The sequence below is a fragment of the Rhineura floridana genome, chromosome 1 (genome assembly GCF_030035675.1).
Source record: "Rhineura floridana isolate rRhiFlo1 chromosome 1, rRhiFlo1.hap2, whole genome shotgun sequence".
NCBI lineage: Eukaryota > Metazoa > Chordata > Lepidosauria > Squamata > Rhineuridae > Rhineura > Rhineura floridana.
Genome location: NC_084480.1, coordinates 272,103,057 through 272,175,145, shown reverse-complemented (window position 1 = coordinate 272,175,145; position 72,089 = coordinate 272,103,057). Strand labels below are relative to the sequence as shown.

Genomic DNA, 72,089 nt, shown 5'->3' with positions numbered 1-72,089 from the left:
GATGATTCCCTGCTCTATTCCCCAGAAACATCTGAACTGAGAGAGGCCATGCAGGCCCTGAGCCAGTGCCTGGACTCTGTGGTACTCTGAATGAGAGCCAACAAACTGACTCTGAATCCTGGCAAGATAGATGCGCTTTTGGTGAGTGGTTCTTGAGTCTAGATAATTGGCCAATTGCCTGCTTTGGATGGAGTCATACTCCCCCTGAAAAAACAAGTTTGTAGTCTGGGGGTGTTCCTGGATCCATCCTTGTCACAAGAGGCCTAGGTGATCTCAGTGGCTAGGAGTACCTTTTAGCAGCTTGAGCTGGTATGAGCTTTATGTTTCTAGACTGGGATAGCCTGACCGCTGTCATGCATGGGCTGGTAGCCTCCAGGCTGGATTACTGCAGTGCCCTCTATGTGCAGCTGCCTTTGAGATTGGTCTGGAAGCTGTAGCAGATGCAAAGTGCTGCAGCTCTACTGCTCACTGGGACAGGATATTGCTAACATGTTTCTCTGCCTCTGAAAGAATTGCACTGGCTGCCAATTAGCTACTAGGCTAAGTTCAAGGTGCTGGCTTAAGTGTATAAAGCCCTATACAGCTTGGGAACAGGGTACCTGAAATATTATCTCATCCCATATATACCCAGTCGATCACTGCATTCTGCAGGTGAAGGCTTCCTGCAGACACCATCTTATCATGAGGTGCATTCCACACGACACATGAATTAGGCCTTGAGTGTTGTACCACCTACTCACTGGAATTCTCTCTCCTTAACTATTAGGGAAGCACTGTCTCTGTTGTCTTTTTGGCATTACTGAAGACCTTCCTTTTCTAACAAGCTTTTTAAGTAGAGATCTTTCCTAGCCTGCATCTGTATTGGAATTGTTTTTAAGATGCTTTTATTGTTTTATCACTTGCTGTTTGCTACCCTGGGTTCCTTTTTGGAGGAAGGACAGGTTGCAAATTTAATTTATTATTATTAATAATAATAAATAGCAATACTCCCAATCATGAAGCTGGGAGCACAATAGGATCCAAATTCAAAATTGGACTTATTAAAAAAATTAAAAGGTTATTTTCTGAGTTTTGGGGGGGGAGGGAAAGAACTCAGTTTTCTAAGTCCAATACAGAATAGAGCAGAGAGAGATTGGCCATCACTAGCAAAAGAGTCAAGCCAAACCAGGCATTGATTCCAAATATTGCACACAAGGCACAGTAATGTAAATAATGAGAAAGTTCCCCATCTGTGTATGAATTCAGAGAAGCAAGGTCTCTGACTCTCATTCACATAGGAGACTCGCTATTTGCAGAACTGCATCTAAAGTTATGATTGAACAAGCTCAGACAAGTCAGATGAAGTCCTGGAAATGACATCAAGAAAGAGTTGAAAATAGCCTTAATAATACTGTGAGGTGAGAGAAAGAAAAGTTTTTTTTAAAAAAAATGATCCAAAAATCCCCCTACAGGATAAAAAGGAAAATGGGATAGAGATGGGAATTCAATTGCCATAATAAAGAGACAGAAATGAAAAAGTGCAGCATCCATGCAGGGACAGTAATTGCCTTTGCATCCAGTGTCTAATGCTTGAAATAATAAAAAAGAGTATAAAAGCAAAAAAACAGGAATCATCATCATCATCATAAACAGTTCGGTCCCATTGTGATTGATGGTCCTCCTGTGTCCAGTTTGCTTCTGCAAATTCAATTTGTAACCAAATAAATATTTGGCACTGCTTGCTTTATTTCCTGCGACAGCAGCAAGAAATCATTTGCACATAAATAGATTTGTCCTCAAAAATGCAAAGCGTTCCATGGCCATTATCCCAGAGGTGAGACGACTCTTTAGAGATGGTAACTACTTTTCCATAATGCCCAATGCCAGGTTGGGGTTTCAAGTTTTTCTTCCTTTGACAGATGCTATTCATCTTTAATAGGGTGACCATGTGCCCATTTCTTTTGTGCGGGCAGTAAAGGAATTGTACTAGGTCAAGATACTCAAAATCCAAGAATGGCTGGAGAAGAGAGTAGTTTATGGGGAGGGGGGAGAGCGCCCATTTTGCATGCAACAGGTCCCAAGTTCCACCCTGCCATCCCCAGTTGAAAGGAACGGTTGGGAGCAGATGATGTAAAAGAATGCTGAATGAGACCTTGCAGATGGGCCCTGCCTGCCAGTGGTAGTGGGGAAGAGCCATTGCTCAGCAGTAAAGCATCTGCTTTGCATTTAGAAGGTTCAGTCTCTGGCAGCTCCAGGTAGTGCTGGGAGAGAACCCAGCCTGAAATCTTGGCGAGCCACTACCAGCCACTGTTAACAGCAAGATGGCCCAATGGTCCCACTAGATGGTCAGATAATCTGACCTCACATAAGGCAGCTTCCTATGATGGGTTCAGACAGCATTATACAGCCACGAGAGTCAGCGTGGATTTTTCACATTCCGCAATGTGAAATTGAAAATACCCCCATGCCATTCTGATGCTTCCCATAAGCTCATTTCAAAACAAAGCCTTACAAAACTCCTAGTCCTGAACTCAGAAACACTTGCTTAACAACCCTCTCAATTTTCATGGTGATACACAAAACAGTCAGAGAGAATAGAGAGTTCAAAGTCTAAAAAGGGGGGGGGACCCAGAGCCCTTTTGGACTTCTTTCTCATTGAAATTCATTAAAAATCAGCCATGCTCAAAGAGTACCTGTAATCCTATTACTGACCTTGCCCTACACTATGACCTTCATCTTCTGCAGTTTCAAAGTTAAAAAAATGCCTGGCTGATTTTTAATTAATTTAAGAAGTTTTGGCTGGAACCCAATGATAATGTCGGGCATGCTCAGTAAGAACCAACTGTCAGTGATCTAAAACCCAAACTCACAGCTGCTGGGCTTGGCTAATTGGGGCCACACCCAAAGCAGACTTTGATTTCACTTGACACAGTCATGGCTTCCCCCAAAGATAAGTGAGAAGTGTAGTTTGTGCAGGGTGCTGAGAGGAGACTCCTATTCCCCTGAGAAAGCACCAGTGGCCAGACTGGTTTAACAGTCAGCCACTCTGATTGAAGGTCTGTGAGGGGAACAGGGCGTCTCCTAGCAACTCTCAGCACCCTTCACTAACTAAACTTCCCAGGATTCTTTGAAAGAAGCCATGACTGTCCAAGTGAAATAAAGGCCTGGTGTGGTTGTGGCCAGGGACAGCTTTGGTTTAAATTTGGGTGGGAGGCTACATGTGCCTGCTGTAGAATAAAAAGTTGGGGGAAATGCTGAAAATCAATGATACTGTTTACAATGTTTTCCTTTTGGAAAGGAAAGGGGCTTCCCCTCTGCCCAGTGCCCACCCACCCAATCTCCTCCCCTCCCCCCCTCCCCCGGGTCAGTGTTGGACTACAACCCACACAGCCATGAAGCTCACTGGGTGACCTTGGGCCAGTCACTGCCTCTCAGCCTCAGAGGAAGGCAATGGTAAAACCACCTCTGAATACCGTTTACCATGAAAACCCTATTCAAAGGGTCCCATAAGTTCGGTCGACTTGAAGGCAGTCCATTTCCATTTTCAAACATGATTGCACAGAAATAAGTCCCATTGAACTCAAAAAGTATGCAAATGATCAAACCCACCCTCCCTTCTCCTCCCTCCTATCCCCTCCCTCTTGTCCCTTCCATCCCCTTCCTTTGCCCCCCCTCCTGATCCCCATCCCCTTCCAAACCCCTCATTTCCCTTCCCCCTCCCCCCTCCCCTTTCTCCTCCCCATTGTCAGTTTTAGCTATCTTAAGCATGATTGCACGGGAGTAAATACCACTGAACTCTATAAGCATGCAAATGATCAAATCTGCCCTCCCCTGCCACTTCCTTTGCCTTCCTCCAATCCACTCCTTCGCTTTCTCCCTCCTCCTCCCCCATGGTCAGTTTTTCCTATCCTAAGCATAATTGCAGAGGAGTAAATCCCATAGAACACAATAAGCATGCAAATGATCAGACCTGCCTCTCCCCTCCTTCCCCTCTCCTCTCCCTTCCTCCTCCCCTCCCCTCTTCCTTCTTCCTCCTCTCCTGCCCACTCCAGCCCTCCCTCCCCCCAGTCAGTTTTACCTATCCTAAGCATGATTCCACAGGAGTAAATCCCACTGAACTCAATAAACATGCAGATGATCAAACCTATCCTTCTCCTCCCCTCCCCCTCCTGCCTGCTCTCACCCCCTCCTCCCCTCTGCCCTCCCTCCCCTCCTTCCTCCTCCTCCTCCCCTCCCCATCCTCTGTGGTCAGTTTCACCTATCCTAAGCATGATTGCAGGGGAGTAAATCCCACTGAACTCAATACGTATGCAAATGATCGATCAATTCTCAGCAAACTTGCACAGGATCCCATTTCTTAACTCCCGGATTAAAAAGCAGAGAAATTCACTAATAGGCCAAAAACCTTGCAGTTTAAGAACATACCTATAGCCCACAGATATTTCTATCCAACTTTAAAAAGCAGGGAAATTGGGCAGCTATAGTGAATGCACCAGGAGAGCAGGAGACCTGACCTCCTCTCTGAGATATTGGACTGCCCTACAAAGTTGTCAAAATGCAAACACCATTTGGGTTCTTCTTTCACAGTCCTATCCACTTCCTGTGTAGCTTGGAAAAAAATCATAACATGTGCGTTCTTAAACTGCAAGGTTTTTTGCCTATTAGTGAATATTCTTATCTATGCCCAGCCCTGCTCTGATGTCACAATCATCCTGCAGGAGGGCTCATGGCCAGTCTCCTCCTCACTTCCTATCAGGAGCCTGCGGAATATTTTTCTTTTTCTCTACTGCATTGCACAAATATTATTCCATGTGCATGTGTGTGTGCATGCAAAATGGTGACTAGACTGCTAACAGAGGCTGCTGCTTTGGCTACTGCTCCTTGTAATAGAAGTAACAACAAAAAGTTATAGAGTAAACCCATTGAAATCAATGTGACTTACGTTTCAATGGGTCTTCTCTAAGCATGGCTGAGACTGGACTAGGGATGGGTGAATCTGTTAAATTCGGTTTCCCATTTTTCAAATCTGAAATTCAGTTCTCCACATTGCTGCATCAGTTTGCATTTTAAGAAAAAGTCTCAGGAAAACTCATCAAGAGAAAAAGAAAATTCATCAGCATTTTAGTATAAATGTCTCCTGTTATAAACATGATTTATGCAATTTTGCCTAAAATACACATTTTTGCAAAGCAATTTCCCCTGCTAGAGGGTTTCTCAAACTGTGATCCATGGACCACCAGTGGTCCACGAGCTTCATTCAGGAGATCTATGACATGTCTGTGTGTTTATGGTTGCAGATGGGAATTAGCACATCCATCCTATTAAATATGTATTCATATTGATTTTTAATTGTATTTTATTCCTTCTTTTATTTCTTTTATTGTATCACTATTTGAATTCTATGCAATTCAGTGCAATATATGAGAAACAAAAGAGGCAATAAAATACAATTAAAAACAATACAGCATTTAGCACTGCCCATTACAAATGCTACAACTATGATACAGTTAATGCAGTCGTCTTCTTCACCCTTGTTCAAAGAAAGAGAACCTTTCCTGCTTTTACAGTTCCCAATTTATTTCTCAGTTTAGAATGAATTAGCCCAAAGGAGGGGGGAAATTCTCTCTACATCAGCAGAAGAGGCTACTGCTGTTAAGAGCTGGATTACCACTTCAGTGTCTCCTCGTTCAGATCTACTCCATCTCCTTACATTCTCTATTCATTGACCTCCTCTATCTTTGCAGAGAGAGAGAGAGAGAGAGAGAGAGAGAGAGAGAACGTACACTTCATGTACACCACCTGCAGAATAGGACTGATCAAGTTATCTCCCATCTCCATAAACTGCTGTTAACATATTATACAGCCACAAGAGTGGCTGTATACTATAGCCAGTGTGGATTTTTCACATTCCACAATGTTTAATTGAAAATACCCCCATGCCATTCTGATGCTTCCCATAAGCTCATTTCAAAACAAAACCTTACAAAACTTAGAGTCCTGAACTCAGAAACGCTTGCTTAACAACCCTCTCAATTTTCATGGCAATACACTAAACAGTCAGAGAGAACAGAGAGTTCAAAGTCTAAAAAGAGAGAGAGAAACCCCAGAGCCCTTTTGGACTTTTTTCTGTCAGAGTTCTCATAATCTGTTGAAATTCATTAAAAAAACAGCCATGTTCAAAGAGTACCTGTAATCCTATTACTGACCTTGCCCCATACTATGACCTTCATCTTCTGCTGTTTAAAAGTTTAAAAAATGCCTGGCTGATTTTTAATTAATGTAAGAAATCTTTCATTGAACTGAATGATAATGTTGGGCATGTTCAGTAAGAACCAATTGTCAGTGTTCTAAAAGCCAGACTCACAGCTGCTTCGCTTGGCTAATCAGGGGGCAACACCCACAGCAGAATTTGATTTCACATGAGGCAGCAAAAAGTATGCAACTGATCAAACCCACCCTCCTTTCTCCTCCCTGCTATCCCCTCCCTCTTCCCCCTTCCCTACCCTCCCCCTCCAATCCCCTCCCCCTCCCCCTCCTCCCCCCATGGTCAGTTTTACCTATCTTAAGCATGATTGCATGGGAGTAAATACCATTGAACTCAATAAGCATGCAAATGATCAAACCTGCCCTCCCCTGTCCCTTCCTTTGTCCCTCCCTCTCCAATCTCCTCCTCCCCCTTCCCCTCCTTCTGCTCCCCTCTCCCCTCCCTTTCTCCTTCATTCTCCTCTCCCATTCCCTTCCTCCTCCTCCATGGTCAGTTTTACCTATCCTAACCATGGTTACATAGGAGTAAATCTCATTGAACTCAATAAGCATGCAAATGATCAGACCTGGCTTTCCCCTCTCCTCTCCCTTCCTCCTCCCCTCCCCTCTACCTCTTGCAGTTTAAGAACGCACATGTTACTAAATTCTTCCAAGCTACACAGGAAGTGGATTGGACTGTGAAAGACCAACCCAAATGGTGTTTGCATTTTGACCAATTTGTAGGGCAGTCCAATATCTCAGAGAGGAGGTCAGGTCTCGTGTTCCCATGGTGCATTAACTATAGCTGTCCAATTTCCCTGCTTTTTAAAGTTTGATAGAAATATCTGTGGGCTATAGGTATGTTCTTAAACCACAAAGTTTTTGGCCTATTAGTGAATTCATAGAATATAATTAGAAGTTGTATAATTAGTATTAATGATTATATCTTCAACCTTGGCTCTTTTTTTACTAATAGTTTTAAAATTTAAATCTGATTTAAATTTTAAAAATCCAATTTCAATTTTTAAAAATCTGATTTAAATTTTAAAAATCCAATTATTTTAAAAATAATAATTGATTTTTATCAACCCTGGTATTATTTTGGAAAGTGCAAATTAGATACGTTCATCTTTAAATCTGAAACCAAATCAAATTACTGAATCAAATTACTGAATCAAATTACTGAATCAAATCACTTCCCTAGCCTGGACCCCACCCTATGAGTTATATCCAATTGTGACATTCTTTGTGCAATTGACTTCTGCTGTGATGTGACTTCCCTATCCTCTCCTCCCTGTGTGCCCCTAAAATCAGCTCCAGAGGGCGCGAGAACCCTCCTGAGCAGATCATGAGAGGTGCAAAGAGCTGCAGGAGAAAAGAGAAGAAAGGGAAGCCCTGCTACATCCTCTGGGGTGACTTTGGCTCTTGCCTAAAGGTTTTCTTTTCTTAAGCTGGAACAGACGCAACAGAGAAGTGAATGTGATCCCTCTTCACAGAGACAGCAGTAAATCAGGATAATTCAGAATTAAAAGAAATGTGATGGGTAAATTTGTTGTGGAAGCAACATGAAGAAGGCTGTGGCAAGGATATCAGTTATCAAGTTATCAAGCTTCAGAAAGACTTCCAGAAGAGCTGATCTTGCTTTACAAACATACCAGGCTTTTTGAAGGTATTTCTGATATGACAGCTAAAAAAATATATGTAAATGTACTGCCTTCAAGTCGATTCCGACTTATGGAGACCCTATGAATAGGGTTTTCATGAGGCTGAGAGGCAGTGACTGCCCCAAGGTCACCCAGTGAGCTTCATGGCTATGTGGGGATTCGAACCCTGGTCTCCCAGGTCATAGTCCAACACCTTAACCCAGCATTTCCCAACCAGTGTGCCTCCAGATGTTGTTGGACCACAATTCCCATCTTTCCTGACCATTGGCAATGCTGGCTGAAGCTGATGGGAGTTGTGGTCCAACAACATCTGGAGGCACACTGGTTGGGAAAGGCTGCCTTAACCACTACACCACACTGGCTCTCTGACAGCTAAAGGGACCATTTATTATATATTTATTTATTTATTACATTTATATACCGCCCCATAGCCAAAGCTCTCTGGGTGGTTTACAGCAATTAAACCATGAGGTGCATTATGTATATAAATTTTCCAAAGGTATTTGAAAAGATAACATGCAAGTGGCTTGTTTTCAAAATAACAACCCGCATGATACAATGGAAGGAACAAAGTGAATAAAGGAAAGGGAAGGTGATAGTAAGGAAGAAGGAATAATGATTATAATGCATTTTTTTAATGATGGGTCTATCCTCCTGAGAAGTCCGGCAAGCATCAAAGATAACCCCAGTGCATGGAACCAGTGCAACTGTACCTTTGAAATATAATCTCACAAATATGCTCTCATTTGGCTGTAAGAGCAAAATGTTTATCTACAAGGCAAAAACTCTTGGACATTTGAATTAAGTTCCTTTCCTGGAACCAGACAAGGACAAGAATTATTAGTAACATTTCCAAATAACTGTACATTGGTATTGTACCTAAAAGCAATGGCTGCTTTTTACTGGCACGGCATCTTTAAACATCTTACTGGGAAGAAGCAGACTGAATTCCTTTGGATGATGGGGAGTACAATGTAGAAAAAAAATAGCCCTATTCAGGTAATCATTTCTGAAAATATGATGGAGGATGAAGGAATCACAACCCTTCGATGACATGCACGCTGATGTCCCTCAGCTGATGCACAATCACTTCCTTTTGAAGGGAGACATCTAACTTCCTTTTGAAGGGAGACATCTAATATGCATACAACTTCCACCAAAGGGATGGGAACTCTGGTCAATCAGGGTTCTTGTCCTCATGCAGGAAACCATCCATCACCTGATGCTCTCCAGATCTTATGGATTGCAACTCCAAGTCAGAATGGCCAATGGTCAGGGATGACAAGACTTGCAGGCCAACAATATCTGAAAGGCGCCAGGCTGGATAAGGCTGTCCTACATACATTGAATACATAAATTCAGACTGAACTGATCACATGCCAGCTCTGGGACATTGCTATTGCATAAATCATTGTTGAAGGGACGGAGCTAGCTCTTTACATTCTTACTGGCTCCTTTATGAGTTTGGTACCCATAAGTACCATATGTGTGTTAATTATACAGCCATGAGAGTGGCTGTATACTATAGCCAGCATGGCTAGAATTTTGCTAGAATATATTTCACCGCCCACTGTTTTACTTTGTGCAAACTGAGACACTCCTTATGTCCACTGGAGACTATTCTGCAGAATAGTCAGTGCCATTATTCCACAATTATTTTTAGAGGGTTTTTTAGTGTTGCAAAATGTTGCTGTACTTCACATATTCACAGAAACAGAAGCAAAAGAAAATGATTTACTATAGGAAACTTTACTAAAATTGCAAAGTAAATCAAACATATTTAAAGTGACTACCTGAATTATATGACTACCTGTTTTAATATTGTTGGTTCCTCCCTGCTAAAACAAGATCAGCACAGCACATGTCTTGTTTCTGTTATTTGAGCTGATTGCAGGTGTTGCCACCTCTCACCATATGCTCAGAGGTACATGTTACCAAATTCTTCCAAGCTACACAGGAAGTGGATTGGACTGTGAAAGACCAACCCAAATGGTGTTTGCATTTTGACAAATTTGTAGGGCAGTCCAATATCTCAGAGAGGAGGTCAGGTCTCCTGCTCACTATAGCTGCCCTATTTCCCTACGTTTTAAAGTTTGACAGAAATATCTGTTAGCTATGAAATGGAAATGGACTGCTTTCAAGTCAATTCTGACTTATGGCGACCCTATGAATAGGGTTTTCATGGCAAGCAGTATTCAGAAGTGGTTTACCATTGCCTTCCTCTGTTGGCTATAGGTATGTTCTTAAACCGCAAGGGGTTTTTTGCCTGTTAGTGAATCTTCCTTAAGCCATCATTCCTTCCACAGTCTTTACATCAGAAGTGGGCAACTTGCTAACTGAAAGAGGCTTTTATCACCTGAGCTGATTGCTTTGTCAGCTGTCATTTCCGAAAAGCTTGGCCCAGGTTCTGTGTCAGGCTTATCCCATGTTGCAGTTGCCTCTTTGAATTGAACCAAGCTCGGTTTCCATTATGGTGGCCACCTGCCATTTTAAATTATCCAAAGTGTAATGCCCTGGCCCATAGCTCTATGAAATTCATTGATGTCATAGATCTATGGGCCAGGGTGCTGCATTTTGGGTACCTTAACCCATGGAAGCCCAACAAGGATGGGAGCTGAGGTAAGCTCCCATCCAAAAGCATCACCATCCAAAAGTGCCACCACCCATGAGCAACTGAAGCATGTCTGTGGGCCCAGTGGAGGGTAGTGAGTGGCACTGCTGCCACAGCAGCTGCGGTGGCAGAAAAAGCATGGACAGCTTCTGTGGCCAACACAAACCCTTCCCTGGTTTGGGGGGGTGTTGGTGGTAGCCCCATGCCAAGTCCTCTGCAAAGTCTGATGCCAGCCCTGTTTCATTTGCCAGTAGTAGACATAACATTTACTGCTGCAGAGAGAGTTATTCTTAAGAAATCCTGAATGACAGCAACAAGAGAGTCCACAAGCTCTTCTCTACAATACATAATGTTCTTCAGATATGTGTACAGGATTGAGAACAGAATCCAACAGTGTAATAAAAAATGAGTTAAATCACTATTTTTCATTTAAAGTTATGTTGCACCACTGAAGTCTAGAATCTATTCCCACATGAGCCATGCTCAAATGAATGAATTGGTGGTTGTATTTTCTTGCATTTGATAATTCTGGCATATTGACTTCTTTGTTAAGGACTCCTTGGAGCTATTTTTCATTATCAGTGAGGATGAAAAAAGCGTTTGCTATGTTTATTTCTATGAGGAAGAGGAGCTGCCCTGTTGATTTCAGTTGTTAGTCTAAATGATCCAGACTCATGAATTTCATGGTGGATGTGATTAAATGGCATAAAATGTTGTTTCAGTAGTAATGCTGCTTTCTTTTGTCCTCCAAGCCTGATTTCTGATTACTTCACTTCCTTATTAATTTTCCTTCAATTCGCCTTTGTGCTCAAAATTGGTGAAGCTGTTCTGTCATATTTGCAGAAAGTGCTTGTTGACCATCTGCTCCCGCAAGGACAACAATGCTTGAACAATGTTATGTCACTTCATTCAATTTTCATCCCTTATCATTGCTGTCTTTCTTTTTGGATAAGACCTTCTTTTTCTCGGTTTTGATCAAAGTCAAAGAAAGTTTGTCATTTTGCTCTGAATAAAGACCAAAGAGCCATTTCCTCTTTTGTATTATTCTGAAAATAAAGGATTTGATTAAAACCAAAATGTGCATTCTAGAAAATCTTTGCAGATAACTTTTAGTGACCATTTGATAATGTTGAAGAAGAGTGTAAAAGTGTGATGGCAACCAGATTGTAGGCACTGAGAAGCAGGTCCTACTTTGTTCAATGGGACTTGCTTCCAAATAATTATGAATATGGTTGCAGCATCAGTGTTATCCAAAATGCAAATATTAGTGTTATGCATATTTGTTTTGGAAACTTCTACCAGCCAGGGACTTACTCATGGTATGCTTTTAAATTGTTATGTACGCCACTTGGGAACTTGAGTAATTAAGCAGGATAGAAATAGTTAAATAAATAAAAGTGCCATTTATTTAAAACATTTATATACCACCCATATAGGCTAGCTCTCTTTGTACTTTCCCAGACTGCAGCTTAGAGTCTGTGATGCAGGTAGGATTAGGATATAGATGTTAATGATTTTAAATTCCTCCAAGATTTGTGAACCCTAACTCTTAAATATTTTGCCCTTATATTACAAACATACTCAGGTCACAATCCACCCATACCTACGTTTATTCAAGACCCTTGGACTCCAATGCTAGAATTAATCTATACAAATCTGTTCCATTGAAATGAATCTAGAACATGTGTGCTGCGCTTAGTTCCCATTGAAACCAATGGAGCTAATTTTCACATAGGTTTCAATGGGACCAAAGTGCAACTAAATTTAAAGCATTCAGTGGGTTAAATCCAGCTTTTATGGAATGCTTTAAATTTAAAGCTGGATTTAAACCACTGAAATCATCAGGACTTAACACTGACTTGATTGTGGCATTAATAATCATTGATGCTCATCAGGCATTGATGCCTAAAACAGTTGCTTCCTTTTAGTCCTACTTGCCAATCGGTATCACTGTTTTTAAATGAAACATAATTTCTGAATAAAGTCCCTATACGTTAATGATGTAACTGTCCCCCCCCCCAAAAAAGGATATATATACACCTTTTAGAGATGGAAGGCTCTATCAATTTCAGTTCTCTGAGTTTCTCATTTTTTCAGTCTTAAATTCAATTCTCCATATTTCTGCAAACATTTGCAGTTTTTTACTTTAAAAAATCCTTCTGAAAATTCTTCAGCATTTAAGAGCGAATTTCTCCTAATAAACACATTTTTGTATACATTTTTGATTAATGTACACATTTTTGCAAGCAGCTTCTCCTAACATAATGTATTTATGTATATTATTTTCACTAATATATTCATTTTTATGCACACTTCCCCCTAATATATGCATTTTGTAAACATTGGTTGGTTGGAGAACTACATATCAAAATTAATGCAAATTTCAAAGGATAGCTGTGTTTAATTTCTCATATTGTTTTGGAAAGTGTAATTTTGATAGATTCAACTTTAAATGTGAACTGAATCAATTTCTACTTTATTCCTCACACTTTTACACAGAACGTTTCTGAAAACATTAGAAACTTATAACATTTAGCTTGGCGATCACTCGTGACCGAGTAAGATTGTCTTCCAAAATAAAGTCTTTCCATGGGACTTTTGTTATGGAAGACGCCTGTGTGTGGTTTTGTTTTATGTGGGGAGATCGATGCACCACGATCAACACACAATCTTGACAGAAAAAGGCTTTGATCCAATGACGACGATTGGAAGTCCTTTAGCTGCTGCAGCCTTCATCCACCTTCACAGCCATTGTAACACACATTGTTATCCTCTGCCTGTTCTGCCATTGAGGACATATAACATTTACGCTGCAGTCCTATACATACCACGGAGTAAGCCTCATTGAACTCAACTGGGTTTACTCCTGAGTAGATATGTATAAGATTGCATTGTTAGAGCTAAGGAAGTAGATGACTGAATGTGTCCTAATAGCCTATAACTTTAATATTAATACCTTTCACTATTGTATATTTTTCATTCAGTAAAAGTGAAGTGGTAAAGGTGGGTTCCAGAAAGATAACAAAACAAGGTAGTGTGCACGTTGGAGAATATTATCAGAATATTGCACAATGACTTCACTGATGGTAAGCACAGAACTATTTCTGGGAACAAAGCTAATTTATATGTGACATGAGGAATGGACCAAAGGTAGGGGGTGTGCTATGCAGTCCCTTGTCATGGTCAGACCATTACCTGGTGAAGTTTGGGCTGGTAGTGGCAACTCTCCTCTTTAAGGGTGGTGGCTCTGGTTGGATGTCCCACCCTTGGAGACTGATGAAACCTGATGTGTTCCTGAATGCTCTGGGAGATTTTCCAGTGGAAAAAGCAGATGAGCCTGTTGAATCCCTGGTCTCGCTATGGAATGGCAAGATAAGACTGGCACAATTGCTCCCAAGCATCCTTTCAAGTGTTGGGGAGCCTGAGTGGCTCCTTGGTATTCTGGGGAGCTTCAGGCTATGAAGCAAATCAAAGACTAGAGTGCAAGGGGCACAAGTCTTGCTGTGAAACTGACCGGACACTGGTTATTGCACACAATTGTGCCTACCATGTGGCAGTGCAGGGGATGAAGAAGGCTCATTTCGCAGCTTGCATTGCATCCTCCAGCAGCTGTGACCAACTGGCTGCACACTTTGAGGATAAAGTCACTCGACTCTGCAGTGACTTTGACTTCACTGTTGTTGCTGTTTCAGATGGACCCAATGCTGGAGTCAGTAATGTGTTGTGGTATCAGTTTCAGCTTATGCAGTCAGCTGATGTGGACAAGGTGCTGGTGACTACACATCCAACCTCATGCCCTCTTGACTCGTTTCCCCTGGCTTATTTAATCTAGCAGATGGGGGTTGACTGTGTGGGTCCAGAGTGTGGTTAATACTGCATTGAAGAATGGGGTGGTCCCTGCACCCTTAAAAGAGGAGGTGGTGAGGCCACTCCTAAAGAAACCAGCCCTGGATGCCTTGGATTAGAATAACCTTTTAACCAGTCACAAATACCCCCTTTTGGAGGTAAGTGGTGGAGACAGTAGTGGTGGGGCAGCTGCATTCATTCTTGGATGACAGAGATTATTTAGATCCATTCTAATCTGGGTTCAGGCCTGGCCATGGGACTGAGTCAGCCTTGGTTGCCCTGAAGGATGACCCCTACAGAGAATGGGACAGGAGAGTGCAACCTTGCTCCTGCTTCTTGATCTCTCAGTGACTTTTGATACCATATCCTCCTGGACCAGCTCTGTGGAATGGGAATTGAGGGCACTATATATGGTGGTTCCAGTTCTACCTACAGGACTAAGTCCAGAAAGGAGTGTTGGGTGATTGTCTTTTGGCCCTCCTGACAGTTGTGCTGTGAGGTGCCACTTGGTACCATCTTACCCTAATGCTATTTAATAGATATATGAAGCCTCTGGGAGCAGTCATTAGGAGTTTTGTATGCTAATACCCAGCTCTATTTCTCCATAACATCTGAATCAGGAGAGGGTATGTGGGCCCTTGACCAGTGCCTGGATGTAGTGGTGGGATGGATGAAGAAAAATAAGCTGAGCTTGACTCCTGGTAAGATGGAGGTGTTGTAAGTAGTTAACATGTCCGAGAAACTGGTCAGTTGCCTGCCCTGAAGGAGCAGGCACGCAGTCCAAGGGTGCTTCTTGAGCCAGCTGTCACTGGAGGCCCAGGGAGTCTCAGTGGCTAGAAATGCATTTTATCAGCTGCACCTGTTAAGACAACTACAACCATTCCTGGGCTGGGAGAGACTGGACACCATAGTTCAAGCATTGGTGACTTCAAGACTAGATTACTACAATTCACTCTATATGTAGCTTCCCTTGCACTTGACCTGGAAACTGCAGTCAGTGCAGAATGCTTCAGCCAGATTGCTAACACCTCTGCTCAGGGATTGGCACTGGTTGCCAATTTGTTACTGGGTCAAGTTCAAGGTGTTACTATCTGTATATAAAGCCTTTAACAGCTTGGGACCAGTTTACTTGCAGGACTGCCTTACCCCATATGTGCCCACTCGAGCACTTCAGTCTGTGGAACTGGCACTGTTACAGATGCCACATAATATTTGTCCTGCACTTAGAAGAAATCATTCTTTTAGTGTGGCAGCACCTACTCTTTGGAACCCCCTGCTGGTTGACATCAGGCACATCCCTTCACTGTATTATTTTCAGCATCTGCTTAAAACATTTTTGTTTAGGCAAGCTTATCCCGACACACAGATGTTGATGTCTTTTAATCTTCTTCGTCTGTTGCTGTTTTAATTGTTTAGAAATATTTTGAATTACTAGTTTTTAACTTGTTTTATCAATAATATTTTTTGTAAACTGCTTAGAGGGGTTTTTTTTACAGTCAAGCAGTATATAAACTTCATTAAATAAAAATAAATAAATATGCTGTTGCACATTTGCACCAATTTTTGAGTACCTTCTTTCTGGTTTAATGTTGAAGGCTACTTGTGGATGAGTGCTGTTAAGATACAGCAGTTCTACAGCCCAGAAGAGAGACTGTGTACAGAATTACATCAACTTGCTTTGACTAGATCCCAGGGAACAAGCAGACTAAGAATTGTGTAAATTTGAAGCTACCATCTTCATGAGACAGACACAGATTCACAAGTGGGTCATCAAAAGCACAAACTACATGACTGCTGCTCTTGATCACCATAGGACTCTCCCTTTTCCTTACTTTTGACAGTAGTGAAAATGAAATATGAAGCTATAAGAAGATATGAAAACATTAAATGCAGAAAGAAAAACTTGACTTCAGCTCTGATAGAAATCTATGTGTATTGAATTTGTTTTGGCTGGCCTATAGAAACGTTTATATTTATGTCAGTTTCTTTTGCAAAAGTAATTTTTCAGCTGCTGTATTTATGTACTTGTTCTACATCAAAATTATTTTTGAATTCCTGGTGATCTTGAATCTGCTTCTCTCTTTCTGCCTGCACTTTGAATATGTAGATTTCTTCCCAAAACAGAAGTTTAAACTGTGGCCATCGGCTATGCAGCTGAGTGGTTAAAAAAAAAAGCAATTATCCAGAATGCTGTATGGCTACCATTTTTAATATTCCTTTTGTTGTCTCTATTCAGGTGAATGGGCAGAGAGTAATATGGGTTGTTTGATACCCACAGATAATGTGACTATTCTAATTAAACTATACAAGGTTAAATAAACGATAATCTTTTCCCATTTTAATATACACTTTTTATAATAAAAGATTGCCCTTTCAAATCAGTGTCGGATGTGATGTTCATGATAAAGGCTAATTCCTCCTCCCACTTCCATAGCTTTTAAGAATTCAAAGTAATTTGTAGTACTAAAAATAAATAAGCACATGGGGTTATGGCTTTTTGTTCTGGTGGTGCCTGTCCTTCCCCTGCCCCCTCACTACTGCCACTTCTGTAAAGTTTTCCAAGAGGTTCTAAAACATTTCATTGTCCCATGCAGCCCTGGTGGTAATCCCTATTCTTGTTCATAGACTGTCCACAGTGGCCATGCAGCAAGATTAGCAGATCGCCCAACAGAGCCTTAGGCTCTGAAGACTCCAAATCCTAAAACAAACCCCATTGTCAGCTATGACAAATAACATATAACATCTACTTACTATCAAGGATGCTTATCCCTGTCAAGCTCACTTATATTATTAGCCACTTATATTGGCTAGCCAATGTGGTGCCGTCCAGGTGTTGAGGATCACATCTTCCATCATCCCTGACTACTGGCCATGCTGGCTGGAGGTGAAGGGGGTTGTAGTCCAAAACATTTGGAGGGCACCCTCGTAGGCTATCCCTGACATTTACAGATAGAATGGTCCGTATATAAGATACTAAATGCACATAAAGCATCTCTTTAAGATGGAAGCATATAAACAGTGATGAAGCACTTCAGATGCACTAAACACACTCACCTTTATCTTACCACTCCTATACTTAAACAGAACCATTATAGAGGACTGTTGCAGCAAAAGGCCACAGAACTCGAATTCTTTAACCAATTTTATTGCATTTCTCAGGATATGAACATGAATTGCGAGCCTACCTTTATTGTAAAAGTAAGACAAGGTGGAGGGTGATATTCCTGATGGGCTCAAAGATTGGGCAAGGAAAGGAGGTCTTGGCAAGAAAGTTCAGTTGGTGATACATTGATCTTGAGAGGTTAACACTACATATCTTCTCAGAAGTAAGTCCCATTGATTTCCCTTATCAGTGGTTAGAGGATTCCAGTCTAAGAGATCTAAGTAGATAAGCAGTTGCAAATGCAGGACTGGATATATGAGACCGCACAGTTCATTGCCTCTGGCCAATTCTCAGAAGTTAGGCTATATCTGCAGTATTATCCTCTGTCCATATGCCATAAACAATGTAAATACTGCTTGATCTTTGGGAGAGCAAAACTCCTATGTTCTCTTTTATATCCAACCCCAGTGCCAACAACTTCACTGAGTGTTCCTGCTACACATCCATATACCTTCACATATTGTCATTTTGGTTTTCAAGATGTGCAATACAGGGAGGTTATCAAAATACCTTCTTGCCACAAGCATATAGGGGGAGGGGATCACCTCTTTTCCAGCTTAAAAATGGTCATGTGAAGTAGCTGTTACTCTAAGCTAAGTCACACACATCAAAGAGTCCAATTAGTCATTTTAGACAGACTTTCAGGAGTCATTTCATGGATTTCAGATTTTATATATTGTTTAATTTAATCATCATTCTGCTGGAAATGTCAATAAAAACATTTTTTTAAAGATAACAAACCACCATCATCACAAACCTGTAACCTGAAATCCTGCCTTTTAGTTTCTGAGCCCAAGTAAGAAAAAAAAATATTCTTGCCAATTCCCTTCTACCATCTTCTGCTACTAAAATGAAGCCAAAGAACTGTGAGCTGAAGGAGAAAATATATTAGTGCTGTTCTATGAACTCTTGTGTCAGTGCTAATGGAGTGCAACGTGGTACTTTGGGGGATTGTGTTACTTACAAGAGCCTTTGCCAATCCTAGTTCCCTTCAGATATTTTGGACTACACCTCCCATCATCCCCAAACAACACTGGCTGTGGATGATGAGAGTTGTAGTCCAAAACACCTGGACAGCATTAGGCTGGGGAAGGCTGTTTTACAGTATAAGAAACAAGATGAATAAGAACTCTAGTGAGCCTCACTTCTCTAGATGTTGGGTCCCTTTTCTCCTACCTTTTCTGAGGTAACTCAGAAATATCTTCCATGAGTGGAAGCGGCTTGCCAGTAGTTCTGGAGTGGAAAATCTTTTCCAACCTAAGGGCCATATTCCTTCATGGGAAACCTTCTGGGAGCCACATGCCAGTGGGGGGTGGGGCCAGAGGCAAAGGTGGGTGGAGCAATGGGTGTGTCCCTTATCTTTGTAGAGTAGGCTACATTCTAGCCATGCAAAAGCTAGAGGTTTCCACACACATCTATTTCCCTTCAGGCTAGCAAGAGGCATTATCACAGTTCAAGGATATATTCCAACCAGGCAAAAGCACTCAAGAGGACACTAAGCAGGGCCAGATACGGTGGTTTGGAGTGCCGCATCTATTCCCCGGGCCTGATGTTCCCTATTAGTGGAAGGGCATCGTTAGATCCAAGCCATAATTTGTATCAAATAATTCTTGTTGCCAAGAGGCACATTTTAAATGATGCTATATGGGCAATTTATTGAAAGTTTGCAACAACTGAGAATTTGTAAAAATGTATTTGCCCACCCACAGATACAATCAGTGTGGAAAATATTGACTCCAGCCTTCATCATGAGCACTGTAAAAGAAGGGCCAAGAAGAAAGCAATTTTTCTTGCCTTAGAATAGTCTTGGCGATATCTTTTTAAATCACTTCCCTGTGGCCTTATTTCCTCATCTGTAAGGCATCCTTTGCTTTAGCAGGGAGGGGTCCACTGTTCCTTAATCCTTTTCCATTACTAACACTAACTAGGTCATTTGAACAAATCATTCAATGGGGAAACATTGTTGATGGTGCCCAGGCCTGGCATTCACCAATTTCAGGGGTCACTAACCTTTTTAGGCACATGGGCAAATTTGGATTGTTGAGTGCGTGTCGTGGGCACCAGCCAATCCCTCTGGTCACTATCTTCCCCCTTCCCCAGATCAGCCTCCCCCCCAAACAAACACACAGAGAGAACATACAGCTTAAACAGGACAACATAGTTCCACAGCTTCTCTCTCTTTCCCAGACAAAATTTACCTGCTCGGTTGAGCAAAACAAATTCAATCAAGGCTGCATTCAGATATGGGGTTTATTGTGTTGGTTTTATTCATTATAATGGCAGTGCTTCTGTCCCAATTTCTAACGTTATTTTCACACTGCACTTCCTGTTTCATCATGGAACTGTGGCTTTTTGACAGATACACAGCCATGTCATGCTAAATTTCATTCACACCGGGCGTGGTATGACAACAACGAATGTTATTGGACATGTCGCTACTCCCCCACCCTTTCCACACATGCACCATTCTGTTCCGCCATGATTCCCCAATGAAAACAGCAGGAAAGAACTGTATGCCATCCCAAATTTTGTCACTTTACTTCCAGTTTTCTGGGTCAATGGGGTTGAAAACAGATTTTTTTTCTGGAAGCAATGAACAAAAAATGAGTGCTAAGTTTCCACTATATTCCCAGGGGTGTAGTGATCCAGAGTCTTGGGGGGTCTTAGACCCCTTACATTTTTGGGACCAGGGTCCCAGCAGGTCCCTATGTCTCCAGCATCCTACAATCCAATCAGCATGAAAGGGGATTGTGTTAGCCACTGAAAAGTGTCTTCTAACCTGCTTCCTTGTCCTTTCCTGCTGATTGGAGCCAATGAGAGTGAAAGAAGGTGAGTCAGCCACTGAGAAGACTCTTTTCAGTAGCTAACACTCTTCCCTTTCATGCTTATTGGCTCTTAGGGACATCTCTTGTTGTGGGAGAAGGCATTAACAAGGATCTCATCCTCAAGCCACCAGCAAATAAAGGGAGAGGGGCGTGGCTGTGACAATCATGAAGGGACCCTGCACTTCTAAATTTGCCACTACACTACTGTATATTCCACTAGATTTCCAGAAGTGGCTTTTACATTGCGTGAAAAATAAAATAAAATATGGAAATTATCAGGCAAGGCAACATCAGGAAAACGGAATAAACTGCTGTCTGAATGCAGCCCAAGTGAGCCCATTGTGGGATCCTTACCTCCTTGGTAGTACAAAGATCAGTGCCTCATAACTGTGTAAGTGAGCACTGAGGTAGCCAAATTTGCTGATGATACCAAATTGTTCAGGGTCATTAAAACAAAAAGGGATTTCAAGGAGCTCCAAAAGGATCTCTCCAAACTGGGTGAATGGGCAGCAAAATGCCAAATGCAATTCAGTGTAAGCAAGAGTGGACATTTCAGCTAAAATTCCTAATTTTAGCTATACACTAATGCAGTCATAATTGGGAATGAGACCTTGAGGTCATAGTGAATAGTTCAATGAAGACGTTGACCCAGTGTGCAGCAGTTGTGAAAAAAGGCAAATTCCATGTTAGGGATCATTATGAAAGGGACTGGAAAAAAATCACAATGCCATTATATAAATCTATGGTGTGACCACACTTGCAACACTATGTATGGTTCTGGTCGCCTCACCTCAAAAGATATTGTAGAGCTAGACAAGGTTCAGAAGAGTGCAACCAAAATGATCAAAATGATCCACGAGCTAGAGGAAGCCCCAGCTGACGAAGCGTCAAGGCCCCAGCTGACAAAGCGTCAAGGCGAGTTAAGCAGCAGAGCGAGGAGGCCAGGGCCCCCCTGCTCTGCCCGTTTGTTCCCTGACCTCAACTAAACCGCAGTTTCCAACCCATTGACGTAATAAACCTTAAACAAAACTATGCAGGTAAGAAACCAGCAGGGGTGTGGGGGCTTTCCAGTGTTTTGCACTGTGGCCAAGGTGGCTGACCTGGAAAAGCTGAGAGAGGCAGAGAGGTGTGTGGAGGAGGCCTTCAGGGACGTTATAGCTGTGTCCCACTCCAAGGATGATAGCTCTTCTGCTATCATGGAGAACGATGGTCTCAGGGAAGGAGAGCATCCAGATGAGGAAGAGGGAAATTATCCCTTAGAAGGGACCCATTCCTTGGGGGATGAGCAGCTATCCTCTCGTGCTGAGGATATATCTCCAGGGGGTGGAGGGATCCTTGTAGTGGGTGATTCGATCATTAGGAACATAGACAGTGGGGTGTGTGATGGGCGTGCAGACCGCAAGGTGTTTTGCCTGCCTGGTGCGAAGGTTGCGGATATCGCCCGTCATTTAGATAGTTTGGTTGACAGTGCTGAGGAGGAGTCAGTGGTCACGGTGCACGTTGGCACCAACGACATGGGAAAATGCAGCCGTGAGGTCCTGGAAGCAAAATTTAGGGTGCTAGGTAGGATGCTGAAAGCCAGGACCTCCGTGGCTTTCTCTGAAATGCTACCGGTTCCACGCGCAGGACCAGCCAGACAGGCCCAGCTTTGCAGTCTCAATGCGTGGATGAGACGATGGCGTCAGGTGGAAGGGTTTGGATTTGTTAGGCACTGGGGAACATTTTGGGACAAGCCGGGCCTGTACAAAAGGGACGGGCTTCACTTGAACCAGAATGGAACCAGATTGCTGGCACTTAAAATTAAAAAGGTGGCAGAGCAGCTTTTAAACTGACTGAGGGGGGAAACCCGACAGGAGCTGAGGAAGGTCCGGTTCGGAATAAACCTCCCCCCTGGGATAAAGACCAAAGAAATGATGAAATTTTAAAAGGGGTAGGCCTAGAAGTAGGCATTGTGAGAGCAGGGGCACAGGATATAAATTCAGAAGGGCAAAATTACCACAGGCCAAGCCACAAGTGCCAAAGACACTTGAAGAGAGACACTGCTTACAAGTGCCTGTACGCTAATGCTAGGAGCCTCCGAACCAAGATGGGAGAACTGGAGTGCTCGGTGTTAGAGAAGAGCATTGATATAGTGAGCATAATGGAGACCTGGTGGAATGGAGAAAACCAGTGGGATACGGTTATCCCTGGATATAAACTATATCGGAAGGACAGGGAAGGGCGTATTGGTGGCGGAGTCGCTGTATACGTGAAAGAAGGCATTGAATCCAGCAAGCTCGAAACCCCAAAAGAGGTGGACTCCCCCACAGAATCATTGTGGGTGGTGATACCATGCCCCAGGAGGGATTTAATTCTGGGAACGATCTATCATCCCCCTGATCAAAATGCTCAGGGAGACCTTTAGATGAGATATGAAATTGAGGAAGCATCCAAACTAGGAAATGTGGTAGTAATGGGTGACTTCAACTACCCAGACATAGACTGGCCGCATATGTGTTCCAGTCATGACAAAGAAGCAAAATTTCTAGATGTTCTAAATGACTATTCCCTAGACCAGTTGGTCATGGAACCGACCCGAGGGACGGCAACCCTAGACTTAATCCTCAGTGGGGACCGGGACCTGATGCGAGATGTAAGTGTTGTCGAACCGATTGGGAGCAGTGACCATAGTGCTATTAAATTAAACATACATGTAAATGGCCAATTGCCAAGAAAATCCAACACGGTTGCATTTGACTTCAAAAGAGGAAACTTCACAAAAATGAGGGGATTGGTAAAAAGAAAGCTGAAAAACAAAGTCCAGAGGGTCACATCACTCGAAAATGCTTGGAAGTTGTTTAAAAACACTATATTAGAAGCGCAACTGGAGTGCATACCGCAGATCAGGAAAGGTACCGCCAGGGCCAAGAAGATGCCAGCATGGTTAACGAGCAAAGTCAAGGAAGCTCTTAGAGGCAAAAAGTCTTCCTTCAGAAAATGGAAGTCTTGTCCGAATGAAGAAAATAAAAAAGAACACAAACTCTGGCAAAAGAAATGCAAGAAGACAATAAGGGATGCTAAAAAAGAATTTGAGGAGCACATTGCTAAGAACATAAAAACCAACAACAAAAAATTCTATAAATACATTCAAAGCAGGAGACCATCTAGGGAGACGATTGGACCCTTGGATGATAAGGAAGTCAAAGGTGTACTAAAGAACGATAAGGAGATTGCAGAGAAGCTAAATGAATTCTTTGCATCTGTCTTCACAGTTGAAGATGTAGGGCAGATCCCTGAACCTGAACTAACATTTGCAGGAAGGGATTCTGAGGAACTGAGACAAATAGTGGTAACGAGAGAGGAAGTTCTAGGCTTAATCGACAATATAAAAACTGACAAATCACCAGGCCCGGATGGCATCCACCCGAGAGTTCTCAAAGAACTCAAAGGTGAAATTGCTGATCTGCTAACTAAAATATGTAACTTGTCCCTCGGGTCCTCCTCCGTGCCTGAGGACTGGAAAGTGGCAAATGTAACGTCAATATTCAAAAAGGGATCCAGAGGGGATCCCGGAAATTACAGGCCAGTTAGCTTAACTTCTGTCCCTGGAAAACTGGTAGAAAGTATTATTAAAGCTAGATTAACTAAGCACATAGAAGAACAAGCTTTGCTGAAGCAGAGCCAGCATGGCTTCTGCAAGGGAAAGTCCTGTCTCAGTAACCTATTAGAATTCTTTGAGAGTGTCAACAAGCATATAGATAGAGGTGATCCAGCGGACATAGCGTACTTAGACTTTCAAAAAGCGTTTGACAATGTACCTCACCAAAGATTTCTGGGGAAGCTTAGCAGTCATGGAATAAGAGGAGAGGTCCTCTTGTGGATAAGGAATTGGTTAAGAAGCTGAAAGCAGAGAGTAGGAATAAACAGACAGTTCTCCCAATGGAGGGCTGTAGAAAGTGGAGTCCCTCAAGGATCAGTATTGGGACCTCTACTTTTCAACTTGTTCATTAATGACCTAGAATTAGGAGTGAGCAGTGAAGTGGCCAGGTTTGCTGACGACACTAAATTGTTCAGGGTTGTCAAAATAAAAAGGGATTGCGAAGAGCTCCAAAAAGACCTCTCCAAACTGAGTGAATGGGCGGAAAAATGGCAAATGCAATTCAATATAAACAAGTGTAAAATTATGCATATTGGAGCAAAAAATCTGAATTTCACATATACGCTCATGGGGTCTGAACTGGCGGTGACCGACCAGGAGAGAGACCTCGGGGTTGTAGTGGACAGCACGATGAAAATGTCGACCCAGTGTGCGGCAGCTGTGAAAAAGGCAAATTCCATGCTAGTGATAATTAGGAAAGGTATTGAAAATAAAACAGCCGATATCATAAATCTATGGTGCGGCCGCATTTGGAATACTGTGTACAGTTCTGGTCGCTTCATCTCAAAAAGGATATTATAGAGTTGGAAAAGGTTCAGAAGAGGGCAACCAGAATGATCAAGGGGATGGAGCGACTCCCTTACGAGGAAAGGTTGCAGCATTTGGGGCTTTTTAGTTTAGGGAAAAGGCGGGTCAGAGGAGACATGATAGAAGTGTATAAAATTATGCATGGCATTGAGAAAGTGGATAGCGAAAAGTTCTTCTCCCTCTCTCATAATACTAGAACTCGTGGACATTCAAAGAAGCTGAATGTTGGAAGATTCAGGACAGACAAAAGGAAGTACTTCTTTACTCAGCGCATAGCTCCCACAAGATGCAGTAATGGCCACCAGCTTGGATGGCTTTAAAAGAAGATTAGACAAATTCATGGAGGACAGGGCTATCAATGGCTACTAGCCGTGATGGCTGTGCTCTGTCACCCTAGTCAGAGGCAGCATGCTTCTGAAAACCAGTTGCCAGAAGCCTCAGGAGGGGAGAGTGTTCTTGCACTCGGGTCCTGCTTGCGGGCTTCCCCCAGGCACCTGGTTGGCCACTGTGAGAACAGGATGCTGGACTAGATGGGCCACTGGCCTGATCTAGCAGGCTCTTCTTATGTTCTTAAGGGGATGGAGCAACTCCTGTGAGGAAAGGTTACAATATCTGAGGCCTTTTAGTTTATAAAAATGGTAAGAGGGGACATATGCATAGTGTGAAGAAAGTGGATAGAGAAAGCTTTTCTCCCTCTCTCATAATACTAGAACTTGTTGAACATTCAAAGAAGCTGAATGACGGAAGATTTAGGAGAAACAAAATAAAGTACTTCATCCATCCCACGAGGTGTAGTGATGGCCATCAACTTGGATGGTCTTTAAAAGACAAATTCATAGATGTTAAGGCTATCAATGGCTACTCACCACAGTGGCTATGATCTGACTCCACTGTTGGAAGCAGTACCAGTTGCTAGGAATCGCAAACTGGGAGAGTGCTCTTGCACTCCAGTTCTGCTTGTGGGTTTCCCAAGGGCCTCTGGTTGGCCACTGTGAGAAACAGGATGCTGGACTGGATGTGCCTTTGGCCTGATCCAGCAGGGTTCATCCTGGTAGGATCCTGGTTCATCCAGGGTTCATCCTGTTACTTCTGAATATACATGCCCAGACTGAAAAATATTCTCCTTTTAAAAAATAAGAAAATGCATATAGATTGAAATCACAACATTTTTCAAGTGGGGGGGAAATTAACCTCACACATTATTTTCTGAATTAAATCACATATTCTTTTCTGATCTGAAACCTCAAAATAAAAGGAAAAAGGAAAGGAAACCAACTTGCAGTACAATAGCCATATCCCTAAAGAGCAATCTCGCCTCTTAGAAATTCTAAGGATTTCAATGAACTGAGTAAGGAATAGATGGAATTTAGCCTAATTAAACTCTTACTGATGTTGTTTGGACTGTTATGTGGTTCTCATCTGATTTCAATATGGTTTAACTTTTTCTGCTTATGGCTATGACAGCCAATTTAAAAAACAACATTGCTGTTTACATTATGCAAAGGGAAAAAATTACTTCAAGGCCCATTTAACATTCATGTGTTTTCAATATCTGTTTATTGGGCATTGATGAAAAACAGTCTATCTGAAAACATTTGTGGCAGCCATTTCATGGCTACTCAAGCCGACATTCATACGTTACATCATGGTTTAAACAGCTCAGCACAATATAACATTTTAACAAAGCTAGTCATTTTGATTTTGTACAATTAGGCATACAAAAATAGTCTTACACTTAGAAAATAAATCAGATTCTCAATAAATTACAATATATTATTAAACAAGGAAGAGTATTGTATAAAATAGATAACAATATTCAGAGCTTCAAAAAGGCAAATATTTTCATTTCTGAATTGAGAACATTTTGGCAGTCTGGGAAATCATTCAGTCATTCATCTTAGAATTATGTACAGTGCTAAGCACCAAAAACTTTGCTCCTCTAGTTTCTTGCTGCACTGCTCAGGTAACATCAGAATGCCTAGACTAGACAGAAAATGTCCAGAACATGGCTCCATGACTAACTTATCCTGTCGCTAACCTATCTTGTCATGAAGTGGAAGCCCAAAGGACAAGGCCAGGGCAGCGTTACAGAACCTTGGAGAGCTCCAGGCGAGCAACCTGCTCCAACTAGATCTGAAGTCCAAATCAGACCTTTTATGCTACTCAATCTAGATGTCCATGCTTAGGCCATGTGTGAGCATAAAGGCCAGTATCCTCTGAGTCTAGCACTCCATTTCCTCTCTGTGCTTTGCTGTGGAGAAGCAGTTTCTGGGAATCTCTGTGCAAGGGTCTCTTAGCAGATAGGCTCTGGTTCAGGCCCAGTGTTGGGATCTGTGTCTGGATTAGATAAATTCATTCAGGATAAGTCTATCAACAGCTACTAGCCACGATTGTTATGTTCTACCTTCTCTGACAAAGGCACTATGCTCTGAATGCCAGTTGCTGGGAATCACAAATGGAGCAAATGCTACCATGCTCAGGCCTTGCTTTCAGCCTTACCACAGGCATCCTGTTCTGGAGAACAAGATGCTGGACTAGATGGGCCATTGGCCTGATCCAGCAGGTTCTTTTTATGTCTAGCATGGCCTTTGCTGCTGGACCTTCTGTTCTGGCTGGCCCCTCCTCATCAAGGCTGGATCTGCAACCCAGGATGGGGGTTATGACACAACCCTATTTCCAGGAGGAATAAGAAATCAGAGGAATAAGAGGATATAAGAAAAGTACCATGGCATGCAGTCCACAGGTTCTGGTGTTACCTGAACAACATGAGTTGAAATAGTACTGATACTACACAGGTAACATCAGAAGGATCTATAGATATAAAAATCTATGAATATTTTTAAGTTACATGGAGGAACTTTTCCCAGCTTTTTCCCCCCAGAAAAAAAGACAGACATTTTGGGGAAAATTAAAATTTATCTAGTACTCCCTTATAAAATCTAAACTTCATTTACTCTTTTAAGAACTTAGCATAACTTAGCCGTAGCACATGAAATTGTACTGTTAAGTGACATTTAATGTACATGGCATTTTAAGTTGTGAATGCTTAGTGGTGTTAGAACAGTCACTGCAAATATTAATGTCCAGCTTATGACATAGAGAAAGCCAGTGGGGTGTAGTGGTTCAGGTGTTGGACCAAGACCTGGGAGACCAGGATTCGAATCCTTCACTGCCTCTCAGCGTCAGAGGGAGGTAATGGTAAACCCCCTTAATACCACTTACCATGAAAACCCTATTCATAGAGCAGCCATAAGTCGGAACCGACTTGAAGGCAGTCATTTTCCATTTTATGACATAGAACTGTAAGCTTATGGTACCCAAGGCTTTCTTAGTTTTTGCCAGCTGGGAAAACTGGGAAAAGATAGAAGATGACAATATAAACCATAAACATTTGCAGCCCTTGTATGAACTGAAACAAGCTTTTCACCACTTTCACGTTGGCTTATCTGAGGGCATGTGTGTATTTTCAAACATGCATCAGTTTATTTCACTCAATGCAGAAGATGGAAATGAGAATCAAGAGTTAGAGGCTGTGCTTGATAGGCTACCACCTCTCTGAAGATATTCTTTATTGAACAACATTTGAAAATACTTTTCCACCATCAAGTCTAGGAACACTGCTTATTTAGTACATAAGTCAAACATAATACCAATGTTTTAATCACTACTATTACTTCAAACATTGGATCTAAGAAATGTGCAGCAGTGTATTGGCTGTAGCAATGCTATTTAAAGACACTGCTTTAAAAAGAGTTTTACTCATTTTGAAAGAGAGAATATTTTAGAAAAAAGATGTTTATTTTTTAAAAAAAAACCCCTTTCTAATTTTCCACTTCAGACATAAATGTAAAGGAAGAAAATATTTCTCCATTTTTCCTCCTAACATCCTTGATTCAAACAAATTCTAGGCCAATTTTCCAGTACTAGCTTTACAAAACCACAGTGCAACATTAAAAGCAGAACATCCTTAGAAAAGGCTCTTATTTAAGAGCAGAAGTCAATGCATTTTTGAAGCAACTCCTACAGTAATATGCACTAACTTAAAATGAGTTCCACCAAAATTGACGAGACTTGCTTCCATGTAGGCTGCAATGCAGTGCACGCTTGCCTGAGAGTAAGGGCCGCTGAATATAATGTGCCTTATTTTGGAGTAACCATGTACAAGATTTCACTATATAATTCACACATACGTCAGACAGATGCTTGCAGGAAGTATTTTGGCTTTCAACTTCCATTGTATCTCAAGAAAATGAGACACCTGCTTTGATTAACTGTTAAAACTGCTTGCTGTTTCATTATTTCTAAATTTCAGGTTGCCGTTCTATTCAAATCAGGTTTTGCATTCTGCTAGTGATAAGACTTTTTCATGCGCAAGGGGACAATAAATTAAACGTCTTCGGTACTGATTCAAAGGCATTGCAAACAAGGAACAGCTTTCCCACCCATTCACCTCTTAGTATCCACAAATTATATCTGAATTCAAGCTTTAAAAAAATTACTAAAAGTGGTAAAAAACCCTTCTCCAAATGTCTCCTTAACAGCAGATCTACATAATCTGTCCTGAGTTTTCCAGTGTCACAATGGTTTAATGCAGTGCTTGTACTACAAAAAAGGAAAAAAGAAAAAGCATTGATCAATATCACAATGGCTTTTGTTTTAGAAGAGACTGCTGTGAAATAACTGTTACTTGGTTTGTAGGTATCTTGTATTCTTGGCCAGAGCCTTGTGGAGAAGGTAGTGGAGTTTCAGGAGTTGCTGGAAAAGAACAGGAAAAGAATTACCAACAATCAAATGAAGCACATCTTGACTAAGGCTGACTTAAAGCAGAGGCAGGGGAGGTGCTGTGCATGAACTTTTTTTCATCTGCTGTGAAAAAGTGCACACCATTTCAGCAAGGGCTTGAACACAGGAGAGATGTCTGCAGAGGCGTTCCAGTTGCCAAGGTACTCAGCTCATGGTTGCTCTCCCTCTCTCTGCCAATGTAGCATAGCTGCTTCAGCCCCACATCCAATTTAGACTGAGGACAAAGCAGCATAATGTTCCTGTACTAGTTCAGAGTGGGGCAAAGCTCTCTATGCCCTCATCATGTAGTCAGATCTGGATCTGACTGGTTACATGGTATTGTAGCAACATCTTCATCTTATTCAATGAGACATCTCCAGTTGGCTGAGATCACAGTGAAAGAAAGCCCAGAGGGAAAAATGGCACTGAAGCAGGATCAAAGTTCAAAATGAATGCTGGGAACACTGAAACAACTCTGAACAGCCCCAAAAAGGTACTGTTGAGGGGTTTTTTTAGGAAACAATGTGTGCCCTCTTTGAGTCCCAAAAGTATTTGTGAATAAAAAATTGGCAAAGCTATGGTCTAGTCTTTACTAAAAAAGCAATTAGGAGCTACAACGCAAGGTCTGAGCGAGTGATATCAATGAGATTAAACAGGAAACCTATTAACATAACCATCATCCAAGTCTACTACGGAAAACTAAACAATGGCCGACAGACTGGAAGCATTCAATATATATCCCAATTCCAAAGAAAGGGGATCCCAGAGAATGCAGTAATTATCAAACTATTACCTTAATATCCCATGCAAGTAAAGTAATGCTCAGGATTCCACAACAAAGGCTCTTACCATATATGGAGCGAGAAACGCCACACATCCAAGCTGGATTTAGAAAGGGAAGAGGCACCAGAGATCATATAGCAAACATACGTTGGATAATGGAACAGACAAAGGAATTTCAGAAGAAAATCCCCCTGTGCTTTATAGATTACAGAAAAGCCTTTGACTGTGTAGATCATGAAAAACTATGGAATGCTTTAAGAGAAATGGGGGTGCCACAGCATCTGATTGTCCTGATGCACAGCCTATCTTCTGGACAAGAGGCTACTGTAAGGACAGAATATGGAGAAACCAATTGGTTCCTAATAGGAAAGGGTGTGAGACAGGGGTGTATTTTATCACCCTATTTGTTTAATCTGTACAGAGAACATATCATACGGAAAGCAGGATTGGACCAAGATGAAGGAGGTGTGAAAGTTGGAGGGAGAAATATCAATAATTTAAAATATGCAGATGATACCATACTACTAGCAGAAACCAGTAATGATTTGAAACGAATACTGATGGAAGTTAAAGAGGAAAGCACAAAAGCAGGACTACAGCTGAACGTCAAGAAGACTAAAGTAATGACAACAGAAGATTTATGTAACTTTAAAGTTGACAATGAGGACATTGAACTTGTGAAGGATTATCAATACCTCAGCACAGTCATTAACCAAAATGGAGACAATAGTCAAGAAATCAGAAGAAGGCTAGGACTGGGGAGGGCAGCTATGGGAGAACTAGAAAAGGTCCTCAAATGCAAAGATGTATCACTGAACACCAAAGTCAGGATCATTCAGACCATGGTATTTCCGATCTCTATGTACGGATGTGAAAGTTGGACAGTGAAAAAAGCAGATAAGAGAAAAATAAACTCATTTGAAATGTGGTGGTGGAGGAAAGCTTTGTGGATACCAAGGACTGCAAAAAAGACAAATAATTGGGTGTTAGAACAAATTAAACTAGAACTAGCACTAGGAGCTAAAATGATGAAACTGAGATTATCATACTTTGGACACATCATGAGAAGACATGATTCACTAGAAAAGACAATAATGCTGAAGGGAGTAGAAAAAGAAGAAGACCAAGCAAGAGATGGATTGATTCCATAAAGGAAGCCACAGACCTGAACTTACAAGATCTGAACAGGGTGGTTTATAACAGATGCTCTTGGGGGTCACTGATTCATAGGGTCGCCATAAGTCGTATTCGACTTGAAGGCACATAACAACAACAACATGGTCTAGCCTTTACTAAAAATTTGCTTAAGGAAAAATTAATTTTGATATTCAAATGGTTGAATTGTGTCTAAATACCAAATTTTGTATGCATGTGAAATCATGGAATACACACCTTGTTTTTATTGGGGGGGAGGGAATAAGGCTTTAAAATGATGCTCAGCACTGATATTTTTTTAAAAAAATGCTAAGCACTGATAACCAATTATCTAGCTAATTAAAAATAACTCACCGAAGTTATAGTCAAATGATATATTTACAATAAACTTACAAATCTGTTCTGTATGTACAGGAGCAGTCACTGAACTTATAAGCACAGTTTGCCCAGTGAGCGGGTCTTGGGCTAGATGAGGATGAGGATGGAGATTAGAAGCATCATTAGATGAACCTGAAACAGAAAACCCAAGCATTGGTCTGTGCAAATGGACATGTTGCTACTGCAAAAATTACATTTCCCTGATCTAGAGAAATTGCAAGACCTCAAGGACATAATAATTTCACTTATTAGCACAGCAAGGATGGAAATGGCAGACTGGATGTACAAACTACTCATCTTTGATTACTGTTTCCTACAGACCATGGGACACTCTCATAATAGAAACGGTAGTATAAGACAAGAATTATCACAGTTCAGTGACACATTCCAGCTACTCAAGGAGAGCAAATAATAGGTCTAGTGCGAGTCTCAAGGAATGGCTAGAACCGCCGAGAAGGCCACATTCGATCCTGGGCCTGAGGTTCTCCACTCCTGTCATACGTAACAGCTATGAGGTTAAATGCCAACCCCCTTATCCCCCTCATACAGTTTTCCAAATCTTACCCTAAAAAGTGACAGAAAATATCCTGTGTGTGTGCACGCATGCGCTTGTGCGTGCACAGAGTACTAATCTCAACACATTTGAGTACAGTTAACCACAAGGCAGTCCCATAAAGCCTGCTGGCACACCCACCTCCTAGTAACATTTCCTGAAGTAAGCTGTCAATTTTAACCATTCCAAAGAGTTTTACAAATTGAATTTGCTCAATCATTTGCCAGGTGATACTCTGAAGGGTAGGCAGCAATAGTAAGAGTTCTCCAAAGCGTCCCCTGGAGTCATACTGCCGGTCGTTGATGTAATCCTCCAGACTGATCTGAACTTGAAACCTCATGTTCCTGATCTTCATTGGGTTACTCAGCCCTTTTGCATCTTCCAATAACAAAGAAATGTTTCATAAGGACACAATGCACAACCAGAAAAATGCATCCAAAGCAATGAATTATGGGTACGATAACTATTCACGCGGGCTCTAGGGAGAGAGACTTACAGGCCAATCCAAACTCCCAGTCCACGGCACTGGAGGGGATTTGGATGGAGCACAGGTGCCTGTGTGCCCAGCCTCTGTTGGTGGGGGAACTCCACCGGTGAGGAACATCCCAATGTAACTGCCCAACTGTCAAGCAGGTGGAAGCTACCACTGGCAGTAGCCAGGGGACCCCACCACCACCCACAAAAAAAAGCCCCGTGCATTTCAAGGGCAGGGAGGGGAGGCTGGATCCTTTCCACCATCACATGTTGGCAATGGAACTCATTTGGGCCTTTTCACTGCACCAGCCTAGGAGCCTTTTACATCCTCACCCTCCACCCTGGCTGGCGCAACTACCAGCGCTGTTGACACGGCACCGTCTGTGCTGTTCCATCAAGTCAGGGGTTACGATTATGGTCTTAATTGAAGAAATGCTGAGCCTAAGAGGAATCTCTGCTACCAAATTCTGTCTTTGGATAGAGTGTGGTCATGCAGTGGCTAACGCTGCACATGCTCAGAAGTATTTTACTTTATTACTTGAGATCTGCCTGTACTTATCTCCATTGCTGAAAATAGATTCCAGGATAAAGTCCTGCCACAAATTCAGCCCTGACTACTCCTGGAGCACAGCAGCAAAAAATAAGAGGCTAGCAATTATATCATTCAATCAGGCTACATAGAAGGCTTTGAACTGCTGAAGCCTAAAGAGCCATGACTGGTGAGGATGTCAGCAGCAAACACTGAATTTGCTGGATACATCTGGCAGAACACATGGCTGGTGGGGAACAAAAGGTGGAACCCTGAGGAAATCTGTTGAGAAATCAGTTGTCTCTGGGTGTAGTCAAAAGTGGTCCCAGATGCCTAACCAGAGCCTGGACCACTTGGAACAGCTGCTACTTAGCCTCAGAAAACATCCCAACTAAGCTGGATACCTCAGGTCAGGGAGCCCAAAGGTTAGCACCTATCATGGCTACACAAGCAAGTTATGGCACCTGCTCTCTGCAAATCATAAAAGGTGCCCTGTGATTCTGCATTAGTCTTATCTTGGAACACATAGAAAATGTGTCTGTCAGCCTTCCCCAACTGTATGCCCTCCAGATGTTTCAGAATACAACTCTCATAATCCCTTACCATTGACTATGCTGGCTGGGGTGATAGAACTTGCAATCCAAAACACCTGGAGAGCACCAGGTTGGGGAAGGCTGACAGAGACACATTTTGTTAGACTAAGAACCACATCTACGGCAGCATTAGCAGAGGAAAATTGCCTACTTTAGCAGTAACAGAGGAAAATCTCCTATTTAGCTACTGGTGCAAAGTGCTGGTTTTGGTTTATAAAGACCTCTATAACTTTGGACTAGGATACATGGAAGATTATCTTACTCCATATACACCCAGTTGATCACAGTACTCAACAACCCTTTTGAGTAGAAACCTTATCTGTTTTGGAATTGTTTTTAAATTATTTCCAAAAAAAATTAAAGGATGTTTTGTTTTTAAGATGTTTTTAATAATTTATCGTTTGCCACCCTGGGCTCCTTCCTGGAGGAACAACAAGATGTAGATCTAATAAATAAATAAATAAATACAATCTTTTCAGCTAAAGGCCTGTGAATTATGGTACATGCAAAAGGAAACCAAATCATTTTCTTTCCAGGATTATCAGGGTTCTGCTCATATAAATACCTACATCTTTGCTTCCCTGACCCCATTCTCTCTACCACACTGTATGTGGGAAGGTATGAGGGGAGGGGTTCTGAAAGGTACCTGGATCAAAGAAGACTATTGCTTTTAGACAAGCGTATTCATTGTCATCAATCTGAATTTCTTGAAATGGTCGTATTATCTCCTCCAGTATCCGGTTTGCTACTTGGCTGATCTCAATTTCAGAACTGTTGCGATGGATTACAAAATCGTTACCTTAAGAAACAAAACAAAATCAGACTTTTTGGAAACATACGTAGCCTGGAAAATGCAAATACAGCTTCTATTCTTCTACAACACACTTTCACAGATGAGTATGTTCACAAAAGACCTTTCTCCATACATACCAATAAGAACATAAGAACATAAGAAGAGCCTGGGGTTAGAGTTTTGGAGTATGACTTGGGAGACAGGGGTTCAATTCCCAAATCAACCATGAAACTCACTGGGTGACTTTGTGACACCCTGTCACTGTCTCTCAGCGTAACCTACCTCACAAGGTTGCTGTCAGCAACAAATGAGGAAGGGAGAACTGTGTACACCACCTTGAGCTCTTTGGAGGAAAGGCAGGGTATAAATGTCATAATAAATAAATAGGTATATCATTGTGCATAATGTTATTTCACTTCATAAATGTGTACATGGCAGATTTTTTAAAAATGAAAACAAATATCTGCATTAGTAAAGTGGACCTCCAATGAGTAGACAAGCTGAAAGTTCAAACAGGGAGAAGGCATATTTTCTGCTTGTGGACTTTGCAATGCATCTATTTGGGAAAGCAAGATGATGGACTAGAGAAGCTTTTGGTTTGATCCAGCAGGGTCTTTTAATGTTTTCAGGGCAGTGGAGAACAGAGTGTCAACTGATCCTTTCATACAAATGTGCATGTGTGTGTCTAAATGACCCTCATCCCTATATACTGGCTCCAGCAAGAGATGGGACTTTTTGCCACTAAATTATATTTTCAGCAGCAGAGAACAGGCTCTGTTTCTGATCAGGGACAATGGGATTACTATATGCTGGAAATAGGAAAATAAACACAAGGTGCTTCCCTTAACCACCACCAGGAGAGCTAAATCTCCAAGGGTCATCCTGAGACAGAAGAGTGACTGAATCTTCCCTTCCTGAAACCTATATACCCACCATGGATCCTTTATACTAGAGGTGGCCAATGTGATGCCCTCTGGATGTTGTTGGACTACAATTCCCATCAGGCCCAGCCAGCATGGTCCGGAATGATGAGAATTATAATCCAACAACATGTAGAGAGCACCACCCATTGGCCGCCCCTGAAATACACCCACAGGGCTATACTTGTAAATTAGGTTCTCCCACCCCAAATCCAGCCACACACATACATGCAAGGTTTTGTCATCAACATGGCGGCCTCTTTCCAAACCTGAATATCAGATACAATGCTGTCAGTAATTAATTAAAAAGGGGGCAGAGCATAATGCTTACTAAGAGTAAATCTCATTGAACACAATGGGACTGACTTCTGAGTCAACATGCTTAGGACTGTGCTGTTAATAAGCAAACTAAAGATAACCTTACCTAAAAGAATAATGTCCTTGTAAAGCATAGAGCGTTTTGCTGCTCCAAGCAAAAGGTGTTCTCCAGCATGCGCTCGTAACAGGGCAACCTTGGGGTGGGAGGGGGAAATGCACATAGAACAATATTAACCTCAAAATAAAGCAAGTGAAGGAGATGAATCACATACACTAGCTGTTGCTACTATGTTAAGTCATTCTCCCTCTCCAAACAATAAACTTGAAGACAACAGGTTTCTGCTTTAGAAATACAATGGAAAAGTGTCCTTTTTTTTTTTGGTAAGCCTTCTCTCTATTTTTGCTCTGTTTCCATTTCCTGAATATGAATAATACCTGAAGACCTCACGAAAGACTCCTTGAGACTCTGTCCCTTAGCTGTCCCTGCTGTTCATGATAGAACAGCCTTGGCCAACCTGATGCCTTCCAGAAGTTTGGGACTATAGCTTATGCTGGTTGGAGCCAACAGGAATTGTAGTTCAAATCATTTGGAGGGCACTAGGTTGGGGAAGCCTGCCCTAGAATTTAGTTGCTCTCATCTCTGGCTTCAGACTCCCAACATCCTTCCAAAGGAGGCAGGGAGAGGGCTTTGGGTGTTTTCCTTACAGAGTAACTTGACTGTGTCTAAGGCAGATTGTCCCTTAATGCCTTTCTCTTTTCTTAGATCTCAGCTGCTTGCTGTAAATTGTTTGCAACTGGGCATGTTTGGTTGATTCCTGCTGTGTAGTATGGTATTCTAAAACCTGATCTAACTTTGCCTTGTTCTGGCCCCAATCCTATCAACTCTCTTTCTCAGATCTAACTCTGTAAAGAACCCAGGACCAATTCTCCCATGCCTTGAGGTTCCTGGTTTTGGTTTAGTATCACAGAAAGGTTAGCAGAAACCAGTAATGATTTGAAATGAATACTGATGAAAGTTAAAGAAGAAAGCACAAAAGCAGGACTACAGCTGAACGTCAAGAAGACTAAAGTAATGACAACAGAAGATTTATGCAACTTTACCGTTGACAATGAGGACATTGAACTTGTCAAGGATTATCAATCCTTGGCACAGTCATTAACCAAAACGGAGGCAATAGTCAAGAAATCAGAAGAAGGCTAGGACTGGGGAGGGCAGCTGTGAGAGAACTAGAAAAGGTCCTCAAATGCAAAGATGTATCACTGAACACCAAAGTCAGGATCATTCAGACCATGGTATTTCAATCTCTATGTATGGATGTGAAAGTTGGACAGTGAAAAAAGTGGATACATCAACTCTTTTGAAATGTGGTGTTGGAGGAAAGCTTTGCAGATACCATGGACTGCAAAAAAGACAAATATTGGGTGTTAGAACAAATTAAACCAGAACTGTCACGAGAAGCTAAAATGATGAAACTGAGGTTATCATACTTTGGACACATCATGAGAAGACATGATTCACTAGAAATGCAATAATGCTGGGAAAAACAGCAGGGAGTAGAAAAAGAGGAAGACCAAACAAGAGATGGATTGATTCCATAAAGCCACAGACCTGAACTTACAAGATCTGAACAGGGTGGTTCATGACAGATGCTCTTGGAGGTTGCTGATTCATAGGGTCACCGTAAGTCGTAATCGACTTGAAGGCACATAACAACAACAACAATCACAGAAAGTTGTACTGTCCAAAGCGGCAACAGAGCCTTACACAATGTGGTCATGTCACCAACTGAGCCTTTCCAGCTCCTTATGCCATACCTGATCATCCAGCCGTAGTTCGCAGAAAGCTGGAATATATTTTGCCCACTCTACAAGAACCAAGAGCTGTTGTTTCATAGATTCACATACATCGCTAATACTAGCAATTTTCTTCACGTTGATGTCAGTATCAGCACTGGGGCTTGAAACAGAGATCTGGTCATAGTGGAGAGAAATCATGAGCTCACATTATTACAGTGGTCTTTATTACAAAGTTTTGTGTGCCTAGAGTCCCCCAACATCACTCCTTCAATAGCAACAGAAGATGGATCTACAGCAGGGGTGAGGAACCTTTTTCAGTCTGAGAGCCACATTCTCTTCTGGGCAGTCTTCCAGGGGCCAGAATCAAAAGTAGGTGGAGAAATAAATGCAAGTTTTACCTTTGGGCAGCTGGCTAGTTTCAACACATTCACACACCCTTCTCTGTTCTCTATCAAGACAAGAAAGAGGCATGAACAGAGTTAAAGGACACATCCCAGCCAGGTAAAACGCTCCAGTAGGTGTGAAACGGAGCCACTAGGGCAGGTGGCTAGAATGGGGTGACAAAAAGGCTTGGAGGGCCACATTTGGCCCCCAGGCATGAGGGTTCCCACCCTTGGTCTAGAGTGAGTATATTCCATATATATCCCATGTAGCGAGTCTATAGCCTATGGACTGTTCATATCCATGCCGAGAGAGAGTTGGGCTGCAATCCTATACTACACACTTACCTGGAAGTAAGCCCCACGGAACTCTAGGAGACCTACTCCTGGGTAGGCATGGATAGGACTGCACTGTTCAAGATTATCCTTTCCGTGGCAGTCACTTCTGCAGCCACACTACAGGGTCAAGGAGTTGCAGGGGAAGGAAGGAAGGGTGGGATCCAAAGGCAAGGGGTTCCTGAATATGGTCTGAAGACACATAAGGCCAGCTCCCTGCTGAAGCTAAGCAGAGTCAGGTCTGGTCAGTGCCTGGATGGGAGACCGCCTGGGAACCAAATGGAAGCCGCCTTGGGTTTCATGAGCAAAGAAAGGCGGGGTATAAATGTAATAAATAACAACAACAACAACAATAATAATAAAGAGGAGCAAGGTGACCACACTGTAAGAGGAAGGGATAGGGAGGGAGGAGGGAGAAGCAGCATCAAAGATAAGTGTTGTCTGAATTATATGAACGACCAGAACGTATCAGCATGCTTCTTTGGTGACTTCATATAGAGAGCAACAGTACATCTCCTTCCCTTATCCTTCCCCACCCCACAAGCCAAACTCTGTTGTCACTGTTACAGCAAAAGTATATCTTTAGAATTAGGCTTTCAACCCTCGATATTCCACTGTAGAAAAGTGGTTGGGAAAACATTTCATCCGGTCGCTTACAAATTGCTTCAAATGGGGCTAATGGCTCTACCCAAATCAGGCAGCTAAGTATTTTGAAAGTGAAAGATGTACAAAGCATTATGATAAAAGAAGCTGAGTAAGATTATAATTTTCTAGAAAGAATCTTCCTGTCTCATTTCAGTACTGCACATGCAAGAGGATAGATGCATTTATAAAGCACATTATTCAAAAGGTCAAGGTGATCCTTTAGGCCTTGATGGTGGGTTGCTGTACCTGACGAGAAAGGACTTCAGCCTGGGACAATGTGTTAATAGAAGGAATGTTGCTGCCATCAGATGTGCTTCGCCTTGTACTTATCCTGTCCCGTTCATTTTGTACAGCTGCGGAGAAACAAAGGAAATGTGTCCATTTGTTTGCATGCAGACCATGATGCTGAGCAGGTCTTCAAAGCCTATGTTCACATATCACTAGGGTTTATCACTGACCATGGTTTGCCATGAATGAGCAGGGTGCTATCCAATCACTCCCACTTTGCTCCTTCCCTGGCATAAGCACGTTAAGCAAACCTGGAAACCTTGGTTTGCCATTATGTCCAAGCCCAGGCTTGTGGGTCGTTTCTCCATAACAGATACAGCAAGCCAACAATAAACCATGTCTTAAGGACGGCTCGCAATTGTGGTTGTTTAGGGAGCAACAAATCATTTTCTTTGATTCAGATGTAATGGGAAGCCAAAGCTTCCTGATTTGTTTAACTTAATGCCAGGGAGGAAAAAAGCGAGAGCAATCAGGGACCATGTTTGTTTATAACACACCAGGATAAGCCAAAAGCCCTATCTTAACATGATGTCTGAGTGCAGCCAAAGTGTTATTAAGAAACTGTATGAACCACAGACTATGATGTAAAAAGCTGGTCATGATATTATTTCAGAGGCTCATGAGAGAGGAATGGCAAACATTTTTGTAACATTTTATATTTGCATTATAATAAATGTTTACAAAGAGCACTATTCTGACTTGAGACTTTCTGAAGCCACACAGTCTCATGACTTTTAGACACAGTCCTGAATCTTTCCCTTTTTAAAAAACAAAGCTTTTAGACTGCTGAAGCAGCTGATTGAATGTTATGGGAGGATAAGCAATCCAGTTGATAGCTATGTTCTGATCTGCGTATAAGTCCAGGACCAGTGAATTAGGTCAATTCACTTTAAAACGTGGACCAAGCAAAAGTCTCCTATATCCTTAACCATGGAAAGTGAAATCTCTCTAAAATCACTTTCAACTCTCTTAAAAAAGTCTTTCAGAGTTAACTTTTAAGGCTATAGTATGAAGAGATGTTAGTATTATGGACCAGTGAATTAGGTCATTTCCCTTTAAAATATGGATCAAACAAAAGCCTCCTCCCTACCTAACCACAGAAAGTGAAATCTCTCTAAAATCACTTTCAGCTCCCTTAAAAAATGGTTTTCAGACCGAGTTAAATTTTAAGGATATGGCATGGAGATATGTTAGTATTAAAACTGAGTTTTGAGCAGATGGTTTGAAACAGGAATAATCATATAAGAGCCTTTGGAAAGAGAATGGCATGGTGGAAACACAAGGCTTGTGCAGCAGTATGGTTGAGGAGCTTGTGGATCAACAAGGTGTTCCTTTTAATGCAAAAATGAAAGAGATAAATAAAGCTCCCCATCAGCTCTTCTGTACCTATCTTATGTCCAAGGTCACATCAAGGAGAGAAAAGCATAGTTGTGATCAACATATTTCTTTATTCCACACAGAACCTCATAAACCTTTTACGAGAGCAGCAGTTGTATTTCCAATGATCTGCTTGTTATTTTTTAAGGAAGCAATCTGCATCAGAGAAGTTGAGAAGCCATCACCAGTGCTTCAATAAAAATGTGCTCAGTGCACTATATAGTGTTCCGCAGTTTATATGAAGAATGAACACACTTTATAGTGAAGGCGCACTAGATTCTTAGCCAAGGACATTCACTGATGGGCCTTTTATTAAGGTCATAATAAGAAATGTCATACAGTGATAAACACTAAGTGATAAATGGTCATGTAGACGTGAATCAAGAATGATGCTACAGTCTTTTTTAACTGGAGAAATGCTATCTGTTTTCATTCCTTAACTCAGCACCCCAACAACAAAATGTAGTTATGCATTAAATATCAGATTATGCCACATCGTCCAGCATAAATGGTAGCATTGCATTAAAAACTACTTTAAAAAAAAGAATGAGAAATTTCTCAAAAATATGTTTTCCCTGTACACAATTCATTTTAAAAGTTTGTTACTAGTCAGTTTGAAAAGCTGGTTTTGAAAAAATATGATAACCCTATGGTAAAAATATAATGAAATAGTATTCCTTAGCATGCAGAACTCAAGGGAGAACAAAAATACAATAATGGAAGAACACTGGTACAGCTCCTATGTCCAGGCCATTTTGTTCCTTAACTGTTACAAATTCCCTGGGATCCCTTATAAGCTGGAGGCGTTTTGAAACTAACTTTCATGTGGGATGGGGAGAAGAGGAAAGCCCTGTCAAGTATATGCAAGACTTTCTGCAAACTCCATAAAGGCTAGATTATGGTGAAGTCATACATACTACATAGAGAAGCGATAAAAATAGCATGTAAACAGCAATATAGTCCTGCGACTGAGGTTTCAGGACAGGTGTGGGGAACCTTTGGCCCTCCAGATGTTACTGAACTACAACTCCCATCATCCCTGGCCATTGACCATGCTTGCTGGGGCTGATGAGACTTGGGCCACTTTTACACCATACATTTATTCCACTATTATTCCACTTTAAACAGTCATGGCTTCCCCCAAAGAATCCTGGGAAGGGCAGTTTATGAAGGGTGCCGAGAGTTGTTAGGAGATTTCTTATCACAGAGCTACAACTGGCAAACGGTCAGTCCTCCTTCCCAGAGAATACAGATCTCCTAACAATTCTCACCACCCTTCAAAAACTTCATTTACCAGGATTCTTTGGGGGAAGTCATGACTGTTTAAAGTGGAATAATAGTGGGATAAATGTGTAGTGTGAATGTGGCCATGTAGTTCAGCAACATCTGGAGGACCAAAGATTAATCACACCTGTTTTATGACATTAAGGCTGCAATGCAAATTCCTTTTGTGTTAGGCTAGGGGTTGGATTGGCCTTTGCCTCCCTCCACCCACAGAGTGACATGAACATTAGTCAGCAGGCATGGATCTCCATGTTCTGCCTACAGAACGTACCAGTAGCCCATAGAAAGTCCCCAAATGGCATGTTCCGGGAATCGGGCTGTGTTGGCCTCAGATCCACTGGATCTTGAGCCAGCTCCACTGCTGTAACTTGACGTCATTGGGCCCAATTACCTGCCACCTGCCTTCTGCCTTGACTGATGTGAGCAACAAGATTAGTGGCAATGGCTCCACCACTCTAGCATACCTCACTGTTGCCTGGCTGGGATTTGGACTGTCCTGCCCATTGAATGGGGCTTATTCTCAGGTATTTATTTATTTATTATTTGATTTATATCCCGCCCTTCCTCCCAGCAGGAGCACAGGCCACAAACAAAAGCACTAAAAACACTTTAAAACATCATAAAAACAGACTTTAAAATACATTAAAACAAAACATCCTTAAAACATTTTTAAAAACCTTTCAAGACATCTTTAAAAAAGTTTTAAAACATATTAAAAAGCAATTCTGACACAGACGCAGACTGGGATAAGGTCTCAACTTAAAAGGCTTGTTGAAAGAGGAAGGTTTTCAGTAGGCACCAAAAAGATAACAGAAATGGTGCCTGTCAAATATTTTAGGGTAGGGAATTCCACAGGGTAGGTGGATTTATTAGATTTATTTTAAATTTAAATGTATTAACTTTAAATTTATTTAAATCTATTCGATTTATATCCCACCCGTCCTCCCAGAAGGCACCCAGGGCGGCAAACAAAAGCACTAAAAACACTCTAACACATCATAGAAACAGACTTTAAAATATATTAAAACAAAACATCCTTAAAAACACATTAAAACAAAATATCTTTAAAAACATTTTTAACAAGCTGTAAAAACATATTTTAAAAAAGGCTATAAAAACATATTAAAAAGCAATTCAAACACAGAGGCAGACTGGGATAAGATCTCTACTTAAAAGGCTTGTTGAAAGAGAAAGAAGCTGCCTAATGGCGCCTGCCTAATATTTAAGGGGTGGGAATTTCAAAGGATAGGCGCAACACTAAAGGTCCATTTCCTATGTTGTGTGGAACGGACCTTCAGATAAGATGGTATCTGCAGGAGGCCCTCACCTGCAGAGTGCAGTGATCGACTGGGTATATAAGGGATAAGACGGTCTTTCAGGTATCCTGGTCCCAAGCTGTACACCAAAATCAGAACCTTGAACTTAGCCCAGTAGCTAATAGGTAGCCAGTGCAATACTTCACTATAATCACTGCGCTCTGCAGGTGAGGGCCTCCTGCAGATACCATCTTATCAGGAGGTCCATTCTGTACAACATAGGAAATGGACCTTTAGTGTTGTGGCGCCTACCCTTTGAAATTCCCTCCCCTTAAATATTAGACAGGCGCCATCTCTGTTATCTTTTCGGCACCTATTGAGACCTTCCTCTTTCAACAAGACTTTTAAGCTGAGACCTTATCCCAGTCTGCTTCTGTGTTGGAATTGCTTTTTAATATGCTTTTAAACCTTTTTTTAATTTTTTTTTTAAAAAGTCTTCCAGCTTTTAAAAAAAATGTTTTTAAAGTTGTTTTGCTTTAATGTATTTTAATGTCTGTTTTTATGATGCTTTAAAGTGTTGTAGTGCTTTTGTTTGCCGCCCTGGGCTCCTGCTGGGAGGAAGGGCGGGATATAAAACAAATAATAAATAAATACTTTCAGCAGCAGGGTGGCATGTTGGTGCTACCTTGCCCCAGTAAGCAGTCGTGCTGCCGCATTTCACACCAGCTTCAGCTTCCAGACCAACCTCAAGGGCAGCCCCACATAGAGTACATTACAGTAGTACAGCCTGTAGGTCACCAGTGCATGGACAACAGTGGTAGGTGGGGACATAACTGCTACCTTACTAGTTCAAACTGCAGCCATTTAATTGCTGCCAAGTAAATCATATCTATGAGGTAAATGAAGATTTAATATGTCATTTTTCTGTTTTAAATAATAATTTAATAATAATATAAATAATAATTTAATTTTTGTGTCGCCTATCTGGCCAAGGCCACTCTAGGCGACGTACACAATTAAATTCCAGTAAAATACAATTTAAAATACGATTTAAAATACATAGCAATACAATACAGTCGACAATAAAGGATTAAATTACAGCATAAAACAGTATGTAAACAACGGGCGTTCAGTAATAGTGATAAAAGCTTAGCCCACCCCGGAGGTCCCGAAGGCCTGTCCAAAGAGCCAGGTTTTTAATGCTCGGCGGAATGCATCCAGGGAAGGGTTTTCAGAGTTATGAACTTGAGAATCTATGGGAGTACCTTTATGTTTGTTTGTTTGATTTATATCCTGCCCCTCCTCCCAGTAGATGTGACAAGTAGATGTGTCAGACTTCTACAGCAAGGCAACAGGCTTTTTCAAAGAAGCGCTAAGCAGTTTCTGTTTGTCTCTCACACATCCACACAGGGCAAAATCAAATAACATTGCAATTGACTATTAACATCCTGAAATTTAGTTCCAACTTTGAATATGTCAGTGGCAAATGAAAACCAAACTAGTCATTTTTCTCCCTTGTATGCTAAGAGTTTTGGTATTATTACCCCATTTTGACTTCAAAATTAACCACCATGCAATGTTTTCATGTGGAATTCAGAACAGATGGGATTTGTTTGTTTGTTTAGTGTGACTGTATAAGCTGCCTTCCAATGAAGCTCCTTCAGTTTATCTAAAATGATCTTGACTCCAACACATACTGGGGGGTTAAAGCTGTTGTTGTATACAAAGCGCTTTTAACACTGATAGTCACGCGTCTCTTTCCCCAAAACATTTTTTTTAATGAAAAACAGCCTCTGTGGAATAGCATGGGATGGGATGGTGAACCTTTTTAAAAATTAATTTCTATCCATCCTGTCCTTTCCCCTCCTGCTATTCATTGCTCAAAATGTCCCTTCAAGGTCTCACCATGGGAAAAGATGCAGGAACCCTGTATCTTTTCTCTTCACACAGAAAAGCAGTTTGCCGTGGCAATTTTCAGCAGCCTCTCTCGGCTGCTCTTCTATTTCCCATTGCAGCATCAGAGGCTGCTTTTCATAGGGAGGGGTGGGAAAGCCTATTGAGGAGAGCAGAAAACTACATATCAAGTCTAGTTTGGCCCTCCTTGTTAAGGAGAGTGAGCTAGTATTGCTTTCAGCAGAACACTGTGAGCAATTGCAGTGATATACTTTTCCTCATAGTAAGTGGCAGCAACTCACTAATCTGGAAGAATGTCAAGGAAATGTCCAGAAACTTCACCGGCTTGAGAACTAAACAACTGAGATCCAAAAACAGCCTGCTTCTTTATCTACACAGGCCTAGAAAATAAGAACCCAAGAAGAGCCCTACTGGATCAGGCCAAAGGCCCATCTAGTCCATCAGTCTTTTCTCACAGTGGCCAACTAGATGCCCATGGGAAGCCCACAAGCAGAACCTGAATGCAACAGTAGTCTCTTGCAATTTCCAGCAACTGGTCTTCAGAGGCATACTGCCTCCAACAGTGGAGGCAGAACATAGCCATCATGGCTAGTAGCCACTGATAGCCTCCTCCTCCATGAATTTGTCTAATCCTCTTTTAAAGTAATCCATGTTGGTGGCCATTACTACCTCTTGTGGGAGTGACTTCCACAGTTTAGCTATGCCTACTTTGAGATCAATTGCTTGGACATGCTAAACTGTAGCAGAACCCCATGGACCTGTTTTTATAGAGAGAAACATGGTTCCATCAACAGTTCATTCACTCCTCTTCCATCTCTATAGAACTTAATGCACAAGGTGCTTTGCAATAAAATTAGTAATAGCAGTAATTCTTATACTATTGCCATTTCACAGATGAAGATCTGAGGCCAAGAGAATGTGACATATCTATGGTCACCAGTTTATAGCTGAGCCAGTTTGAACTCATCTTACTTGCCTAAATCCACCAATTTGTCCATGAGGCCACATTGTGTACCTGCCGACTTCAGGATAGTTACATATTTGTTATCAAGTTTAACTAAAAGTATATCCTGCACCTTATGAAATCAGCAGAAGAAATCATGTTTTCTTTTCTTTTGTTTTGAAATAGCCTGTGTCAAACCTTAGCATTAGCCAAAAATTACATAGCAAGCCAATGTCTTATAGAAGACATATTTCTACTGCTATAAAAAATCTCTTTCCTTGGTAGGCACCACCAATATATATTCATTAGGTATTTGCTTATAGATTTTATTTCTTGCTAATTGATATAAAGTGTTTTTCTCGGAACAAAAAAAAAAGTTACCTTCCTTCTTCATCCCAGCACGAAAACACTTTTTTAAACGACAGTATCTGCATTGATTTCTCTTGTCCTTATCAACAATACATTGCCGGCTAAATCTGTTGGACAGAATCGAGGGTAAATATATTAGAGTGCAAGCAAAGGAGGATCCTGATTAGCACGACTGGAACAATTAATGGGCACTGTCAAAACAATGTCTCCAACTATCAACCTTCACTGGTATTTTTTCTTTAATCAGCCTTGAAACATTTCTCTTTGCCATTCCTCTAAAGGAATAATTCCTTGTGATGGGCAAGTAAAATCCCATTAGGTTATTCATCATCTTGTGAAAGCAAGGCACATAAATTTTGCTTCCGGTCTTGTAAATGTTTAGGATGACTTTTTTTTTTTTAACAGCTGGATCTGATCCTGCTGGGGCAAATGGTCGGGAATAGGAAACAAAAGAGTTCTGCTACATCAGACCAAAGATTTGCCTAATCCAGCAGAGGACATGGAATAATGGGCTCACATTACAGGAAGCCAGATTTCAACTGAACATCAGGAAAAACTTCTTGACTGTTAGAGCAGTATGACAATGGAACCAATTACTTAGGGAGGTGGTGGGCTCTCCAACACTGGAGGCATTCAAGAGGAAGCTGGACAGCCACCTGTCAGGTATGTTTTAATTTGGATTCCTGAATTGAGCAGGGGGTTGGACTTGATGGTCTTATAGGCCCCTTCCAACTCTTTGATTTTATTATTTCCAAAGGGTCTACTAGATGCTTCTAGGAAGCATTCAGGGAAGGCAACAGCCCTCTGCTGTTGCTTGTGCCTTACATCTGGAATTCAAAGGCAGGCTGCCTTTGTTCATGGAGGCTACTTTAACAAGGATGACTACAGCCTTTGATATTTATTTATTATTGCATGCATATCTCACCTTTCCTTCAAGGTGGTATGTATGGCACCCTATTTTATCCTCACAACAACCTTGTGGGGTAGCTTATGCTAAGAAACAGTGACCGACTCAGGATTACCCAGTGAGCTTCATGGCTGAGTGAGGATTAGAACTCTGGTCTCCAACACCTAGTCAGACATTCCAACCTCTACACCAAAATGGCTCCCTTTTGCAACCAAGCTATCTTTTGCAACTGAAATGGAGAACCAGCAGCCCAATGGCCCTAGATCTAATTTCACACAGAATCACCCAGCTCTCCAGACATTATGTGCTCACTCTTGCTCTCCAGACCATCCCTCTGGGAACTGATTCCTCTTCTGCTTCATGTGAGAGTGTGTGCACACCCATGTGTGTGAGAGAGTGGGGTAGGGCAAGTCAGAGAAAGGGTACAGAGAACAAGAAAAAGCATGGGGTGACACACACAGAGAAAGAGCTGTGCCATTCTGCAATGCTGTCGTTAAATCAGTGATTTAACGTTTCCAGTGGGTCAATGGCCCTTCATGGGAAAAAGGTTCCTCACCCAACTTAAAAGCAAACCCAAACTCTCCAAGTGAAGCTCCTGTGGCAGAACTAGGTAAGATTCCCAGTCTGAGATGCACTGAAACCCCTGCAAATGCTTCCTTCCTCTGCAGTGATGTGCTATACCAGGACACTGTTCTGACACTGCCATGTTAGTCTGGGTGCTAGCGGAAGGCAACACAGGGTTTCAAGTAAGGAACAGGCTAGACAAGAGGATGCCCTGGCCAGAGCTGGATGGTTTTTGCCTGCATGACTGGGTTAGACTGTCATTTTAGCTGGGGTAATAACTTGGGCTGCTGTGGTTAAAATGAACTGATGCAATAAAGTGCTTAAATTTTTTTAAAATCAAATACACACTGATAAATACTAAAGTTCCACTGATTTCAGTATTAACATATATAGATATATTTGGATCAGAAAGTCTCAAGATAACCAAACATCTTGATAAGTCAAGTGACAGTAATAGCAGGAGGGAGAGTACCTTTTAACCTCAGCAGCAGTCCTAGGCAGCTTTCTCAAGAAATGAGAAGAGGATGAAAGAAAATGCCAGAGGGCACCTTGTAGCACAGATCTAGTCATAGTTAAGGGGGGAAATAATAGATATATGGGATAAAATAATACAGAGGATACTAAGGAACTTCAGAGTGAGCATTACTTGTGAAACAATATCTGAAGGTCAAAATCAACACTTGTTGTCACTTGCAAATGAAAATAGTTTGGTCCAGGATGGTAAGGCTGGGTAAAACATTTCAGTCTTTAATGTGCCAAGAACCATTCAGTGAGAAATCTTTTCTCCATTTAAACAATGGAGTGTGGAAAAGAGAAAGAGAAAGTAAAGAGACCCATCTCCTTCACCATAACCATGATTTCCTGTTACTGGTAGCAAGTCTTGCTAGGATTGGAATCAGATCAGTTTTGGGGGTGCAGTCTGTTCCTGTGCATGCCCTGATCCCAATCAAGATTATCATGTGATGTCACTCACTTTGATGGCTCCCGAAAGACAAGAGTCCAGCACCTGAAAATCATGCTCCAGGTAGCAGTTCCCTATAAAATAACCCCAGTAACGTCTTCAAGGAAATTCCTAAGGAAATTCACCATTGGTCATTCTGCTCTGCTTTCCAAAGACATATTTTCATTTAAGTAAACAACTTGTTAAATCTCCTGTAAGAGTTAGGGCCCCTCCAGATGTCCTTTTTATTTTGCATTCATGATGATCTGTGATCAGGATGGTATCGAGGCAGTCACACTTGATTTTAATTTCAACACTGTTTGTGCCTGCAAAGGCTTTGGGGTGGACATACTGATTTATTTCCAATCGGTCCATGTCCAATAACTTGGACAGTGCTGTAATCCTGTAACTTTTTATACCACAAATTTTCTGGTTTATTTTTTGTCCAGCTTTTGTTGTGCTATAGCGCAACAGTGCCCCTCCAGATGATAATAATACAACAACACTAGGAAAGCATCACAGAACAATGGAATTATGTATGAACGGTCCAGTATAAATCCATCACTGATCTAATCTTATTGAGTCAATCATATGTTACACACACGTGCAAAAAAACCCATCCAGTTTTGAGGGGCACTTAGATAAAAGCCCTCTTCAGCCCTTCCCGATATGATTACTATCACATAAGGTACGAAGAGCGGCCCTAGCCCTTCCGTCATATCACCATGACCAATCCATGTGCCAGGTCTGAACTTCTACAACAGGGAGACTTTCTACATATGTAGTCCGCCCACACAATTTTGAAGCTTGATCATCCACTTTTCTACTTGTGAGTACGCTCCCTTCTGCAGCCATTCAGCTCCCAAAACACGGAGGGCTATGGAACCAGTGACAAAGACATGACAGAGTGGGAGGCGCCAGGGATTGTGCCCCCATTCTTTGTATCATGTGATAGTCAGAGTGAGCGGGATAGTGGAGGAAACAATGCCTGAATAGTGCTACTACCTGTTCTCAATTCAGTTGTGATGCTTTTTTTTTATGCATTGATTTTAGATATGAGTGAAGCCAGATGTGACCTTTATAGAGCGGTGAAGCCATTAAAGAACTTTCACTGCATTTAACACAAATGTAATTTTACCTCTCCAGAGTCAATCTCAGAGACGGAAGATGGTTCTTCAAGTTGCAGCAAAAGCTGGCTGTGGACAGCTGTAATTGGCTATTGGTATGCATGATATCACCAAGAACTATCAGCAGCTCAGCTCCAGGGGTTTCTGAATGAAAGTGATCATCTGGATCTTTTCTAGTCCTTTTTTAGGCCTGACACTGCCTTGGTTACTCTAATGGATGACTCCTGCTAGGGGGACAGGGGGAGTGCAACCCTGTTGATTCTTCTGGATCTCTCTGTGATGTTAGGCATCATCAACCATGGTATCCTTCTGAAGCACCTGGCAGAAATGGGTGCAAGTGCCATTGTGTTGAGCTGCTCTATTCATTACTGAAATGCAGGACCCAGAAGGTGGTGCTGGGGCAACACTGCTATCTTCCATAGCCTGTGGCTTATGGGATCCCACAGGTTCCATCTTATCCCCCCAAGGGTTCCATTTTATCTGGAAATTTGAGTTACAGAGTAACAATATTTAACAACAACATCCAAATGATACTTAGCTGTGTCTTTCATTTACATTTGGTCCTAGGGAGACAGAGGAAAACCTGAACTGTTGTTTGACAGCTGGGAAAGACTGATGAGGAAGATCAAGCTGAAACTTAATCCAGATAAAATGGTAACACTGTTGCTGATGGACTATCTGACTCAAGTTTGCACTCCCTCAAAATATCAGGTCAGTAGCTCCGGGTCACTCCCTTGACCACTGCCTCTTTTTGATACATTAGTGTCAGGGCTGCATTTTTCTAGCTTGACTTGTATACCTGTTACAACCCTTCCTGACAAAGTCAGACCCTGGAATTCTCATTCATGCCCATATTAGACTATTGTAGCATTCTCTATGTGGGGCTGTCCTTGAAAAAATATTCAAAAATTCAATTAGTCAAAAATGCTACTACCAGATTTCTGGCTGGCATTAGACATTCATAACATGCTACGTCTATTTTCTTCAATTTGCACTGATTGCTAGTTCATTTCTGGGCTCAGTTCACAGTGCTGGCTTTAACCTTTAAACGCATAAATGACTTCTGACCTTGTTTTGCATGTTTCTCCCTGCATACTCTGTTCAGTATCTGAGCCCTTGCTCCAGGTATCATTGCTGAATGAGACAACTAAGGATGCATACACACAATCCATTTAAAGCACATTCCTTCCCCCAAAGAATCATGTGGACTGTAGCTTGTTAAGGGTGCTGGGAATTGTAGCTCTGTGAGGGGTGAACTATAGTTTCCAGAATTCTTTGGGGGAAGTCAAGTGCTTTAAAAGTATGGTATGTGCACAGCCACAAATAGCTAACAAGAGTAAAGCTATTTTGATAGTGTCACCTACTTTGTGGAATGGCCTCTCAAAGATGGTCCATCAGGCCCCGAAACTTTACTCTTTTAGATGTTTGACAAAGACATGGCTGAACTAGAGCAATTTGAAGTGAGTTTTCTCCTGGGATGTATTATATTGGTTATGTTAATATCTCCATAACTGATGTTTCAGTTGATGTTATTTTATATTCTGTTTATTTATTGTATGCAGTGCTCCTGTGTAAGCTGCCTGGAATTCCCTTATATTATTAAAACAATATGAATGAATGAAGTGACCCTACAGTGTCAAAACTGTTTTGTAAATGTTTTCCATTTAAAAAAAATTCAGCAAATCAAAAACTTGATGAACTGATGAAGATACATGTGATGCTTTTTCAAAAATGTGGTACCTCGCATGAAACATGGGAACAAGGGCAAAACTGACTGGCCCAGAGTTCAGCTTGAAATGATGTACAACTAACATGCAAATATGAACCTTGACTCACATCCCCTAAAGCAGGGGTGGGATGTTGTTGGGTCACAACTCTTGACCCTTGGCCGTGCTGACACCTGGAAGGCCACAGGCTCCACATCCTTGCCTTAAAGACTTCAAGGAACATAGGAAATTGCCTTATGCCAGGTCACCCTTTTTGTCCATCTAGTCCAGTATTGTTAGTGGTGACCGGCATTAACAATGCTGGACTAGATTCCGAAGGGACTGTTTCCCAATCTGTTTAACTGGAGGTGCAAGGGATTGAACCTGGGGCCTCCTGCGTGCAAAGCAGGTGCTCTACCACCAAGCTATAGTCCCCTCGCTTTAATATGACATCTGCCTTCACCATATATTCAATTCTAGTTTTACAAAGAAGAGCAGGATAGCAAAGGCTCAAATAAATAAATACTGTATGAAAGATCCCTGGAATCTGAGATTTCTCATACCTGCAGGTGTAAACATGATTCTTTCGTATGCTGCGTCGGAAGAATCCCTTGCATCCATCGCAACTGGAGGCGCCATAATGCTTGCCAGTTGCTCGGTCTCCACATATTGCACAAAGGGCACCGACCACGCTGTCTGCTGTGTTCATACTGAGTGGCTCCGCTGAGCAACTGTCTGAAGCGGGGTAACAACAAGGTGCACAGTTAGGAGTAAAGCCTTGCAGGAGAGGAATGCAACACTGTGACTAAGCCTGTAATCCAATATATGTCTACTCAGAAGTAAGCTTCATTGGGTTCAATGGGACTTCTTCCCACATAAGTGTGTACTTGATTGCAGCCTAAATTACACCAAGAGATTTTACTGGCCTTCTCTTTTAATTAGCATTCACCATTTCAAGATTGCCGAAAACACAGCATGCCTAATTACCCCTGATTGTTATTCTAATGAATGCTTTCAAACCTATTGTGCCCAGTTGTCAGAATTTATGATGCTCATCACAATGAATGCTTTTTGTTTAAACTCCAAGCCTTGCAATAGAAGATAGAGGGCTGACACAATTTGCTCAGCTCCAAATATGCATCTAACCACTTAAATATCTTTGTTGCTGTAAATAATTGAGAGACTCTGCCATAAGGCAACATTTTCTTGGAGGCTGGAAAAATCACCATGTGTTAATTTTCAAATGACTTGACAGTGGCTAAGAACATTGTTGACTCTCTGTAAGTAAGCTGCAATTGGAGAAAAAAAGGGCCCCCCAAAATGCTTGAAAAAATGTTTATTTTAACAAAAGCCCAACACGTTTCGGCCAATCAGTAGTTTGGCCTTCGTCAGCGGCTGTAAACAAAATAATAAGAACACATAGCATTAATGTACATAAATTTCATACAGCATAAAACCATATATACATAATTAAACTATAAAAAATTACTTACATGAACTGATCTAAAATATTATTTTCTAGCAAATCTGCTCAAAATGATAAATGACCACAAAGAAGAATTCACTGAGCATGCTCATATATACACAACCCCAGGTGCCTAGAGAGCCAGTGTGGTGTAGTGGTTAAGGTGCTGGACTATGACCTGGGAGACCAGGGTTCGAATCCCCACACAGCCATGAAGCTCACTGAGTGACCTTGAGCCAGTCACTGCCTCTCAGCCTTAGAGGAAGGCAATGGTAAACCCCCTCTGAATACTGCTTACCATGAAAACCCTATTCGTAGGGTCACCATAAATCGGAATCGACTTGAAGGCAGTCAATTTCCATTTCCATGTGCCTAAATGCAGGTATAACAGGGAATGGCATACAACTGAGGAAAAAGAATGTGAAAGTGGTCATTAATATTTTGTGAGATTCACAGGAGAGGAAGAAATTCTAACCCCTCACTGAGACCCCTGGAGTCAGCATTTTTAGTTTTTCTTCCTCTCCTGTGAATCTCACAAAATATTGATGATCCCTTTCACATTCTTTTTAGACCAGTTCTTGTATGATTTTGTTTACAGCCGTTGACGAAGGGCAAACTACTGCATGGCCAAAACTCGTTGGGCTTTTATTAAAATAAACATTTTTTTCCAAGCATTTCGGGGTCCCCCTTTTTTTCTCCTTTTGCTTTTGGATGCTTGCCACCTTCTACTGTTGAGTAACCTGCAATCACCACCACCCTCCACCCCCAATCTACACATCCCCCTGTACCGAAAGACAGAAAGGTGTCTTAACCAGTCAGTACATTGGTTTATCTACTCAGCACTATCTACACTGACTGGCAGCAACTCTCCCGATGGAACCAAGGACTTTCTGCATGCAAAGAATTGTTCTACCACCATGCCATGGCCTTTCCCCAAACAGCCAAGGAACTTGCTGCTAAAATGGTTCAACCAACTTAGGTAGGGTCTGTCATCATGGGTTAGGGTTTCCGTCTGGATTCAACCTTCTGAGGCAGGTGAATGACACTGTTTAAACTGACAGAATCTATCATTTCTTTTGAAGAAGTATGCAATTCTAATCCAGCCAAGGGTCAACTACAGGTGAAGACCTCAGCTGCTTGGTGCTACTTGTGTGCCGTTTTCTTTCCTTTTTACTGCATGCAACATTCTGGGTTGGCTGGACCAACACCTGCAGGGCTGGAATGCTGCAATTCCTATATTCTGCAACCAGAAAAATAGAACACTGTATATGGAACAAATTCACCTACATTAATACATTGACATAATTTTAAGTGATTCAGCTGTGGGTGAACAATTCAAATTGTTCACACAATTTGGTGGGAGCATGTTGGGTTTGGGTTTTGATGCTGCAAGGAAAATTCTGTTCTGGGGATTTGTTAAGGGACAGAGACTAGAAAACATGGAGAGGTAATGGGGTGTCAGAAACTATGCTGAGTGACATACCACCATTTGATGAATGTAGGAAGTCTTATAGTTGCTAAGACTAAGCAACTGATCACACACTTTCAAGATTTTCTCAACTAGTGCAGTAAACACATTGGCTTGTTATCCAACTATGTTCTACTCAGTATCCATTTATTTCAGTGAGTGTACTCTGAGTACGATTTAGTTGGATACAAACCATTTTATGCTGCTCTGTGTCCTAGTGATCATTAGATTCCCTGCCTATCTCTCATGAAAAGATCACACTTCACAGTGAAAATTGTGCTAATCACATGGATTTATTCTTTATACATAATCTCAAATATTATCCAAATGTAGCTCTGGCTGAATACTGTGGCATTCACCCAGTTGCTAAGGGTTCTAGGTCTGTGACATTCAAGCGGAGTTATCTGGGTCGTTACAAACTTTTTCAATATCCAATCCATGAGATGTCATTCCACAAAGAATTAATAGTTACACTAAAGTTATACTGGTCTTGTAAAAAATCACAGTTGTAAGTTATATATCATCAAACTTTATAACTTTATAGCAGATACTTCCCTACAAATTCCTTGTTTCCAGTATTGTTCCACTTAACATTTAATATTTAAATCACCTTCATGAAGCTGAACAGCAGCACCAAGATATTATATGTATTTCAGTGCAAAAGCTAGACATTTTAAATAAAGCAAAGGGAGTATACACTCTCAAAATCATGGGGCAATGATTTCTCTTTCATTCAATGGTTTTGTTCCCCTTGATAATAATCAACAATAAATACCCTCCCTTTGAATATTAGGCAGGCACCATCTCTGCTATCTTTTCAGCGCCTTTTGAAGACTTTCCTCTTTCAACAAGCCTTTTAGGTTGAGACCTATCCCAGTCTGTGTCTGTGTTAGAATTGCTTAATATGTTCTTTAATAATGTTTTTAACCCTTTTTTAAAGTTGTTTTTTTAAATGTTTTTAATGCTGTTTTGTTTTAATGTATTTTAAGATCTGTTTTTATGATGTTTTAAAGTGTTTTTACCGCTTTTTTTGCCGCTCCTGCTGGGAGGAAGGGCGGGATACAAATTAAATAATAAATAAATAAATAATAAACAATAAATACCAAGGGACCACATCTGCATTGTGGAAAACCCCTTAAAATAGATTTCAAAAAGTAATCTGCACTAGTACTATTTAAGTTTTGGCTATCTTGATGCAAGATACGAAGAATGAACTTTTATTTACAAAACAAAATGGTCAAAAGAGATCAATCTATTTTGTATAACCAAGGCAATCTGCTTTTATATGAAAAGTTAAACAGGGTTTGTTTCAATTCCATCTCACTAGTTCTGACCACAGTAGGAGAAAAAAACTCTTTGCATAAGCAATTCCTACCCAACTGAAGTTAAAAAGTGACTTTAATTAAATAGCTAGAAGTTCTCTCAGCTAACTATTAGCTTGTAAAAAGTTGTTGTGATTAACAACTCACTCCAGTTTGTATATCGACACTCTGGAAATATTACTGTATAGTAAACATATTAGCTGCAAATGCACATCAAGATATTTTTCTGTGTGGCCAATTATTTTTCCCTCTGGACATTTGTATCTTAACTGTCATTTTAAAATATCATGTTTGAAAATATCCCTCGTTCCCAAACTGCCAAAGATAGTTACTCATTTATCTTACAGTAAATAAAATAAATGCAGAAAGAACCTTCATTTGAAAGAACATTTTTCTTCATTTGATTAATTGATCAATGACAGTCCTACACAGTTACTTTATTATATAGAACTGGCATTTTATTTTCTGTACCATAAACATGGTATAATGTTATTAACACATATTTCGTGATGAAGTGTAAAGAAAAAAGAGTAAGAGAGAGATGTAATTTTCAAAAGTAAACCTCATCTACACTATTAATAGTGAAAAATTTGGCTAACCCTTTATAATGTTCATTTCTCTTTCATGTCTGAGAGAAGGTTTTCAAGTTTGAAAATATGCAAACTCACCACTGCCATTATACAAGACCTGCATTGTTTCGAATTCCAAACTAGTATAACTTGGATCTAAGACTTCAGTGTAGTTTGCCATTTCCATGTCCAGGACCGGCTCAGAGATCCTCATCATTGAACATAAACCTTGAAAATGACTGCTTCTCCAATGCAGAAGATGCAATCCACCCTGTTTTTCTGGCAATCAGTAATTGATAATCCAAGTGTTAACTTATGTCACTTACATATTGCAATGGCAGGAGTTATAAAACCAATTCAATGTGCCATACTCCGCCTTCTATCTTTCTTCCTTTTTAATGAGACGTGATTAGCAAATCCTTATGACAATCACAGAATGTTTCATGGGAGGCTTTAAATGGGAGTTCCAATCAGCTTCCAGTTTTTTTAAATAATCTCATTTTTTTCTTTTTTTAGTTACCCAGCAACCAACCATCTTTTACAATGCACACAATCCATGGTTTAAAACAATAAAAATCCTATAATATGAGAATCCCTAGTGTGGTATAGCAGTTGGATGAGGACCTGGGTTCAAATCCCCACTCAGCCATGAAGCTCACTGGGTGACTTTGGGCCAATCACCATCTCTCAGCCTAAGCTAACCCACAGGGTTGCTGTGAGGATAAAATGGGGAGGAGGAGCTTGAGTTCCCTGGAAGAAAGGGAAATTCTGAAAATAAATAAGACTGCTGTGGCAGACCTCCTCTAAGCTGCACACCTTAACATGGTGAGGGGGTTTGAGAGTGTCGAAGAATCTGAGAGCAATGCCGTCAGGAGTCTAGACCAAGAGGCTAGACTCCTAGCAGGGGCACCGAGGGCAGAATAGCCAAAGCTGAGACACCAGACTAAGACGCATCCAAACTCAGAGGAAGGCAATATCAAACCACCTCTGAATACCTCTTGCCATGAAAACCCTATGAACAGAGTATCCACAATGCAACATGAGATAGTGCTGGAAGATGAGACCCCCAGGTCAGATGGCACTTATCGACAAGATCTGAACAAGGTGATTTATAACAGATGCTATTGGAGGTCACCGATTCATAGGGTCATCATAAGTTGTAACCGACGAAGGCACATAACAACAAATGTTGTTGCAGAAATACTTTTTCTAACCGTGATGCTTACTATTCTTTGTGTGTAGCCAGACAGGAAAGACGTTTGGGAACATCATATGGTAAACTTAGTTTCAGAAACTGTCTAATAACGAACCAGGCCATTGGCCCATCTAGCTCAGCACTGCAACTGACTTGGCAATGGCTCTCCAAGATTTTAGATTGAAATCTTCCCCAGCCTTGCTTGGAAAAGCCTAATATTGAAGCCAGAACCTTCTGCATGAAAAAATATGCACTTCCTACTGCGTTGTTGCCCTTTCTCTAAGTCAAAAGTGGCAAGAAAGTTATATAGATATAAAATTGGGGAACACCCCCCCTTTCAAATTTCATATTTACATTCATGGGGTCTGAACTGGCAATGGCTGACCAGGAACAAGACATTGGGGTCATCATGGATAGCTCAATGAACACGCCAACTCAGTGTGCGGCAGCTGCAAGAAAGGCAAATCTCATGCTAGGGATCATTAGGAAAGAGACTGAAAATAAAAATGCCCATATCATAATGCCATTATGGTATATATATGGTGCGGCTGCACTTGGAATACTGTGCACAATTCTGGCTACCTCACCTCAAAAGGATACTGCAGAGCTGGAAAAGGTTCAGAGAAGAGCAAACAAAATGACAGTGGAGATGGAACAACTCCCTATGGGACATTTCAGTTTACAGAAAAGAGAAATGCAAGGGGATATGATAGAGGTATATGCAATTACGCATGGTGTGAATAAAGTGGAAAGAGAAAGGTTTTTCTCCCTCTTGCATAAAACAAGAACTAGGGGACATCCGATGAAGCTGAATGTTAGAAGATTCAGGACAGACAAAAGAAAGTACTTGTTCAGACGGTGCACAGTTAAGCAACAGAATTCACTCCCACAAGAGTTAGGGATGGCCACCAACTTGGATGGCTTTAAAAGAACTTAGACAAATTCATGGAATATAAGCTATGGCTAGGGTTTAACTCCACTGCTGGGGGCACCAGTTTCTGGGAATCACAAGTGGGGACAGCACTGCTGCGCTCAGGTCCTGCTTGTTGGCTTCCCATGGGAATCTGTTTGCCCATTTTGAGAAAAGGATACTGAACTGGATGGGCTATTGGCTTGATCCAGCAGGCTCTTATCTTCATACACACTGCTAATCTTCCTGCAAATATGACTTTCTGGATATATGGAAATATATAAGGGCCCCAGTTGTTATTTAAGCCCATAGATGCTTTCACAAATCATGCTTAAATCATGGTGCTTTTTTTTTTAATTTCCCTCATTTGAACAAGAGTACCATAAGCTTGCATGTTCCAAGCTTAAGTTTTATGTATTCTTAGAAATACCACACACATTATTTTTCTTTTTTAAAAAATCTATTTCCTCAGGAAGAGAGTCTGGATGTTGTTTTTTAGTGGTAAACATTACTACGGTTGGATCAATGCTGCACATTTGTAAGAGGTAGACTATCGAACTTGCTCCCAAGAGATGCAATGACGACTACCAGCTTGGATGGGTCTGAAAGGGTTTGGACAAATTCATGGAGGCTAAGGCCGTCAATGGTTCCAAGCCATGATGGCTGTGTATTATCTCCAGTACCAGGGGTGTTATGTTTCTGAATATTAGTTGCTGGAGAGCACAAGCGGGGAGAGGGGAGAACTCCAGTGCAGCTTGCTGACTTGCCATAGGCATCTGACTGGGCAATGTGAGAACCAAACGCTGGGCTACACAGGTACTGCTCAGAGCCTGGAAAAGTTACTTTTTTGAACTACAACTCCCATCAGCCCCAGCCAGCATGGCCACTGGATTAGGCTGATGGGAGTTGTAGTTCAAAAAAGTAACTTTTCCAAGCTCTCTTCTTATATGCTTATGAGAATGGTTGTTCACAGAAACAGGAAAAACGGCATTTGATGGGACTTCTGAATTTGAGAGCTGCAGCCTTAAATGCAGTTCACCATAAATTACAGCATATTGGTTGCCACAATGGCAGGGTATGGAAGCAAGCCTCTTAACTTGTGAACACTTTGCCACAGCATGTAGACAGAACTTCTACTATGATCTGGAATCTACATTTGAGTACTCTCCCCCATACAACATATTCACCACAGAAATGGGCGAACAGGTTAAATATACGGGGCCTGCTTGTGTTTACCAAATTAGATCCCAATTCGTACCAGAGGTTTGGTGCGTGGTAAGGGAAAAACTGCAAGCTCCAGCCTTAGTCCTTCACTCTGCACATATGCAGTGAGACACAAATACATTTTTAGGATCCCTTTGAAAACAGTCAGTCCATTTGTTTGTTGCAGGTGCACCCATTCCACAGAAATACAGTAGATGATGAAATACACTAGAAATACACTAGGAAGGAGCAATTTCTTAGATCTTCTGTTCAGAGTTCCTGTTTTGTGTTCTCTTAACATTTGCTGACAGGCTATCACACACACAATCAAAGTAATTCATTACTTGGCAATGTACTGTTTGTATGATACACTCCCCTGAAAGAGCTGTAAAACTGTGGCTTGTTGCATCTCATTAATAGTTAACGTGGCTTTCTGAACCTTGCTCAAATGGGGAAGAGTCTCAGATAATTGAAGTTGTTGATCCAGCACAAAGTAGTCATCCAGCGATTCCACAAATACTACAGTCAGGCTTCCACCTTCTCACTTGCCACCCTTGCTGCAAGTGAGATTTCTTCCAAGCCTCCAAGCTGCAGAGGTGGGGTTGATCCTCTGGCTCCAAGGCTGGGAAGAAAGCTGGGAGTGGTTTGGTTGCCACATTGCCAAGGAGATCAGAAACCTTCAACCACACAGACCTGTACACACTAAACATTTAAAGTGCATTTCCCCACCCCAAAGAATCCTGAGAACTGTAGTTTTCCCATGAGCTAGAATTCCCAGCACCCTTAACAAACTATCGTTCCCAAGATTCTTGGGGAAATGTGCTTTAAAAACATGGCGTGTAAGCAGCCCAAGCCTCCCCACACACTTTCCTGCTCCAGAGCAAGAGGTACTATCTTCCCCAAAGGAAAGGGATGCAGGGTACTTCTTTGGCAACCATTTAGACAGCACTTACAGCAACTTGGCACGAAGGCAACCATATAGGCAAGCTCCACACACATCTTTTCCTTATGAGAGGGGATTTCATGAGCTGCTACTAGACTGTGGTGCCTGCAGTAAAGGGAGACAGGGGGTTTACTTAACCAAACCAGCAAGGGATGGGGCAGGGCTAGGTGACCACAATTTTTGGCTTGGTGGCCAAGGCTAGCCAAACTTGTGAACTCCTGGAAACATTCATAATAGAGAAAGGAAAGGGTAAGAGTCACCAATATGTCTGCATGACAAGGAATTGAAAACAATTTGATATACCTCTCATATATGTGTGTGTATATATATACGTGTGTGTGTGTACAGTATATATATATACTGTACATATACATATATACACACACACGCCATGTTCCATCTCACCTTAAATTCATGGATTCAATTAGAACTCTTTTATAATTGAAGATATTCTATTAGACTCTTTTCTCTAGAGTAGTTTTGCCTGGAACCCAACCCCCCCCCCCAAAAAAAGCTCCATTGCTGCTTTGCTCCCTCAGGAGACTGATAAAAGAAACAGTCTGATCTTTCTATGGTTCTGATATCCCATTTGACCGCACTAGCTATGGAAGCTCCATAGCTGCTTTGCTCCCTCAGGAGACTGATAAAAGAAACAGTCTGATCTTTCTATGGTTCTGATATCCCATTTGACCGCACTAGCTATGGAGGCCTGGGCCCACATTTAGCAGATTCAACACATTCCCATGTCCCACTCTTTCATGGCTCATTCTCTATTGCGTGACAGGTTAAAAACATGTTTCAGTTTTTAAAAATTCAGTCTCCAGCATCTCCAAATAGGGCTGAGAAAGATTCTCTGCCTGAAACCCTGGACAGCCACTGCCAGCTGGTGTGGACAATACTGAGCTAGACGGAGCAAAGTCTGACTTGTATCCTCTGTTCCTATATTCTCTCTGCTTAACACAGATAAAAAGTAAAGTTCAGGATCATCAAAAGGCTGATGTACCAGTTTAAGGATTTCATTGCTTTCATTGCCCATTTGGGTCACTTTCAGGTTGGCAATGGATTTTTTTCTTGGTAGCCTCCAGTGTACCTTAACAATACAACTTAACTTTTGACAGTTCTGAAGGCCTCTGGGTTCTGTAGAAAAACTAATCTTGGATTGCCCATTTTACTTGAATCCTAGAAACAGAGTTGGTTTAAATTTATTTGTGGCAAGCATAAAGAAGCTGTATTTAAATTATTTGTCTCTGGCACTGAACACCAATCGTATACTCAAAGCTTAGGTTTTAGAGATCATGTGGTATAGGAATTTTAACACCAATTTTAATTGTATTCTTTATTTTTGTATTGTTTCTGCTCTCTTTTATTAGCAATATCTGTTTATGATACAATGTAACTCACTTTGGAATCAATAACAATGAAAGGTGGAATATAAATTGTCCATATCAGACACATTATACAACATGTTGCAGATGACATATTGCCAGTATCTTTTAGCTTTCTAAGATCACCAATTAGATTATTATAGCTGAACCTATAATAGCTGGTGTCTGTGTGTTTGTTTTCCCGCAGATGAGTTGTATGGCCTATCTCAGAAGGAATTAATTATTTCACTTGTTAGCACAGAAAGGATGGAAATAATCATACATCGGAAAGTCACTCTCTGTCATAGTATCATAGCCTATGGGATATTTTCATTATGGAAAAGATAATGCATCAGCTAAAGTTGACATGAGAATTAGATAAATCTAAATTGTTTTACATTAAATACTGTTGCTGATATCAGCTGTGTATGGTTCCAGCAGGTGTAAGCAGTCTAAATGCATATCTGGCCTGATTAATTAACATTTAGAAGGCTGTTGTAATAGTCATGCACACCTTATTGAAGATGGCAAAGTTCTACCTCGTTTTTATTTCTGTACAGAAATGACATGAGCAAGAAAAATTAAACTTAAAAATCACTGGCGACACCTGTGATGTTCATGTATTAGTGTATATATGGTAAGTGCTGTTTGTATAGGAGATACATGGTAAGTGGAATGAAGGAGGAGGGGGGAGTGAATGGGCATTAGAATGCTGGATGATAGGATGAGTGTTTAGAATGGCTGAGGGTATAAATGGAAGGATGACAGTTAAATCTGGGTGGACGGTGAACGTGAGTGGGTTGTTTTGGTGGGTTTTTGAGAGGAGATTGGGTGGAGAGTTGGTGGATGTGAGGAGAGTGTTGAGTTCGGATTAATACTAAGACCAGTACCTCAGGAATAGATGAAACCATATGCTTAAGTGCCTTTATAAAGTAATCTTGTTATCTCTGTTATTTAATAAATATATTTGGTTTACCAAAGGCCTGATCCTTGGCTGGGGTTCCACAGACCAGAAGGGAGGGTAAGGTAAATACCAAGGCTGAAGGGTAACAAATGGTGGCAGTGGTGAAGAGAATAACACCACAAGTATTCAGAGCAAACCAGGATTATCTGCATTGATACAAAGGGATTGGGACATCTTAAGCACGCAGTCACAGAGGTAACCTGATAGAGAGACTCAGGCAGAGTCTCTGGGAATACAGGTTATAGGACGTGACTGGTGGTGCTGCCTAGCAGGGGGATCTGGTGAGGTCTATGCTAGAGCGGGGAGAGAAACCATAAAAAAGGACAGTCCGGACTGGTGGAGTCCCTGGTGGTGCCTAGTGACAGGCAGTAACCACAAGCAGGTAGGAACCTGACAGGGAGAGCCAGGGAAGGGCGTCACAACACCCACCATGCTCAAAATAAAAATAACGAAATAAATGGGCTAAAATTTATTGATTTCAATGGGTCTACTCTGAGAATGACTTCACTGGATATCACCCCATGATAAGATTTAGCACCACACCTTTTTCATAATATTTAAGTCAAGATCATTCAGACCATGGTATTCCCGATTTCTATGTATGGAAGTGAGAGTTGGACAGTGAAAAAAGTGGATTAGAGAAAAATCAACTCATTTGAAATATGGTGTTGGAGGAGAGCTTTGTGGATACCATGGACTGCGAAAAAAACAAATTATCGGGTATTAGAACAAATTAAACCAGAACTATCACTAGAAGCTAAAATAACTTAAATGCCTCCAACACTGGAGGTATTCAAGAGGCAGCTGGACAGCCATCTGTCGGGAATGCTTTGATTTGGATTCCTGCATTGAGCAGGGGGTTGGACTTGATGGCCTTAGAGGCCCCTTCCAACTCTACAATTCTATGATTCTATGATGAAACTGAGGTTATCATACTTTGGACACATAATGAGAAGACCTGATTCACTAGAAAAGACAATAATGCTGTGAAAAACAGAAGGGAGCAGAAAAAGAGGAAGACCACACAAGAGATGGATTCCATAAAGGAAGCCACAGACCTGAACTTACAAGATCTGAACAGGGTGGTTTACAACGGATGCTATTGGAGGTTGCTGATTCATAGGGTTGCCACAAGTCATAATTGACTTGAAGGCACATAACAACAACAAAGGCAACCCTATGCACCTACTCTTTATTTCTAAAAGGCAGTCGAGCTTTATGGATATATTCATCTTGCATGAGAATGGATGCATCTGTAGTTAACATGAGCACATGCTATTATAGCTCTAGATATATATAGCACTGGAGTCCTTATCTTTCCCAATTCCATGGCAGGCAGCAATCAGCAGAGCCAGCCCAAGCCATTTTGCTGCCTGGAGTACAAATGATGTCCCCCATCTCCACTAGGATTTACACTATAAAATGTTTTCTGCACTATTCAAACACCAATTCATGCCATCATCTATCCTAGTACTGTACCAAGACTTTCTCCCCCCCCTTTTTTTTTTTACCATTCTCTATCAAACTGATGAGAAAATAAAATCTCATGACATCTTTACCTAGGCTTTCTTGTAAGTAAGGGAAGCCAGAGATGCTGCCTACAGTGGTCCTGACAGCTATTCATGGTTATGTGAGAAGGAAGTAGTTTGGTGCATATACCATCCACATGTCTAAGTCACAAATGGGAACCACAGAAGTTGTACTGACCCAAAGCCTATTAAAATATCCACAGAAAGGCTGGTGGCAGCCAGTGCAGTTTAATGGTTAGAATGTTGGACTAGGACCTGAAGACCACAATTCAAATCCCCACTCAACCACTAAACTCACTGGGTGACCTTGGGCCAGTCACTGTCTGTAGCCTAACTTACCTCACAGGGTTGTTGTCATGATAAAACGCGGAAGGGAAGAAACATGTACGCCACCTTCAGCTCATTGAAAGCAAGGTGGAACATAAATGTTGTAAAATAAATATATGTATTTAATGGGGCTTCAAATTTGGTTTCCACACAGCAGCTACATTTATTGCGAAATAAAACATTTTGTTCTAAACTAAATATCAAAAAGTAGATTATGCCATGGCATGCCTTTCCCCCCACTTCCCACTGTGTTGGTTTTCACACAGTGATCAATATAACTATGAATGTCCTTGGCACACCATGAAGCAGAAGAGAAGAGACTTTTGTGATTATGAGGACTTTTAACAAGCTGATGGGATTACAATCTCAAGCATTAAAATGCTTAATGCCGAAGAATATGCATACTGTTCTAGAACAGTTTTCTGGTATATGGGGTGGTAGTGGTGGTGGTGGTTTTAATATTCACAAAACTTTATTAACTGCTTTTTTCAAACAGCATTTTTAGGATTTCCTTGAAATAAACTACACAAGCAAATCTTCACTTGAAAGGGTTATCGCTGCTGCACAAACCTTTTTTGAGTAGCTTGCCAAATGGGCTAGGACTCCTCAGGATTTAATATGAAGGCTGCATTCAGTTTAAAGTGCCTCTGGGAACAGCAGCAGAAGAGATGAAGTATGCTTTCAGAGGCTTTCTTTTTTATTTTTACAATTGTTGATTTTTCTATAAATCTAGCTTTTTTATTTTAAAAAAATCAGTTCCAGGTTCCATAATTAAAAATCAGGTATAAACTAAATATAATATCATCCTTTGAATATGTGTATATGTTTGCGTGTGTATGCGTGTATGTGTTGCTGCTGCTGCTGCTGCTGCAAGTAACTAATTCAGTTGCCTTAGTTGCCCCAGAGGTTTTCTCGTTATATAGGCCCTCTTAACACTACAGTACCTGCATCAGCATCAAATGTGATTTCAAAAGTACGCCTCTGTCGTCAGGTAATGGGAATCTGTGGCCCTTCAAATGTTGTTGGACTCCACCTGCCATCAGCCTCAGCCAGCATAGCCAATGATCAGGGATGATGGGAGTGGTAGTCCAACAACATCTGAAGGGTCACAGGTTCCCCATCCCTGCTCTACCACCTTCTGTAAAACCACAGAAAGGGGCCCCACATATACACATCTGATGCAATGCATTATGGGGATAGGGATGTATGAATCTGTCCATTTTGGTTTCTTTCAGATTATCATTTCTTGAGTCTGCATTTTGCATTGTAGTTTTTTTAAAGTCCTCATGAAAATTCAGCATTTTAGTGAGAATTTCTCTTAATATACACATTTTTTAAAAAGCAACGTTCCCTAATATAAGGCATTTTTCTATGTTATTTTCAGTAACAGATGCATTTATATGCACACTTTAGTATGTGCATTTTTGTACACATTACTTTGCTGGAGAACTGCACTGCCCTGCAAAATTCAAAGTCATGTGAATGTCAAAGGATGCTCCGTTTTGGTTCACATGTTGTTCCAGTAAATGTGAATTAAGCAGATTCGCCTTTTTTACCCAAAGAGAATTGAATTTCTCCCCCATCCCTAAGAGCCGAATATATTATCCAGCTATGCCGCATAGCGATAAGATGGAGAATGGAAAAGGGCACAGCCTAATGGTAACAGGAATTAAGTTAAGAGATAATACTCATGGCAGAGAGAGGACTGCAAGATGGAGCTACTATTTCTGGTAGCAATCCTGCCTCTCTTATAACTCATAGGCCCAAGGTTTAGAAGGAAGGATGGCAGTGCAAGTCATTGTGCTGTACTTTCAAAAGATTCTCAGCACATTACTAGCTGATAAGAATGCTATCAGAAAACATTCCTGTGTTATCTGCAAGCCTCTTTAGCGTGCTAATTGTCCTGTTTTCTATTAGAGTTTGGTAACTCTGATCAGGATATAAAACAGAAAACAAGCTAATAAAAATCAAGGTTATAACAAGCTTCCTGAAAAACCAAATCAAACAGCCACTGATAATTCTTATGTTTGCATGTTGCTACTTGCACCTGAATCAGCTGTCAAGCCAACACTCTCTCCCTTAAACATCTACTCAAATCACATTTGTTTCATGTACGTTTTCTGGACCTGCCAAATCCTCACCATGGCCCTATCATTCACCACCACTTAAGTCTCCCATCATTGACAGTCCACATTATATTGAAGACTAGTTGTGGGATGATTTCACTAAATTTCCAAGGGACGGACAAAACATATTCCGAAGACTGTGTTAATCTTCAATGGATAGGTGAATTTTAGGAGTATTTAAGTACAAGGTGGGCAAGGTTTCTTTCACCTCTCTCTCTCTTTCGTTCCCTCTGCCAGCATCCTTTTCTCACATTGCCACCATTTCAATGGACATCATATCATCACCTCAGCAATGTCCCTAGGACAGAATGTCCCATAGGAACTACACTGGTTCCCAGGGACACCATTGGAAAGAAAAGATGACTACTGGCGCCAACACTGTTATCTTCTTGGCGCCAGGTCAAGACTTTCCTCTTCTCCCAGGCATTTTAGCATGTGTTTCAAACTTTTTATATTGTTTTAAATTTTAAAATTGTGTTTTAAATTGTTTTTAAAATATGTGTTTTAAATTGTATATTTGTTTTAATGTTTTTGATTGCTGTAAACCGCCCAGGGAGCTTCGGCTATGGGGCGGTATACAAGTGCAATAAATAAATAAATAAATAAAATAATACTGTACATAGGATTGCCGCCAACTTGCTAACACTTATTACAATTTACCCCAAATAAAACCTAGTTATTATTTGTACTGTAAAGTTTCCTTGATATATAATTTCCTGTTCTTCCATTTCTATCCTACCTTTTCCTTCATGAAGGGATCCAAGTTGATATATACACTGTCTTCCCAGGAGGTCTTCCATCCAGATGTTGACCAGACCTGGACCTGATTAGCTTTGGCAAGGTGATGTTCACATGTGCCTTCAGACCATACTGATCATAATTTATAGAACATTTTAGATTGTTCAAAATATTTCACATACATTATTCTGTTATAAACCTTATAAAAATTCTGTTAAGGTATTGCATCCCTTAAATTGCAGATAAGGGGGTTGAAACTAAGAAAAAGTAGTTTGCCTTAAGGCTTCCTAAAAAAAAAAAGCTTCAGGCAAAATTGGAACTGTTGACCACAGGCTTCATAGCTTGGTCTTCTAGCCATTATATAACTCTGTTCTCAACTGTCTTAAGCATAGAATTGAGAGATTTTTTTTCTAATAACAATTGATACCTACTTTACCAATTGCCAAGGCTGCCTTCCCACCTCTCTTTACCAACTGCCAAGCCTTCATCCCCCTGCCTTCTCCCAAGAGAAGGAGGGAGGTGGAAGTGGAGGCCCAGAAACACTCAGGACCAGTAGTCCAGTGGCAAATTCAGAAGTGCAGGGTCCTTCCCCCTTTTTTTGCTGCTGGGTTGAGAATGAAAACCTTGTTAATGTCTTCTCCTATAATAACAGACAACCCTAGGAGCCAATCAGCATGAAAGGGGAGAGTGTTAGCTACTGAGAAGAGTCTTCTCAGAGAATGACTCACCTTCTTTCACTCTGATTGGCTCCCATTAGCAGGAAAGGACAAAGAAACATGTTTGAAGACTCTTCTGAGTGGGTAACACACTCCCCCTTCATGCTGATTGGCTTGTAGGATGCTGAAGGTATAGGGAACCTGCTCCCCAAAAGGTAAGGGGTCTAAGACCCCCCGAGACCCCAGATAGCTATGTACCTGCTCAGGACCAGCCAGGGCTGCTCCTTAACAACTCTCCTGGTGTCTACCCTTTGCTGCTGAGGCTGAAACAGCATCGTTGGTGAGGTGGAAAGCAGTGGTGTAGTAGCAGCAGGGCAGGGCAGTTGCTGAGGTGCTGCCCCAGCCTGCTGTGACTGCTCCTCTGTGGCTCACCTGGTCTGCCCCCTGCCACTGCTGCCCTCAGACACTGCTGGGACGGCCTAGAGCATTTAGAAGGTTGTCATGTTGTTGTTCGCAGCACCGTAATAGGAAGAATATATAAACCTCTCAAAAGAGCATATATTCAGATTTCTCAATATCAGTTCAACTGAATCATGAAATGTCACTCTATAATTTTCATGACAAGAGAAAGCCAGGTCTGACATCTGGACATACCTTATACTAATCAAGGCAAATCAGAAGCATCCTTCAGTTGCTAGTCTCTTTACTTATCCAATAATGACACAAACATTTTGGTTAATTAAATTCATTGAGTTCAATTAGGCATGTAGGCTGCAATCCAATACACACTTACCTGGGAGTAAGTCCCATTGAACCCAATGAAGCTTACTTTCAAGTAGAAAGTATTGGGTTGCAGCCTTATTCCTAGGACTGCAGCCTGAATTGCCCCATAAATTTCTGCACTTTGACCACTCAGACTGCAGGTACTTCTTCCTACCATGTGAATGGTCGGGGAACCATAATAGTTTGAAACCTGACACATGTGGACTATAAAAAGATCAGACGCACTGCATGAGTGCATCCATTCTCTAAAATGGTAACTGTGCGTGTGGATGTACACTTAAGGTTTTATCATTACATTTTGAGTGTACAGAACATTTCTGCGAGTGACGCTTGGAAATGTGTATATTAGGCTGCAAACTTTATTTAATCATGGCTCTATCAACTAATGCTATTTTTTATTAATTGGCAAATGCCAATTTTAATCAGTGAGGATGCTTCTTAAATCACTGTGAGTTAATTTCTTCATTGTCTTACTTCAGCCTTTCCCAACCAGTGTGCCTCCAGATGTTGTTGGACCACAGCTCCCATCAGCCTCAGCCAGCATTGCCAATGGTCAGGAAAGATGGGAATTGTGGTCCAACAACATCTGGAGGCACACTGGTTGGGAAAGGCTGCCTTACTTACTATCCTAACCATGCCTACTCAGAAGTAAGTCCACCTGAATGCAACAGGGCTTACTCCCAGGTAAGTGGGGTTAGGATTGCAGCCTAAAACAATAACCCCTAAGATTTAGAGTATTTTGATTTTGGTGTGGTGTTTAATAGAAAGGGACAGGAAAATGAAAAAAATGAGTGACAGCTTTTATTTATTAGACTATAAGGTTAAAAATACAATGAAAAAACAGTGTCACTGACCTTGAACCACTGAATCTATCTCAAAGGCATGGGTAAACAAATGCATCTTCAATTGACACTGAAAACTCTACACTGAGGATAACTACCACACCCCTGGAATTCCCTCCTACTTTGGCTAACCTTCTCAGTGGTGGCCACCTGTGGACGTCCCTCCCCCTACAGATGGAGTGTCACCATCAAGAAGGCCCTATTCAGATTAACCATAAAAGAGGCTATGCCTGTTGGCAACACCACAAGAAGAGCCTTGTATGATTAAATAATTGATTAACAATCTTATTTAAAATCAAGTAACATTGGGCAGTATCCAACTATCTCATTTCATCAGCACAAGGATTTTTGTTTATTCAACAGAACTTCCACCTCTCCGCATGCACCCCACACCTTCCCAAAATCTGCTCTGAAGAGTTTGGGAAACCCCAAAACAGAATTAGGGGACACATGATGCAAAGACACACACACAGAATATGGACCTGCTGGTCCGATACAACACACCTTGCCCCATTCTACCCCCCAAGACTCCCATGGCCTCCACTGACCTGATTTGGCAGGCTCTGGGGTCGGGCTGGCTGGGGCCCCCTCAGGCGCCTGTTCTGCAGCTTGCAGTGCCCCAGGATTTGTCCGGATCAGCTTTGAGGTGAGCGACGAGACCCCCGTCACGGCCCACCCAGCCCAGCTGGCAGCTGCACTTGCCCCTGGGCCAGCCGAGGCAGCCTGGACGTCCTTCTCTAAAGAGAGGGCAGAAGAGGCACTTCAGGTCGGGCCCTCCAATCCCTGCTCCTCCCTCCCTTGCCCCTGTCCCCAATGGCAGCTCACCCAGCTCAGAGAGTTGCGCTGGGTCCTTGGAAACGGTTTCCAGTTTGGTCGTGAAGCTCCGCATAGCTTTGAACGCCTGAGAGAAAGGATTTTATCTTGTTGTACACCGCCCTGAGAGCTTGTCGCTAAAGGGCGGTCTAAAAGTGCAATAAATAATAATAATAATAATAATAATAAATAGGCAAAGTGAGTCTTGTTTGCAGCAAGCCCCTTTGCAGGTGCACTATTAGCACTAATCAGCTAACTGATACTGACAGAGGGCCCCCTTGGCTGCACTAGGGAGTTCCCAATGGGTGTGGGGCAGGTGGGCATAGAGATGTGAAGACCTGGGGAAAATAAACAGGAAAAAAACCACTTTTTGTTTGCTTGCTTAATTTTTCAGGGAAAAATGGGAGAGAGGGCATGTTTTTCCCCGTGGGCCTTCACATCTCTAGGCGTAGTTTGGAGAAAATGGCCTTCTGGGTCAAACTGGGATGCATGATGGGCCTAATTAGGCCCATGGGCTGGAAGATCCCCCTGCCCAGCACTAACCACTACACTAACTCTAGAGACTGTGTTCCCATAAGATATTATAGAATAAGGATGAGAAGCCTGTGGACTACAGCTTCCATCATCCCTGAGCATTGTCTATTCTGGCAGAGGCTGATGGGAGCTGGAGTCTAACTACATTTAGGAAACCACAGGTTCTCCATCCCTGTCACCGAATACGAATAAGAGAGATGGACGGTTAACCTGTGTTTAGCTTCTGTTGAGTTCACATAATCAGGACAGGGATAATATTTTCGCTTTCTAGAGGACAAAAGTGTACAAGGAGATAGATTCACAATCATGAGGTGGAGATCTGTAGAGTTCTAGTTACGTGGCATGTGACTGGTGCTGTTAAATATTGCTTAAACAAAGTAACTTATTCTTTTTCCAGTCGAAGAGAAAAATCATAGAGGGTAGAATGAAAAGGGGGAGGAGGGAGGAGGAAG

At 41.5% G+C, this 72,089-nt stretch overlaps 1 protein-coding gene across 2 annotated transcripts; it reads right to left on the bottom strand.

Moving 5' to 3' along the window:
* Positions 1-26,315: 26,315 nt before the first annotated feature.
* HNF4G (hepatocyte nuclear factor 4 gamma) lies at positions 26,316-71,191 on the bottom strand. Of its 2 annotated transcripts, XM_061601600.1 has the most exons (12): positions 71,116-71,191; positions 70,839-71,027; positions 52,450-52,621; positions 46,655-46,749; positions 39,458-39,564; positions 37,869-38,024; positions 36,160-36,247; positions 34,669-34,821; positions 32,568-32,804; positions 31,889-32,005; positions 29,463-29,530; positions 26,316-29,377 (listed from the first exon to the last, which is right to left on the bottom strand). In XM_061601600.1, the coding sequence occupies exons 1-12, from the start codon at positions 71,177-71,179 to the stop codon at positions 29,351-29,353; spliced, it is 1,473 nt and encodes a 490-aa protein (XP_061457584.1). In that variant the 5' UTR covers positions 71,180-71,191; the 3' UTR covers positions 26,316-29,350. The 2 variants fall into 2 exon arrangements, with proteins under 2 accessions (XP_061457584.1, XP_061457575.1); XM_061601591.1 differs by having other exon boundaries at positions 26,316-29,530.
* Positions 71,192-72,089: the final 898 nt, after the last annotated feature.

Bases quoted from the DNA above. Each gene is read 5' to 3' on its own strand.
- HNF4G (XM_061601591.1), bottom strand. From the start codon at position 71,179: ATGCGGAGCTTCACGACCAAACTGGAAACCGTTTCCAAGGACCCAGCG. The intron at 36,248-37,868 runs GTATGGCATAAG...TCCCACCCCAAG, and splicing joins AACTACGGCTGGATGATCAG to GTTGCCCTGTTACGAGCGCA. The intron at 32,805-34,668 runs GTACCTTTCAGA...TGTTATTGGAAG, and splicing joins AATAGTCTTCTTTGATCCAG to ATGCAAAAGGGCTGAGTAAC.